This window comes from Sander vitreus, chromosome 2 (assembly GCF_031162955.1).
Source record: "Sander vitreus isolate 19-12246 chromosome 2, sanVit1, whole genome shotgun sequence".
Classification (NCBI taxonomy): domain Eukaryota; kingdom Metazoa; phylum Chordata; class Actinopteri; order Perciformes; family Percidae; genus Sander; species Sander vitreus.
The window spans coordinates 27,495,092-27,561,582 of NC_135856.1; the positions used below are offsets into that span (position 1 = coordinate 27,495,092).

Here is a 66,491-nt window from a genome sequence, read left to right on the forward strand (position 1 = left end):
ACGAAGCTCGATCTTCTGAGTCTCCACATTATTTTTAAGGGCCTCTTTCTCTCCCTTCATCTGCTCCAATTCAACTTTCAGGTCTTCAGTAATGAAGTACTGCAAGTTGAGATCTTTTTGGGCTTTTCGCAGTCTGTTGCTGATTTTTCCCAGCTGGGATTTCAGATACTCTGTTTCCCTGGATGAGGAGTGGACACGTTCAGCCAGAGCCTCATCCAGCTGGGCTCTATGGGAAGCCTGGGATCTTTCCAGTATCTCCTTTGCCTCCTCTGCCTGTTTTCGGAGAGCTTCCTCCATCTTGCTCAATTTATCCTTTAGCTCCTGAGCTTGAGCCCTCTCCATCTCCAGATAGCTCTCCAACTCTAACTCCACGTTGGTCTTAGCTACTGCGAGCGTCTGTCTTTCCTTACAAAGCTCAATCTTCTGAGTCTCCACATTGTTTTTAAGGGCCTCCTTCTCTCCCTTCATCTGCTCCAATTCGAGTTTCAGGTCTTCAGTAATGAAGTACTGCAGGTCGAGATCTTTCTGGGCTTTTCGCAGCCTGTTGCTGATTTTTCCCAGCTGGCTTTTCAGATACTCTGTTTCCCTGGGTGGGGAGTGGACACGTTCAGCCAGAGCCTCATCCAGCTGGGCTCTATGGGAAGCCTGGGATCTTTCCAGTATCTCCTTTGCCTCCTCTGCCTGTTTTCGGAGAGCTTCCTCCATCTTGCTCAATTTATTCTTCAGCTCCTGAGCTTGAGCCCTCTCAATCTCCAGATAGCTCTCCAACATCACGTTGGTGGTCTTACCTACCGCGAGCATCTGTCTCTCTTTACGAAGCTCGATCTTCTGAGTCTCCACATTATTTTTAAGGGCCTCTTTCTCTCCCTTTATCTGCTCCAATTCGACCTTCAGGTCTTCAGTAATGAAGTATTGCAGGTCGAGATCTTTTTGGGCTTTTCGCAGCCTGTTGCTGATTTTTCCCATCTGGGATTTCAGATACTCTGTTTCTCTGGGTGGGGAGTGGACACGTTCAGCAAGCTGAACTTTCAAGTCACACATCTCCCTCTGCATCAGCTTTTTGTCATGGCTCAAAGTGCTGCCCTCTCTCTGTTGTTGGAGCTGATCGAGGACATTGGCCAGCAAGTCCTCTCTGATTATCAGGTGAACTCTTCCCTCAGATTCACAATGGATGAGCCTCGCCTCGCTGTCCTTCAGTTCACGCCGTACTTGTTCTTCAAGTGAACTGAGATAGAAATTAATTTGCGGTTCAATCTCTCTGGAGTGGAATTCCATGTTTTCCAACTTTGTATTCTGCTGGACCAGTGTCTTTTCTTTTGTTGCAATCTGCACCTTTGGATTGTCACAGTCAAATGACTTTCTGATACAAACTGCTGTCTGAGTGAATTTGTGTCAGAACTAAAGTTGGGTCCCAGTATTCATAGTGTGTTGTTATGACAACAACAACAACATGTATTCTTATGTTTTCAATCCAAATGGTTATTGATTCTATTCCATTCTATCTTTGATTCTATTGTTGCTATCGTATACCAGTTTGTTTATGTTTGAATATACAGTATGAATGTAATGATTTCTGATTCCTAAAATATGGTCGCCTGGATGCCAGCTGAACTTAGCCCCGCCCACAACATTCGAGGTCGGGAAGTTCTCAGACTAGAATCTGAGTATGACCATGTCAGGCTAAAAATATGGCAAAGACAGAACATATGGAAAGGAAAAAGATGGATGTCTTTGCACAAGAGCAGTACACCCAAGTATGCGCCAGTTGGGACGCCATTTTCTCTAACTCCAATTACCATCTGTGCTCAGCAACTACCTATTATTTAAGATGTGCATTTACCACAGTAAAAAAAATATTTTTTTCTTTTATTTAAACTGTCCGATACTTTTTATGTTGGATTTGAAAAGCTGTTTAGCCCCTGCTCATGTTTATCTTGTACATGTTAAAAGTTGTCGTAAAGGAAGCGAAATATGAAGCTATCCCTATCCCTCGCTGCTGCAACAGTGAGAATTTCCCCATTGTGGGAATAAAGGGCTTTTCACACGGGGAGCGACACTTCACCTGCGTAGTCGCGTGGATCCGCGGAACTCGCTCCTTGTGTGAAGGACACACTCTTTTTATCTATTTCTATTTCTATTCTGTTGTATATGTTATAGATGTTAGATATGTAAATATATACATACAGTATATAAATACATTATCTAATGATGTTTTACAGTTTCTTTTGTTTGACCTTTTATTTGATCATAACTGATAAAATAAGTCACATTCTATTCTATTTGTCTTACTATATCAGTAATTATGATCAACCAAATGGTCAAAATGATAGAATTATGTTATGCAGTTTTACAGTTTTTCATCTATTTGCCACACAGGCCATTTACATATGGGGATTTCCGTGTACCGTCTTCCAATGCCATCCTGCCAAGACCTTTTGCCACCCCATGTCAAATTTTCTAGATGAGCCACTGCATGGATGTATAATGCATCCAAGGATGTCTTGCAGAATTGTATTGGTTTACACCTCCTGACCAATAGGCGGCGCAGACAAACTGCTAGCTGCTGTTTGTATTGTTTACTTCCGGGGCGTACGGTCGTCGTCGGCTTGTGGTGATGGTCATGTTTTCAGGATTGTGATATATTTTTGAGTGCAACCGAACAATAATCCTCAAAAAAGTAATTTATTCAGCTGTGGTGCTTTGTCCGTGTTCATATCACCACAATGGCCGAGGTAAGCGGATGTTTGAAGTCTTTTCGTAGCTTTTTCTTTTGCTCCCGGTAAAGCGCCACACCACGGGCCCGGCTAATTGCTGACTCGCGTTACGTTTACGATATGATTTCTTGTCTGTATAACTCTCATTCAAGGGTAGAGTAATTTTAAACTGTGCTGTTTTTGTTCTGTTTAATTATAATTGTATTAAATATAACTATTTTCTTCTACAGGATGTCCAGAAGCACTCAGTCCACACTTTAGTCTTCAGGTCTCTTAAAAGGACGCATGATATGTTTGTGTCCGACCATGCGAAATCCGTCGCACAGGATGAGGAAAGGTAATTCCACATTAAGGCAATTTTCATTACTACCTGTTGCAGAGAACTTTGAACTGTATTCCTTTTGTTTGAACAAGTATACAAACCTTAAAATTGGTTTAAAACTATCCTTGGTCTACATGTGTTAATCTAGTCCAGGCCAGCTTTGACTAGTTTAGGTGCAACAGTTTGTGCTGTAAATTAGACTGAGGGGGAAGAAAAGAACAGTGACGTTTTATGTATTACTTCTTTCATGATCATGATAAATGTCACATCTTTAGGCTTGTCGAAATTATTATTATTATTATTATTATTATACTAGCTGTTTGAATTTTTTAAGTTGTGTAACAAGAGACAATGGGCAAAGAAATATTTCCCTGCTCAGCTTTCTGTAAACCTTAACGTTAATGTCTGTGTACTTGTAATTTAAGACCAAAGAATGTGAGAATGTAAGTGTTCTTGCGAGGCGGCTTATAAGAGATAGGAGGCACTTAAACTCAGGGCTGGGCAATATCCTTAAAATTCATTGACATTTTTAATAATATATATCAATTTTGAATTGCATGTCAAATATTGGGTTGGCCGATATTTAATGGAATACATTGTGAGACTGCTGTAGGGTAAAATCAATCTTTTAATGTGAAGAAGTAATGTTACATGGATTTTGTCAGGTATTTCATTTACTGGATTAACCAAAAATAGGTCAAGTTATTTTTAATATATATCTGTATTATTTTATATGGTTTCATACCATACCATGAGAGACAATTGTACCCATATTGCTCACTTCTAACTGTTCAAAGCAATAAACTGTGTAGTGTTTGTGCTTTTATATCAGACATAAATGATTCTCATTTGCCAAGTAGAGGGAGCCCATGAGTGATTTTGAAGGAGAAAATAATGCGTTATTGTCTTGTGTATTTTCAGCCACAAGTTGAAGATGAGTGTGAAAATGACAGCGGATTATAATGCAGTTTTACACATGCCTGTCCTGAAGGAAGGGAAAGACCGAATGGCTCTTCCTGGCAGTATGCTAGGCCACCAGAGCTACACACAGCCAGGTGAGGATGAAACAAACACTACATTTTACCCTTAGTTAGAGAACAGTTATTTATAGAGAAAACATCAATGCAGTGATGTTATTGAAAGCCCAGTATTTAATATTTAGTTTTTATCATTTATTTTGTTTTAATTTAAGATAATTGCTTGTTGTTTTCCTGAATATTGATGCTCCAAAACTAGCTCATTTGAGGTATTTTTTTGTTTTGTTTTACATTACGTTTCAGGGGATGACCCAGACTACCTGATCACCGGGACACATGCTTATCCCTCTGGACCTGGTAAGTACTGTGCTATTAAAGGAACACGGCGACTTATTGGGACTTTAGCTTATTCACGGTATCCCCCAGAGTTAGATAAGTCCATACATACCCTTCTCATCTCTGAGATGGCTCATCTGATGCCCCCACTGCTAGCCTGGTTAGCGCAGATCCTGGAGGTTACCGGTTCCACCTAGCCTACTGCTCCCAATAAGTGACAAAATAACGCCAACATGTTCCTATTTACATGTTGTGATTTGTATTGTCACAGCGTGTACAAATAACAAGGTTACATCTTCTAACCCTATACAAACTGGGAACTATATTCTCAAAAGGCGAAGCACTGCTACTTGGGCGGAGTGGTTAGCGCAACACCTGAAAAGCACCGTTGTTACTCTCTGCTCCTCACCACGGGGCTTCTCAGGTGCTGCGAGCAAATCACTCCGCCCAAGTAGCAGTGCTTCGCCTTCTGAGAATATAGTTCCCAGTTTGTATACGGTTAGAAGATGGCTGTGTCTCATGTGACCTTGTTATTTGTACATGCTGTGACTATACAAATCACAACATGTAAATAGGAACATGTTGGCGTTATTTTGTCACTTATTGGGAGCAGTAGGCTAGATGGAGCAGGTTACCTCCAGGATCTGTGCTAAGCGAGGCTAGCGGTGGGGGCGTCAGACAGAGTTACGACACGCACAGAGATGAGAAGGGTATGTATGGACTTATCTAACTCTGGGGGATACGGTGAATAAGCTAAATCCCCAATACGTCGTCGTGTTCCTTTAATTTAACCAAGCTGCATGCATGTAATTGTTCTGAACTGAGTCAATGAACTGCATCGGCATTATTCTAGTGTTTTATACAAGTATTTTTCATTCAATAGGAGTAGCTTTGACTGCTGACACAACGATGCACAGGAATCCAAGTGAGGGAGGAATCCACTCCATGGCGCTGGCTTTGCCACCCTCACAAGCCAGGTAAACACATTTTTTTCCCCCTCCAGTGTTTCAGTTGAGTAAGTTATTGGTAGTCATTTGGCATAATGACTCAAGCTGAGGTACATTTTCAGAACTTTCAAGATTTTTACACAATTTATTCATATTGTTGAATTTTAGGCTGGATGTAACCCGCACTGCTGCCAGTGTCGGTGACATCCATCGACATGCAGGAGGAGTGGAGAGATCTCACCCTCCGTCGACTGCTGTGGTAGGTTGTAGCGTATTTCCACTTGATGAGATATCCTGTTTCCTAGGGCTGCACGATATGAGGGAAAATGTGCGATAAGGTCGTTGACTATCGCGATAAATGAACAGATATTAAAGTGTACTCAGTTCTGCTGCTTTCAGTAATCTGCTAAAATACAACAAATTGCTTGTTGAATTTAAAACGAACGAAAGGAAATCATTTCTAACATTCTATTTTGGAAAGAATAGAACTAACTGAATTGGACATGAAAGGCACCACAAAAAAAAAAAAAGGCCAGTTACATTTTAAAGTGCAGTTTCCAGTCTTTCGCGACATGTATATTGCCCAAGATGACGATAAAAAATTTTTTTTTAAACGATATACTGTGCAGCTCTACTGTTTACTCTTGCTGTAAAATCACTGTAAGATGTGCAGTGCGGATAATGAATTAATGTATTTATTTTAGTCACTCTTGGAGGGAGGCGGCACCAGAAATTCTACACTCGCCAGGAAAGCGCCAACCATGCCTAAACCCCAGTGGCATCCACCATGGAAACTGTTCCGGGTAACCATATTTTATTTTATTTTACCTTTTTTATGCTATATTTTCCTTTTTTATCTGTAGATCTGGGATGTGTCCTCTGCGTTGTTTTTAACAGTAGTGTGTTTTATCCGATAGGTCATCAGTGGTCACCTCGGCTGGGTGAGGTCCATCGCCGTGGAGCCGGGGAATCAGTGGTTTGTCACCGGGTCTGCTGATAGAACCATAAAGGTGAGTAAAGCTTAAAATAATCATTTTCACTTCTTAGTTTTTTTTTCTGTGATTCATTATCTTGCGGATAAAACGTCAGAGATAATAACAAATGTTATCCAGAAGTTTCATCCTTTGATCGTCTTGTTGTATAAGAACAATACCAAACAAGAAATGATTAGTATGAAAGCTCCTTTTTGACGTGGAAACCGCAGTTTGACAAAGTAATCTACTTTCTATCTCCCAGAGCTTTCAATCCCATCTTGTGGTCTTCATCGGCAAATTGAAGTTGGCTCAGTTGTCATGAACTTCTCTCAGTGTGGTCCCATTTAACATACTGACCAACAACGTGGTTGAAAGAGAAAATGACGTATGACGTCTGAGCACCTTTTTTAAGATTTTGTGTTCTGTTCTCCCCTCACCTACCCTGGTAAATTATATTATAATGTTATTATTTAGTATCTCATATTTCTTAGTAACTAGTATCTTAATATTTAATATAAATCACCTGTCTTATTGATCCGGAATGGTTGATAGCAGCATTATTTTACACTCTGCTGTTAACAGCCATATATCATACATTTTCTTTTGGACCCATAAGCAATATCAAAATAACTTTATTTCAGTATCCACAACTGCAGCCTTTTTCTGATAATGTCCGTCCTCCTGCCACTTCAAGATGGCCTTCTGGAGACACTAGTTCTAGAAATGTTGTATAATTCTCATAGTATGACTCTTGTGTGGTTTGTCTTGACAGATCTGGGACCTGGCCAGTGGGAAACTGAAACTCTCCCTGACTGGACACATCAGTACAGTGCGTGGGGTGGCGGTCAGCAACCGAAGCCCCTACCTGTTCTCCTGTGGAGAGGACAAGCAAGTCAAGTGTTGGGATCTGGAGTACAACAAGGTCAGACATCATAATGAGAGGCGGGTTAATGGGGTGGACTCACTTAAGTCTTAAAGGGCCATAAAAAGACATTTCAGTTGATTTGATGTACAGTATTTCTACATTCTCCTGACAATGTGGATCTGTGCATTAGGTCATCAGGCACTACCACGGACACCTCAGCGCCGTGTATGATATAGACCTACATCCGACTATTGACGTGCTGGTGACGTGCAGCAGAGATGCCACAGCAAGGGTAAGCTCGTACTTTGCACGTTTGCTGTTAAATGTATGAATGAACTTAACTTTACAGGTTCAGTTTATGTTTTAAGAAAGGCTTCTCATTTTTACTAGTCACATCTTTTTTTTCATTTACATTTCCTCTGTTACAAGTGGCCCAAAGCATGTAAACAAAAGTCACATGGATGTAGAAATAACCTGACTGCTGGACACGGTTTTAGACACTTTGAGATTCGGGCAACAGCATTTCATTCCAGTTTCTGAATTCTTTTCTAAGCATCCTGTCTGGTCTGCTCCTGGTCACCTTTTTGTTTTGGTTTGTGTTAAGCTCTTTATCTTATCTGTGGTTAGGGCTGGGTATCGCTAAAGGAAATGTTGGTACCGATAACGATACCGTGACATCGACACCGGTTCCTAAACGATACTTTTTTCGATACCAATTTTATAAAACAAAATGAAATTACAACGTTACGGCACAAATCTTTTTATTTCTGTTTCAGCACCTACTACGTGACTACTACTACTACTACTACTACTACTGTGTAACGTAGAGTTTTTCCTGAATGCCTCTACGACGTGTAACGCTAAACAGCAAATCACAAACATTAGATCTGGGTAGAAGCATGCTAATTGGCTCACTGACGCTGATGAGATTTACTCCTTAGGGATTGAAATTTGGTATTGAATGACGAGGCAATTTTCGATACTTCAGGGGCAATTCGGTCGGTGACTAAAAAGTACGGGTGGAACGGTACACAGAAGTCATGGTTCGGTTCAGACGTCACGGTTCGGTATAATGGAGGGAAAAGCAAAACAAAAATGCAGAAGGCAATTTTTTTGACTGTACCACCTAGTGTCATACAGTCTCTTCCCTGAGCTAGCTGCAACACCTTGAAGTATGTAACGTAAGATGTAAACAATAAGTACCCCACATCATCTCCAGACTCCATCTGTAACTTGTAAACAAAATAGGACAATCGGCTATAAAACAGAAAATACAGCATCTCTGTTCTCTGCAAAGACAAACTAAATAACCTGATTAATGCAGCGTTATCACGACGTCTCCCGGCCATTTTTCACCGCAGAAAGCTCCTCCCTTCCTGGCTAAAGCTAACATAGTTAGCCTGAAGAAACAAGGCATCTGTCCCAACTAACGTTACGGTTCGGAGCCGCGACACTGGAAACGTAACACTAATCTACAACAGCAGTCTTACCCACGACGCTCTCGTCTGTGCAACTGTAACTGTAATTTTCCCAAACTTGCGATCTTAAAGAGGCCGGCGGGTCCTCTAACTCTTGTGGGTCGCCACCACTCGCTATACTCGTCCTTAGTGCTGCTATCTCTGACTCACTAGACATAGGCGGAGCTCGGCTACGTAGGCAGCGCGCCAATCAGAGCTTCAGAGGCTACATATTAGGTGTCCCTAAAGAACCTGTATCTAACAGTAGTTCTGCATTACATTAATTAAATTGCATGCAAGTTTTATTTATTTTTATACCATGTATTCTCCGTGTAAATTCATGCACCGAACCTTGATGCCCGTATCGTTTCGGTTCATTGCAAATACATGTACCGTTCCACCCCTACTAAAAAGCATTGAATTCGGTACCCAGCCCTCTCCGTGGTATGAATAACTTCTGGCTATCCGATGTCTGCATCTGTCACCTTATATTTATGCAGCACTTATTGAACTATGGGAGAATAGTTAGATAATGAACAACATACTCATTCTGGATTTTTACTTGGTCTTAGTGAGGTGTTGTGTGGTGGGCAGTGCAAACAAACGAAGGAGGAAAGGTGTCCGAATGGACCGGTGTTTAGAGAGACAATCCTTCCGTCAGGGGTCTGTAGTTGATTATGTTTTTGAATATGATGTGTAAGTAATTAGGCCTTAGGATTAAGTAAGTAAACTAATTTGATTTCTTCTCTGTCCACGAAGGTGTGGGACATCAGGACGAAAGCTAACGTGCACACACTAACCGGCCACACCAACACTGTGGCCACAGTGAGATGCCAGGCGGCAGAACCACAAGTCATCACTGGTAAATACCTTTTTTATTTTTATTTTTGAGCAATCCCAAGAATTCCTAACAAACTGTTCTGTATAATCATTAAAGTTATGGCTGATTGGTTGGGCTTCAACTTTTCACCTCAACTGATTAACTTCTTGCAGGCAGCCACGATTCAACCATCAGGCTGTGGGATCTGATTGCTGGAAAAACCAGAGCAACTCTGACCAACCACAAGAAGTCTGTCCGAACTTTGGCGCTGCACCCCAGACAGTAAGTTACCCAACCCTTAGTCTACATCCTCGACGACTCCTTTCCGGGATTGCTCCGTTGTCGCCGGAAGATCCGCCGGATGTCCCTCATTTCGGCCAGATGTTCGTCGCCTTCCGCTTTCTTTGTTTTGGCATTCTAAACTCCGGTTGATTTCTGAGGACTATGGTTAACTGCTCCTCAGATCTCTGCAGGGTAAATCCAGACAGCTAGCTAGACTATCTGTCCAATCTGAGTTTTCTGTTTCACGACTAAAACAACCTTTGAACGTACACGTGATCCACCAAAACAAGTTCCTTCCCGAGGCTATTTGGCAGAGGCACCATTATTGCGTCCGGTGCTTAGCACCGCCCAAGGCGATTGTGATTGGTTTAAAGAAAATGTCAATAAACCAGAGCACGTTGGCTGGTTTCCAGTTTTTAGGACGTGTTGCTTTTCTCAGTTATGTATCATTAAATCAAATATATTTGGCAGTTTGAATTGTTAAAACAAAATAAGCAGTTTGAAGACTGGAAACTTGTGATGGGCATTTGTTATTTTTTATTTTTATTTTACAGCACTTAATTGGAACATGGATTAATAATAAAAAAATGACCGTCAGTCAAAGCCCTTTTTGAGTATTGCATGAAGACGTCTGACCCGAGGGATTATAATCCACCCATTATACCATTATACAGCCAATTAAGAGGTTGTAATGTTCTTAACATGTTGTCATCTTATCTTATCCTGTGTTTTACAGATACACGTTTGCCTCCGGTTCTGCTGATAACATCAAGCAGTGGATGTTCCCAGATGGCAACTTCATCCAGAACCTGTCGGGCCACAATGCCATCATCAACACTCTTGCCGTTAACTCTGATGGCGTGTTGGTGTCTGGAGGTATTCATAACTAGCTACACTGTCTCTTGTTTTGTCTACAGAAAATGTTGAACTTTTAATTCTTAATAATAGATGGTCAAGTTTTATCAGGGTTAATGTTGACTTAAAGGTACACTGTGTAGTGTTTTAAGTATTTTATTAGCTAAAATCAATGTCTTCATTCATAAATATGTCCTCATTGGTGTAAAATGACCTCTGCCAGTGATTTCTTATCTGTATTTACATTGGACAGGTAAGCCCAAAGAGGCTTCCATGTCGTTCCGCCATCTTGCAAAACTATAATCGCTGAGAGGGACATAAAGCACTAGCCTACCTTTCTACAACGCTTTTTCGTTCAGAGCCAGCGTCAAATTTGAAAGCCTGCACTGCACTTTAGTTCATAACGGAGGATCATACTTATGCCGAGCCACGGGAGAAGGAATCCTCGTCGGCCAAAAAGCGAAAATTGGAAGACATGTTGTCATAGCTTCTTGATACATAACGGCTACCGTAGTTGCAACATGCATTTGAAGGCAAAATACAATTTCACCGCTAGATGGGAGAAATTCCTACACTATGTACCTTTTAATGATACAGGTGATTACAGTATTGAGTTATAAGCGCATTAAACTTGTGATCAGTCATCCACATTTTTTGTTCTCTCTGTAGCCGACAATGGAACCATCCACTTGTGGGATTGGAGGACAGGCTACAACTTCCAGCGGATTCATGCAGCTGTGCAGCCTGGATCTCTGGACAGCGAGTCGGGAATCTTTGCCTGCATGTTCGACAACTCAGAAAGCAGACTGATCACCGCCGAGGCTGACAAGACCATTAAAGTATACAAAGAGGACGACACGGCTGTGAGTTATATGATTATGTGTATAGTCAGTTCCTATTTTAGTGCATCTCTTATATATATATATATATATATATATATATATATAAGAGATGCACCGATTACAACTTTCTAGGCCGATTCTGATTTTCTTTGAGTTAGGCCAGCCGATTCCGAATTTTTTTCTAACCTCTTTACAGCACACACAAATATTTATTTTCTATTTTTTCTTTAATAGAACATTTTGCATAGAACATTTTTTGAACAGATAATGGATCACTATAAAATAGAACTATATAAATGACTCTTGGTGTGGGAAATTCACACACATCTAAAGGTCAATGTTAGAACCATTTCCTTCTTTTCACATCCAATATCCAACAAAAAAAATGTGATTTTGGTGTCGTTCCTCCACGCCCTACTTTTTCCTTGCAGGTGTTGCATATTGCAAACTTGATATGTTCTGCACACACGCTGAAGAATTTCCAAACAGCTGACATGTTGCTCATGTTGTTAATTCACGAGGTTCCCTACACGTGCGAGAATAGCGCGGACACGCGCTTCACACCGCGAGCGGGTACGCGCGACACACGGCGGGATAGTTGAGAGAAAGGAAAAAGAGACTTTGCTGTTGCGTCCGTGTGTGCGTGCATCATTGAGAACTGTAACTCGTATAACTTATGTTGTCAGTTCATTTTTGCATTGACCGGCATGAAATCGGCATATGTCAGACTGACCCGCCGGTCACGGCCGAGCACGTGAAAACCGGCCAATTCCGGTCACCGGCCGGTCTATTGGTATATTTTTTTTTTTTCAGGCAGCAGATAGATAATTTGACAACTCTGTTTTCTTTCTTGCAGACAGAAGAAACCCATCCAGTCAACTGGAAACCAGAAATCCTCAAGAGAAAAAGATTCTAATGCTTCTTTTTTTTTATTTGTTCATCTTGTCACAGTAACAATTTTTTATTTTTATTTCTATCAAACCTCCTATTGTAGATACACCCATCAAGTTTTGCTTGCTACTGCTTTTTTTTCCTTTTTTTTTTTTTTTTATAACGTGTCTTTGACAGAAGCAGCCACATTCTAAAATGCAGTTAAATTGTCTCGTTTTATTCTAAAAGCCATTTGCAGTCTTCATTGTACGATGTTAGTCCAATGAAGTGGCCATTTTGGACAGCCAGGAACCTCCCCGAGTGTTTGTTCTTGATGACGACGGCTCTCTGATAGCTCTGGTCCGTCTGATCCACCAACAGCAGCCACTCTTCAGACACAGATGGACTGGCCGCAGAGCGGACCTGCTCACTGCTGGGGTCAAACCCTGCAGAAGGACAGACACGGTGTCTTGAAAAATCGTTTGGAGAAAAAAAAAAAATATATATATTGTCCCGAAATTGCCAGTTGTACAGACGTGGAAACAACGGTGCCCTTTTTTCTGGTTTGCAATGTGTACTTTATTTTGCTCAGTTTAATAAAAAAAGTAAATTGTTCACATACATGCCGTTTCTTTTGTTTGTGTACCTACCCAGGTATCTGTCGGTGACCGCGTTCCTGTAGTACTTACAGCCGTCACCCTTAATCTCCAACCAGTAACATTGATCTCCAAGTGTCTCATTGAGCTCCACTGTGTTTCTGGTGTCACCAGTTGGCTGCTCATCTTGCTCACCTGTAAATCATCATCACGTCACAACACAAAAGATTGCCTCACATACACACGTTTTAATAGACGTCCATGTAGTTAAATTTCAATCTGCAAGGCTCAGATTGCTATTCAGAATAAAGGGTTTTGTACAAATATTCATAGTCCCCAAAAGGAACTTTTTGGAGCTTTTCATATCTACCTAAGTCATGGATGTAGAGGTCTGAGAGCGCATGGCGAAACCCTCGTCCCGGTTTCTTCTTCAGACGGGGTTTTGATGGTTCTGGCAGATCCACCTCCTCTCTTGCAGGTTCTTCAACTGCCAGGAGGTGACCGGCGTTAAACACGATCTCCTCCTCCAGAGACCTGAGACACATCTCAAAGTGCTCCTCATCGTTCTCTGCATTTCTAAAAAGACCATTGATAGTAAGTTGTAAAATATCTATGGGCTCAAATATGGCTCATTAATAAATCGCTTGTAAAAAAAAAAAAGTTGTGTCGCTGTAGAATCATTACATATGGATTTGAACCCGGACCGCTGCAAAGGACTCATGCCTACATGGGGCGCACACTCTACCGGGTGAGCTAGAGAGGCCGTCCCCAGATGTTCATTGCATGCATATAATGCAAATTCTAAAATATTCTCTTTGTACCAATATCAGTTTTGATCCATTTAACCTTTCTAGGGGATGAAGTGGTTTTAAAGTGTGTCCCCTGTCCTCTTTGAAAGGCCTCTTCACCTGAAGTCCACCCACAGCAGGCCTGCAGTGATCAGCCCCAGCCACTCACTGGCCTCCCAGTCATTGGCCAGCATTACCGGCACGACCATGACCTCCCTGCTGTCTGCATAGTTGAGCTCTTTCTTACAACTGCGGGACGCCTGGTAAGCTGGAGTCATGAACGGACAAATCACACAAGCCTCCTCCACACCTGCAGCCATCCTGAAAACACACACACACACACACACACACACACACACACACACACACACACATACATACACACAGCTTAAAGAGTTATGACTCATACATTTCATTTATCCCATCAATGATTATGAATCCTCTGTACTTACGAGTCGTTTATGTTCCCTGTCACCCCTCCTTCAATATCCATCCACACTGGCAGACCATCCTCTTTAAGGCGGTTGTATATCTTTTTCACCAGAGCCTGGTCATCCCACTGGTAGGAGAGCATAACATGAGATGGCATTTTTACCTCTCTTTCACTCAAAAGAAAGAGAAAACAATCCTGTATTTGAAGCTTCTGTGGTGGAGTTGCTGAACAAACTGACCCAGACAAAGGGAGACTCGGTAGCTATGCTGCTTGTTTACTCTGCTATACAGCTAAGGTTACATCTGTTGCTTGGTTACAATGCTTGCAAGCACCGATGGGAGGCTGCATGACGGCACAATGACAATCAAGGTGCTGCTAGAGCTATGTGACCAAAGAAAGAATGTAAAACGGAAGGCTTCGTATGATTTATTAGGTTTTTAATTGATATTAATTACAAGGTGTAATTTTTGTGGACTAGTCAAGGAAAGTTATTCTCTCAGCGTATTTTCTCTAGGATATTTTGGAATGATTTAGAAAACCTTGTCACTGTTATAGGATGGAACCTTTTCCATGTTTGGTGTTTATTTGTAATCCAGTGGATTATTTTACTTTGGGAATCTATTTACAGAGCATTTGTAGCAAGGAGCTTTTCATTTATAATGATTTAAATGTTACAGAAATACTGTGAAATTAAAAGTAAAAAGCAACCACAACTTAATGACATTGTGTTTCCATTTTTATTCATGTATTTGTTTGTATTTTTAGATTATATTTGTATGTCCTTATTGTTTACATAAAGCTAATCCTGTCTATAACCTTATTTATCACGTTTTCTATGCTGATCTTGGTTAGTTTTAATGTTCTGTCTTAATTGTATTTCCTCAAAGAAGGGTCGCTAATGAGTGTGTGAAATGATGAAGATACCAACGCTTGTATATCAACAAATAATAATATGTGCATAGAGCTAGGCGATATGGAGAAATTCAAATATCTCGATATTTTTGACCAAATACCTCGATATCAATATTGTAGGGTTGACAATTGGTGCTTTCACAAAATATGCACACAATGAGATTTTTGATAAATAATCATCAGTTATGTTGATATAATAACTCTGTGGGTTAGGGTTAGTAATGGAACAGCTACAACAGTCTGGTAAGTTCAGAAAAGTACATCACCCTACTGTAATGCAGTCTTTAAAACCAGGAAAAGACAACACTTGTGTCATATCAGGATATTACGATATCCAACATTTAAGACGATATCTAGCCTCATATATCGATATCGATATATTGCCCAGCCCTATATGTGCACTATTTATCAAAGGACTGCTTTTTGAACACCTGAGTGCAGAGTCAAAGTTGAAAGCTGTGAACCCTCCCCACTATAACTTCATCGAACAATGGCAACAACGCCATTAACTTAAACGTCAGGGTGCATGTAACACTTCCATGTCATGCAGACTGTGTACACTTTTCTCAGAATTATTTAAGGATACAAGTCGTTTCTACATATTCACAAAGTTGTTGTCACAGGTTTACAAAGGGTGATAGACAACCACAGAATGTCAAACTATTTCTGAGCATTATTTCAGACTATTCTGACTTTATTCTCAGAAGTTTGAGTTTAAAGTCTCAGAACTCAAATATATTTGTTCACGTGTGGCCCTAATCCTCTTCGTTATTTCACACTTAATATGTTACTGACACTAATTTGAGCCCCTAATTGGCCAGATAATCTGGGTTTTTTTGTCCATTGGGGGCAGTTACAGAAAACCTCCACAGGGCCTGCTGTTGTCGTGTTTACCAGTAGAGGGAGCCAGCCCAGTACCTTGTGGACTTTTGCCAAAAAAAAATAAATGAACCTCTTTAAACGTCTTATTTATTGACTTAATTCTAACCAATTTACCAAAATCAGGCAGGCTGAATCACAGATTGTATGAGCACATCTTTCTCACAACAGTTCACTCTGCATGAGTTTTTTCTGGAGTTCCTCTACTTTTCTGCACACTTTATGATCTCCAACTGGTCAAACATAACATGGGCTACTATGGCACCTTTGAGCACGCAGCACTGTGAGTAATCTCTCGGCCTAATTAAATCTTAAGCAATCAGGGCCACAGATGGAGCCGATCAGCGTGGGCCGTGCCGCCTGCCAGGAGGTGTGTTCAGTTCAAACAGTGCAGTGCTCTGTGGCCACTCAGTGCCAGGATGTGTGAAGAAGCCCAGCGGATTTACGTTACTAGATGTGTGGATATCGAGACTCCAAAATCACGCAATAAGCTGCTGAAATATTGGGATGGAGAATGAATGCTGGCTGTTTTTTTTCCGCGCGCAAAAAAGAAATAATGCACGGTGTGTGTGTGTGTACCTGTTTCTGTCTGGAGAGGAGCTCTGAAATGTGATTGAGGAGGGTGCATTTGATACTGAAATATGTAGCCTAAAACTTCCACTTGCAACACCAAGAGTTTAAAAGCAATGTGGAAAGGAGCAATGGGTCGCAACAATGGCGCAACGTCGCTTCTTAGGACGCTCGTGCTTTCGCTGCTTTGCGCGCAGTCTTTCGGACAGGTGTTCAACCTGACGCTGTCTGTTAAAGAGGGTTTGCCTGCCAAAACCATCGTTGGAGATCTGGGTGCGGTGTTAAGCAGGCCGAGCACTGGATTCTTCATCTCTGAGAGCAGAGACTCTTATGTGTTCAGAGACCTGGAAATAGACGCAGACACAGGGATCATCTCCACAGCTGTGATCTTGGACAGAGAGAGCAGGGAGAAGTATGAATTCGTGGCGGCCACTCTCACAGGAGAGATGATAAAAGTGAAACTAGAGGTGACAGACGTGAACGACCATTCACCCGTTTTTCCCTCAGAGGAGGTTGACTTGGAAATATCAGAACTGAGCCCCCCTGGGAGTCAGTTTCAGCTTGAAGTTGCTGAAGATGAGGATGAGGGGGAGTTTGGTACCCAGGGATACAGGATCACAGAGAGCAAGATGGGGGAGTTATTCCGACTGGAGTATCGCAGCGGATCCGAGAACCACCCAAGTCTGGATCTCATCCTCACAAGCAAACTGGACCGAGAAACGCAGGACTTGTACTCCCTCGCCATCGAGGCCTTTGATGGTGGCATCCCAGCCAGGACGGGGACCCTTCAGGTGAACGTCCGTGTCGTGGATGAGAACGACAACCCTCCCGTGTTCGACCAGACTGAATATCACGCCTCGCTGTCCGAGGATGCTCCGTTGATGTCCTCTGTGTGTCAGGTCCACGCCACTGACCTGGACCTGGGCGACAACGGGAGAGTCACTTACGAGATTAACAGGCGGCAGAGTGACCCGAATGAGGTGTTCTCCATCGACGAGAGCAGCGGGGTGGTGTATCTCAACAAGCCGCTTGATTATGAGACGCAGGCTTTTCACGAGTTGATTATCAGCGCGAGAGATGACGGGGCTCAGCCCGAGCACAGCAGCACTTTTGTGGGCGTGAAGGTGCTTAATATCAACGATAACAGTCCCACCATCAGCGTGATGTTTCTCAGTGAGACAGGGGATGCGGTGGTGTCAGAGGCGGCAGCGATCGGGGACTACGTTGCCCGGATTTCAGTGTCGGACCACGACTTTAAGGAGGAGAGGGTCGCTGTGACGCTTGAGGAGGATGATGGGAAGTTCACCCTGAAGCAGACGGATGATTTCCTGTACGCTTTGTGTGTGAACGCAGAGCTGGACAGGGAAGAAAGTGATCTGTACGAGTTGAAGGTTCAAGCATTAGATTCGGGGAGCCCGCCTCTGAGCAGCGAGATGGTGCTTCTCCTCAGGGTGGCTGACACCAATGATTGCTACCCAGTTTTTGAGAAGGATGTGTACATCATCAGCATTTCTGAAGACGCTCCTCAGGGGAGTTCTCTCATCCAGGTGCGGGCTCGAGACGCAGACGATGGCGTCAACTCAGATGTTACATACTCCATCCTGGAGTCCAACCAGGAGAGCCTGTTTAGCATCGACCCGGAGTCGGGCCTGGTCACAACCGCTGCTGCTCTGGATAGAGAGACACAGATGGAGGTTTGGTTCCTGGTGGTGGCGGCGGATGGAGGGGAACCGGCTTTGTCATCCACGGCGACAGTCACTGTGCTGGTGGAGGACGTCAATGACAACGAGCCTGTGTTCCAGAAGCAGCTGTACAACGTGTCCATACCGGAGCACAGTGACGTTGGGAGCTGCTTTTTACAAGTATGTTGGAGAATATTCAGCTTTAAAGGTGCACTATGAGTTCCTGCACGGTTTCGGCACAATTTCATTTTTGTCTCAAATCGCCGACAAGATGGTTGGGGGTTAGTGTGTCTTTTTCACTGAAATTAAGGCTGCTGCTCTAAAAGCACCCCCTCCCCCAACCATCTTGTCGGTCATTGGCTGGAACGTGGTTTGTTGTATTTTGGTGCACAGCCTGTGCCCCTAGTGTTTGTTTAGGACGTTTAGGACCCCTGTATTGTCTCCTGAGACCGGGCTTTTTCACAGTGTGTTCAGGGGGCAGGCAGCTAGCGGATCAAGGAGAGATGCCTACGATTTGAGACAAAAATGAAATCGCGCTGAAACTATGCAGGAACTCATAGTGCACCTTTAAGCGTACAAAAACATAACATTTTCTCACTTACCCATAGAGGTATCTCGCCATGCGACTAGTTTTGTTTAATTGTCCAGTTTTTGAGATACCCGTTCCTGAAATTTTTGCCTTTAACCCAGTAAACGTTGCAGGTTTTTGGGGAGATATATGTTTATTCCTTTATTGGATAGAACTGTATGTAAAGAGCTGACAGGAAATACAGAGAGAGAGAGAAAGTGAATGAAATGCAACAAAGGTAGCCAGCCACTGGAGTCTTCAAACAGGGGACCGTGCAGTCACATGGTCAGTGTCTTTAACTCTTAGGCCACCACCATGCTGCACACCCAATAAAAAATGATGTGAATTTCAATTCAATTATGATAAGCCCTTTTTATCAATTTTTTTTTTACATTTTGTACACTGTTCGATTATTCGAGAATATAATCAAAGGATTATTCGGTAATGAAAGTAATAGTTGCAGCCCTAATTGACACCAAAGCCATCTGCATGGAAGGATAGCACTAGAGTTAAGGTGAACTGACCCTTTAAATGATATTAGTCTGTCTGTGTAGATTCATCTTATTCTTCCGGACAGTGACATTTTAAGGCACTCTCAACATACAGTAGTTCACAACATGGGGGTTGCGACCCCTTCTGGGAGTCTCAGAATAAACCTCAGGGGTCATGAGATGATTCACAGAATAGGAAACAAGAAAAACATACTTCTGCTCCACAAAATATTTGTTGTTTTTTGCACATACAGAACAATAAATCATTAAAATGGAGTTGCCTTAATTGTTAAGGCTGAATGAGTGAAGACAGTTTCATCCTGTTCTGTACGGAACCTACAAGCCATATGAAATGAAGGACTCGGTTCAGATAGGGCAAGGGCTGTTCAGACAAACGAGAAGCGTTATGCTAGTTTACATCAGCACAGATACTCAAAATAGAAAAATGCTGAATAGTTTTACCTCTAAAAATACACATATTTAAAAAAAAAACAAGTTTACATATTATGCAGTTCTTGACAAGGAAACAAGTAGACTATTTTAAGGGTCATATGGCAAAAATCTTCGGAACCTTGGAACCACTGCTCAACAACACAATCCTGTGTGGACAGTTAATTTGACAATTATCTCAGTTATATATATATATATACTAGCTTGGTTTTACAAAAAAGAACTTGAATTTGCGTGCAAACCAGAGCAGTTTAAAGACGTCTCCAGTGTTATCATTCAACATCTTATGCTCTCTGTCTCACTGTCTCCTTCTTACGTCTCATAAGACAAAAGTTGCCTTCAGTCTGTATGCACAAAGACATCAGTGTTCCTCCTAAATACATACACACACACACACACACACACACACACACACACACACACACACACACACACCCTCTCTCCAGTTTAGCACTGTGACTTAGATATGACAGATGTGATGCCTGGTACCACACTCTGCAGCCTGGCACAAGCTGAAGCCCATTACAAAAGAGGCCTTATCTACCAATGCATTTTCTGTAAACATAAGTGATATTTGGCATTTGATTCAAACTAAAAATCATTGTATTTCAGTGACGTCCTTTTTCTGTATAAAGTGATGTAGGTGTGTGTGTGTGTGTGTGTGTGTGTGTCGGGCGGGTGCGCTCGCGGTTGTTTTGCCTTCAGAATTGTGAAGAATTTGGACTAAGCAAAAATAAGTCACAGTCTTGTTGCTACACAACCTTACTGGGCAAAGAATAATAGTGGACCTTCAGCAGGTGTATGAAAGAGCTAAGACTCTTCAAAAAACAAAATGGCAGAGATAAAAGAAAAAAAGAGTTAAAAGTGAGGAAAAAGAAAGCAACTTTGGCTGCTTTCATAATTAATTAAGATGTTGGTTTTTCAGATTTAGCATTTAGTCTATGATATGTGAGCCTATGAAAATTGAGTTGCTTATTTATTGCTTATTGCTGATGATCACGGTTTTATTTTTTTCATAAGTTTTACTTTGTATTTTCAATAAATTGACAAAAAAAAGTCAAAAAGATAGTGACAAATGCCTGTCACAATTTCCCAGAGCAGAAGGTGATGTCAATTTGCTTTTGACAATTAACCAGTTCATAATTAAAAATTCAGATAATAAATGTACAATAATATAAAAGAGGGGAAGAGCAGTACATCTTTACATTTGAGGAGCTGTTTGGCATTTTCCAACACCTCCCTTCATTACTTCAACAATCACATCAACAGAAGAGAATTCCAGGATTTTAAAATAGTTTTCTTGGCAGTCGTAAAGAGATGTAAAGTAGGTTCAAAAGCTTGCTGGGTGTGTTACTGTACACATTGAATCAGACCTTGACCATGTCTGTAAAAAGTTCCTCTGATCAGAGTTCATAAACTCAGAGATGATATCATCTTTATGGCTGGAAAATGAGTGTTCTGTCTGTAACATGTGTCTCTTGTCATGGGCGCAGTGAGACATGAAAGGATCTCTGTTTGTTCTGAGGCGTGTCTTTACTCCTGGCCGCCTCTTGTCTTCCACTGCAGTGATACTCTTCACCCTTTGATTGTGGGAATTTTTTTTTATTTTTTATTTTTTTATCCTTTTATTATGTTGACCTTCTCTGGCAGATTCATGATTACAACCGAGGTTGAATCTAAACATTGACAGATTACTCTGACTACAGTGTGCCACTACCGTTTATAACGGATACATATGTAGCTACAACGGCTGCTGAAATACACGCCTATTTCATTTTTACAAAGTACATGAAAATCTGCATAGTGGGAAAATATGTCATGTATATGAAAATATGTTGGCTGAACGAAAATATATTAAGTGAGAAAAGATGAAAAAGAAGAGAAAAACAGGAAGATTCTTTTTAACAATAAGAAATCAAGGGATATAGATTTGAGAGTGGTTGAGTATATTAACTTTATGGGCAGGTAAAGGAAATATGTGTGTGTGTGTGTGTGTATGTATGTGTATATATATATATATATATATATATATATATATATATATATATATATATATAGTAATGGAGTGGACTCCTGTTGCTCTGGCAGAAATAAACATTTAGAAAGTATTGTCCGTAGACAAAATTCTACATGAAATATTATCCTTGTTGAACTGTACAAGAACACTACCTGGCACTTAATGGAGGTTTAAATTTGTATATACACAGGTGATGTTTACAGTAAATAACAGCCATCTGGTTTAAGGCAAACAAAGGATTACGGTCAAATAAGGCTTTCCAAGTTTAGCCGTTGGCATCGTTTTCCAAAGTCAAGCAACAACCACCTCCAGCAGGTAAAAAGCATACTGCACAGATCATTTAATTTCACATTATTTAAAAAAATAAATAAATAAATAAAAATTATATATTGTAGGACACCAGCAATATTTTGTTGACTGGTTAATCGGCCTTCTCGACAATATGAGGAATTTTCTGCAGGTTTTTTGTAATTTGGGTTTATTCATTTCTTTTTCTGGCAGCATCAAAGTGTCTGAGGGCGGTTTGTCTCTTTCTACTGTTTGTATTAATGCAATTACAATAAGAGGATGGTTGAGTGTGTCTGAAATCTATGAGATTGACCAACTTCCAGATTCCTTCTTCTTGATACTTTATTACACTGAAAACTCCTGTGTTTGTTTTTCTGTGTTGCTGTTCAGATGGTAATGACGATGTTTTAGTTGTTTGCATGTAACTATATTTTTCTTATTTTTAGGTTGTCGCCACTGATGCAGACAGTGCCGACTTCGGCACACTGCTGTACTCTCTGTCTGACGGCTTTGACATGCAGGACAAACACCCTCTCTTCCGAATCCACCCACAGACTGGAGAGCTGTGTGTCTCTCAGGATATCGATCGAGACTCGGGGCAGACGGTCCACGACATTCTGATCAAAGCTGAAGATCCAGTGAGTGGGCTTCATTTAGGAACAATTAGCTTTGACATGCTGTGTCAAAACCTGGCCTTCTTTCTCGAAGCATCATAATTTTCTCCCTGCACTGTGATCGTAACAAGACAGCACGGTTGCATTTTACTCCCAAACAGCAGCTTTTAAATTGAGTCTGTTCATTCCATTTTTCATTCAAAACTCTCTTCTTTCCTCACTTTTCAAATGTCAGGGAGGCCTGAGCGCTCAAACCTATGTGCACATCGAGGTGGAAGACCGGAATGATAACGCTCCGGTATTCAACCCTGACGAGTACACCATGAGCATCAGCAGCCACACACAGCCCGGTACAGAAATCCTCAACGTTATCGCTACCGACCGAGATTCTGGCAGGTTTGGACAGGTCACCTACGATGTCCTTCCCGGGGACTTGTCCAGTTTGTTCACACTGGATAAACAAACAGGTAGGCCAGCATAAGAAAACACAGATGTTTAGTGTCTTTATTGTTTGGTTTCCAAGTAGAAGAATGTTGTGTTGCAGTTAAAAGTGTAAAAAGAAAATGAGCAAACACCATACTATTGAGATAGAATAAAGAAATGTACCACTGTTAAAGGTGCAGTAGGTAAGACTAAAAAAAACTAACTTTCTGTCATTTTTGCTGAAACTGACCATATGTTCCAGTAGAACTACATGAAGCAGGTAATAAAAACAATCTGGCTCCTCTGGCACCACCTACAGCCTGTAGTGTGATTTGCAAAAATCCACAGCTCCCTGTTCAGATGCACCAATCAGGGCCGGGGGGGGGGGTTGTCTAACTGCGTGTCAGTCACTGCTCATGCACACACATTCATTCTCCCTTGTGGGGGGAGGGGCTTAGGAAACCGTTTTGGGCTTTAGCAGAAAGGGGGGAGGGACTGAGAAGTTGTCGATGTTCAAATTTTTTGGCTAAGTCCTGGATCTTCACAATCCTACCTACAGCACCTTTAATAATTCATAAATTTGTCGTGCCTTCAGAATATTGTAATGGATTTGAAGTCATTTGTAGGCCAAGTTATTTTCTAGTTTATCTATGATCTGTCCAATGTACGGTGGCCTGAGGGGCAAAACACAACACTGGATGAAACAAACAAATGGACTGACTGGGCAAATTGTTCTGTTATTTTGTGTTCCTGCTTTGTTAATATGTTTTCTAAAATGTTGTTATTGTTGTTTTTTTTAGAAAAATCATTGTGTTTTGTGAAATGTTGCGTTTTGCCCCTCTGGGCCACCGTACCATAATCAAATCAAAATCCACTGAAAAATGAATAACAGAAAGTAACACGACACTGTGGTTTAAAGGTGGATAGTTACACTTTAATTGAGTTTTTCAACTGTTTGAATATGGCTTCTAGCGTTAGTGCCTTGTCACATAGAGCCACACACTAGTCTTAAAGTCACTTGTGTGACTGGCAGTCCCAGTGTTGAGGGATAAACAACTTACTCTGTGTAAGTCCCCGTGATATGATTGCCAGTGTCACTGCTCAGCAGGGGTGATGCAGAAGGCCCAAAGCTTTATATCCCCATGTGGCAGAGTGTAAGGTAAGGTTTGCACTCAGCCATACTGTAATACTAAATCAGACATTTTAAATAAGTAGAATGAGAACCACATGACAACCATTTTTGTGTATTTGATGTCGTTCTTCATGCACATGAATGTTTTTCCGAACTGAATACAGTACGAGCAGTAGTGTTGATTCTCTCTATCGTAGCGATGGGATTGCAAGGTGAATTTAGGTGACAAAAATGAGTCTGAATCTGTCATCATGCAGCTGTCTGTCTATAAATGCAGTGAACAAAATGGTGACTAATGTAGATGTGGTTATCACCAATGCAGCATGTTGCAAAAGTGTTTGTGTACAAAGTATTTTAAAGGATTTGTAAAATAGCATCCTTGGTCATTGTTTTAAATTCATGCGGATGTTTTTAAAATTCAAATACCTTTATGGGCGTCTTAACTAGATAGTTTGTGCTCTTTGTGTGCAGTGTTTGACAGTTGTTTTTTTACCTTTTTGTTGTCTAACTTGTATTTTTGTAAAATTGTGTTTGTGCTGCCCTCTTGGTCTAGCCTGGCTCCACCCTCCTACGTACTTCCGCTTAATTTTCATTTTCCTTCAGTACATTGTCTGGGTTTGCAGTATATTCGCGGTTTTTCTCCGATCAAATCTTTACCGGTCCAATCAGCGAACAGAGGGAGTGGCTGAGAACGATGACGTTGAGGTTGTGCGCTAGTTTGAGTTGTAGTTCCGTAATGGCGGCGGAGAAAGATGCGAGTGAAGCCGTTCGGTGTGTTGTGGCAACGCTGTCGAATATCCAGAAGTTTTGTTGGTGGCCATGATGTTGTGGCCCTCATCCCCACAGGGTTCGGGAAAAGTTTGATTTTCCAGCTTGCTCTGTTAGTGGTGAAGGAGTTGGCTAACCCCCAATTTCCACTGGATGCGGAACGGCTGCGGAACGGCTCCAGAAAAGCGGCGGAGTCATTAGGTTTCCATTAAAGTCAATGTGTGTATTTCCACTGACTGCAGAACGACTGCAGAACGACTGCGTTTTTGCCGGACGCCGGAGAGCTCCGCAGCAATTCAGCACACGGCAGATAGTGCGGGACAGGAAGTCGAGCACAGAAACAAAATAAACATCCGGTTAATTTTCAAAATAAAATACACTGTGCTCACGGCGGATCATATTTCCCTGCACTAGCTACACCTTGAAAACGCAGCACAAAGTTGTTTCCCCTCTACTCCTCTGGATGGAAACAAACTGTTGTTGGTTTTGTGGTTCTATTCTACGTGAATTCGCGAGATATTGTGGGTCCTCGTGACTACAGCTGTCAGTCATGGCCGCAGCCGTGCCGTAACAAATCCAGACCTGGTGGGTATTGACGGACGGCGGAGCACGCAGCCGTTCCACAGCGGAGCCGGTCCGCAGACGTTCTGCATTCAGTGGAAATCCGGAGTAAGGCGAACGCTAGCGACGCTAAGCCGATGTCACGACCAAACGTTAGCGATTTGGTTATGGCAGATCCAGAGTGGCTCTGGGCAGATCCAATACTTTTAAACTTCAACAGAGTAGCCGCCTTCAAGGAAGTTAACACTTGGACAATGGAGAGAGGTCAGACTCTCTGTACAAATGAAATGTACGAGAGTCTAGTAGGACCAGGCTATTCTTGGTCAGCCCTGCCTTTACAAGGAGGTTTTAATCTCAGTCATGCCTGCTAACAACCCTTTTCTTCACTGATCAATCCGATGATTATTTTCTCAATTAACTGGTTAGCCGATTCTGATGCATTCGCGTATTTTCTTTGACCAACCAACAGTCCAAAGCCCAAAAAGAAAATCATTTTAAATCTGTAGGAAAAATAAGCACATTCTCACATTTGAGAAGCTGAGCCAGGCATTTTTGCTTGAGAAATGATGGACATGATCAAATGATTAAAATAGTTGCTTATTAATTTAGTTGAAGATCAACTAACCTTAGCTCTAATCCTACTGGAACTTTTACCTGGTTAAATGACAGAAAAGACAAGAAAAATGGCAATTCAATTAAACGGTGTTATTGAAATAAAGCAATTGTATAACCTGAGTGTTGAAGCTCAATGTATAAAACATGTAACCTGTTTGTGTAAATGTAGGAATGCTCCTCCTGACCTCCACTCTGACTCACCTGGGTGCAGCCAGTGTGAAGCTCTCAATAACCGCACAGGATGGTGAGGGCTTGACCTCAGTCAGGCCCGCAGAGATCACCATCAATGTCTTACGCAGCGCCCAGGCTCCAGCTGTGTTCCAGAGGTCACGCTACAGCTTTGCAGTGCCCGAGGACGCACCACCGTGGACTGCTGTGGGGACAGTGGAGGCCATGAACCCAGCAGGTGAGTGTAGATCTGGCCACGTCGTTGTTTTCTGGAGGAGAGGTGGTGGGGTGGGGGGAGGGCTGATGAAGAAGGCTGATATTGCCAAAGATGGGTGTAAGAGTAATCAGATTACTTAACACATTACACATTTTTAAAAATCAATGAAAAGTTTAGAATTCTGCATCTTCTGCAGGTAGTGGCGATTACTAAATTGTGTCATATCTGCAGCAACATTTACTTTATTAAATAGATCAAGTATCAGCCAGAAGTGATCAATTCCGGGGCGCCTGGGTAGCTCACCTGGTAGAGCGCGCACCCATATACAGAGGTTTACTCCTCGACGCAGCGGCCGCAGGTTCGGCTCCGATCTGCGGCCCTTTGCTGCATGTCATTCCCCCTCTCTCTCCCCTTTCATGTCTTCAGCTGTCCTATAAATAAAGTTCTAAAATGCCCAAAAAAAAAAGGAGTGATCAATTCCTATTAAATACTGCTTGTTACTTGCTGCGTCTGAAATCCAGGGCATTTTAAAGTGTGACACTATGGGCCCCACCTCAAACAGAATCGAGACCACTGTGTCACCACCCCGTTTTTTGAACTACAGTTCCCATAATTTTGGGCCTACCCATGGATGTACAGACTAATATCACTGGATTACGGGGCACCCTGGTAGCTGGTTGAGACTGCGCCCCATATACAGAGGCTCAGTCCTCACGGCAGCGGCCCAGGTTTGATTCCGACCCGTGGCCCTTTGCCGCGTGTCATCCCCCTCTCTCTGCCTCCTTTCCTGTCTTCAGCTGTCCTATCGAATAAGGCCTAAAAAGCCCATAAAATAAACATATAACTGAATTACTTTGATACTGAAGAGAACTCAAAAACATGATGATTCTCAGGCAAGTTCTGGAGTTATATAGAGCGTCTTGTTTCTGTGATTTATGATTATGGGTTTATGGATGTTTACTTGTGACGGACATCAGAGATGATGTCCTGTGAATGTGAAAGTTTTACACTGAATTTAAAAGAATGGATATCATACCTGTGTGTTCAAGTTTGACGCAAATTACGGCAATCAGGCGCCAAGGGTTTTCAAGTGCCTTACTTGTCTCCATGAGCTGTGTCGCCGCCTCTGCTGCAGCGCCACCTGCTGACCATGTTGATTAGGAGGCCAAATCTGCAGGCCGAACCACAATAACTACCCTCGTGTTTGTAGAACACCAGGAGGCATCTGTCCCTTTCACCCAACAACATTTTACAAACACTCTTAAACAATATAATTACATTTTGCAAGCTTAAAAAGAATATTAGTGGATGAACATCTCCGCTTATAGTTAGGAAGCACGTGTATCAGATATACTTGATTAAAGGGAAAGTTCCTTGTTTTTTTATAAGGGGGAAAAACGGTTTCATTTGTAGTAAATGTAATCACTGTCCCCTCTCAATGTGTCTGTGTGCACCGACTTCCTGTCACAGTCCAAAGAACTGCGGGTCAGGTTATTTGGAAAAACGGTTAGTGATTAATTTATATAAGGAGGATCAACAAATACTCATTATTATTTCTAATACCACTAACTTTTAATTTACCCAGTTCAGTTTTTCAAAAAAAATATCAAAATAACGTCAACCAACTGATTAAGAAGGCAAATTTCTCCAACCCTGGACGTTGCAGAAATGCAGTATTTTAAGTACGATTTGTCCTGACAGATGATTGAGCGATCATTGCCATTGTTCAAGTCTCTGCCTGATATGAAGAGGCAAGCAGTAAAGAGGACGCTCGCAGTTTAATCTTTAATCCTCTTTCGCCACATGCACAGATGACCGATGATAAAGGGTCAAAGACAACTGTACGCTATACTGTATCATTGTTCTTAAAGGCCAAAGATAGTCTAAAGCCATAAATATACACCTGGACTAGTGTAGTATTTATTGTTATTATAAATATGTATATATCCTAATAGCATTTGTTTTGTTAGTTAGTTAGTTAGTTAGTTAGTTAGTTAGTTAGTTAGTTAGTTTTGATTATTCTCCCAGTGGGAAAATTAGGTTGCAGCAGAAATAACAAGGCATTTTTGACAACAAAAGACAAAAACAACAATGAACATAACTTTAGACATTGGACATCACTACACATAGCATTGACCAGGGCACTCATAGATGGGGGGAGGGGGTACAGACCAGCTGGATTGCTTTGTAGGAGTTTATTTAATGTAGTTGCAGGTAAAAGGGAGTTTTACACATTATAAATACAAATAGGATTATTAGAGCTAATGCAATGTGTATTCTGCATAATATTTGATCTGCAGTAACATAAAGGAGTCTCCTCTCTCTGTGGAGAGTTTCCCGACTCCCCAGTTTTCCAGGATTATCCCTTCATAGTCCACTTGTAATGTGCCACTAACTCCTCTTAGTCCCCTCAGCAGCTAAACCCACTCCACTCTACCAGACAGTCATTCGAGGTTGTCTAATCAATTAAAAGATTAGGGCTTCAACTTAAAGCGGAAACAACAGAACTGGGCCTGTTTGACAGGGGTCGGGCACCGTTAAGATCTCTCTGCTGGTTTCAGGGGTTTGTTAGTTACTGTTAAAGAGCAACAAACACTTGGAGGGGATTAAAGAGCTCTTCTGAGCTGGATTGTAATTACTTAATGTTGCTGACTCTGTGTGCGCTGTGTATTCATGTTGATGTTCTCATGCAAGTAAAATGGTATATTTGCATTAGATAGAGTATGTTTTCCCACCATGTGCATGAATCATATAGATCCATTATGTGGATCTGACACTATGTTACCGAGGACCACATTAGCCAGATCAATATGCTTAACAGACAGCACATAGATAACGGTTACAATTATACTGATTACTTTTTATTTTGAGTGAAACTCTACTCAGATGTTGTTCGTTTTTAAATGCACCAGTTTAAAGTGCCCATATTATGTTCATTTTCAGCTTAATAATTGTATTTTGAGGTTGTATCAGAATAGGTCTACATGGTTTAATTTTCAAAAAACACCATATTTTTGTTGTACTACACATTGCTGTAGCTCCTCTTTTCACCCTGTGTGTTGAGCTCTCTGTTTTAGCTACAGAGTGAGGCATCACACTTCTATCCCATTTTTGTTGGGAGTTGTACATGCTCAGTAGCTAGGTAAGGACTAGTGTAGAGTGTGGTGATCCTTGACTAGATTGAACTAAAACAGAATACACTCGTTTTAACTTGCAGTTATGTTTTCTTCTCTGCCTTTTTTTTATTCTTTTATTTAATATATATTAATTTAATAAATCAAGTTTTTTTTATTTTATACTTTTTTTAAATTCTTTTTCCCATTTCTTTTCTTCAACTATGATACGTGCTAGTGTGCATTTAGTTAGTTTTGTCTTCTTCTTAACGGTAAATGAAAACTACACCTTACTTTAACTGTTTCTGGAATGACATTTTGATGTTGAATTGATTTTCATTTCATCCATTTTCATTTTGAATTCATTCATTTAGTTCATTTTTTTTTCTCGTGAGCAATAACAAAATAGCAAACTAAAATTCCACTCACGTCCATTGTTTTTGGTAAAGCGGCAGAAATATCTCAAAAGTCTGGACAAATAAAACCAAAACTATCAGCATAGCCAAATGCAACCAATAAAGGTAAGTGAGGGAAGTTAAAATGTTAATTAATAATGATTATAAATCATTATTTAGGAGAACTGACCCTTCTAATGTTTTGTTGATTATGTATCAATAAAAACTCTTTGTCTTCACAGATTCAGAATCGGTGTCCTACCGAATCTCCTCTGGAGATCCTCAGGGTTTGTTCTCCATTCATCCAAAGTCCGGCTTGATCAGCAACGTCAAACCTCTGGACCACGAGTCACAGCCGTACGCCCTGCTGGTTCTCCAGTCCTACACTGACTCCTCTCCAGTTTACAGCACCACCCAGGTCAACATCACTATTGCTGACATTAATGACAACGCTCCCGTTTTCCCCAAACTCAGCGACAGCATCACGGTGTCCCAAAACACACTGCCAGGGACCGTGTTGTTCATCGCGCACGCACACGACTATGACAGCGGTGCCAACAGCAGGGTGCAGTATCACCTGAAAAATCCCAGGAATGGTACGTTTGTTGTTGATCACAACCTCGGGACGGTGACGTTAAATCAGAGTTTACAGGCGGGTCATCAGCAGAGGTACAGCCTGGAAATCATAGCTAAAGATGAAGGCGAACCTTCCCTGAGCTCTACGCTGACACTCGCGGTCAATGTGGACCGCACAGCTGTGGAAGACAGCCTCGCCTTCGAGACATTAGTCTACCAGGTTGAGATAGGCGAGGGCTACAGGAAAGATTCGAGGGTCATCCAGGTGAGAGCGCACCGGAGCCGGGGGGCTCACATGTCGAACTCAGGCCTCGCCTACTCCCTGGAGGCAGACGCCGGATTTCCTCCAGCTCCGTTTCGGGTTCACCCAAAGACCGGATGGCTGTATCTCTCCCACAATCTGGACTATGAGACGGAATCCATGTTTCGTTTTCGAGTGTTGGCCACAGCTAGGGAGGCCTCTCTGGCCAACATGACAGCAACAGCCACGGTGATAGTGCTGGTGCTGGACATCAACGACAATCCCCCGGTGTTCAGCAGCGAGGTCTACTACTTCACCGTTTCAGAGGGGTCGTCGCCCCAAGGCCTGGTGGGAACAGTCAAAGCTGTGGATAAGGATTCTGGGAAAAACGCCCAGCTGTCCTACATCCTGCTCACAGATGGGAAGTTCTTCCGCATCAACACTAAAACAGGTAAACCCATTGACATTAATAACACCACCTCAAGGTCATAGGGAGGGCTGCACAATATATCGTTTTTATTATCGTCATCGCGATATGAACTGGCGCAATAAACACAACATCGCGAAAAGGCTGCGACATATCGCAAAAAGAGAGTATCAGTAGAAAACCGCACTTTAAAACGTGTCATTCTTGATTTTTTTGGTGCATTTTATGTTCAATTTGTTTAACTAAAAAAAATTGGAAATGATTTTCTTTCGGTTTTTTTTTTTTTAATTCAACAAGCAATTTGTTGTATTTTAGCAGAATACTGAAAGCAGCAGAAAGGTAGCACTGAGTACACTTTATTAAATGTCAATTTATCACAAGTAATATCGTTATCGCGATCAGAATCGGAGAGGAGTGTATTGCCACAGTAGTAACCCTGCATGGAATTTGCCTTGGTGATTGCTGCATACATACACAAACAAAACACTAAACATGAATAAGAATAAACAATAAATACAGAAACAGGAACAAATATATTCAGCGACGTTCTCGCATATCTCATATTTTCCTCATATCGTGCAGCTCTAGTCATATGTAGGCTGTACTGATACACATCCTCACCTTTCTGTCCCTTCTCTGTACCCGTCCAGGTGAGATTATAAACTGGGTGGCGTTGGACCGCGAGCAGCACAGCCAGCACAGTCTGAAGGTGATGGTGACAGACCAGGGCCACCCTCGGCTCAATGCCACCGCCACCGCTCACATCCTGGTCACTGACATCAATGACAACACTCCACAGTTTACACACCTGCCTGCCAGCAAAGAGCTTAATGTTCAGGTAAATGTTGGGAACCTTACCTGTATGTTGTACTGCAAGAGACGGGAAGATTTCCTTTGATAGATTAGCTATATATAGCTAACAGCTATAGATTACAGCACTTTAAAAAATGGGAGGAAACGCTAAAATGACAACAAAAAGGCTATGTTGTTTTTCAACTTTTGTAAGAGTGGATTTCTAAACATCTTTCATAATTCTTGATTGATTTATTCCCCTGTTCTCACCCGAACTTCGAATTCAAGATGAGTAGGAAGCAACACACACACTGCTTGCTTTGTCTCCTTTAAATCCCTCGAAGATCCATTTCTGAAGAAAAAAGAAAATTCACACTCACACTTGTCATTTGTCGACAAATAGACCAATGCAGATGTTCTAATTCATAATTTCCTCAGCACTTTTTTGATCTGTGTGATCTTTTTTGATCTGTGATTATAAATTGAGATTAAAAGTACAATTTTGAGCTCGGAAAGTGGAGTCGACAAAACAATCTCACTCCGAGGTCTGTTCTGATGGCTGTGATAGATGTGGGAAAACTCCACAACAGCTAATGGACCTTCTGGTTAGACTGTTGTGCCAACAGATGTTTTCTTTCAATCATATTTTGGCCTTTCTCATTATCACCACAGGCTACTATTTTGTCTTTCAGCATTCCTAAAACTTTAAGACAACAAAGAGCAATGCTATGTCAATTTAGGGGTAAATATTCATGGTGCCATAATCCGACCCCTGAGGAATTCTACTTCCTGTGAGCCTTAGGGGCAACACTCACTGGTGGGGTGTGAAGCATGCCAAAACAAAACAATAGAAGCTGGTGTTGTTTTCTTTTCTTTTTTTTGCAACATATTTTATTGAGATCAGAATCAAGTTTTGAAACTAGACATCTTGTACAGTTTAGATTTTAAACAGAAAAATACACAGAAGACAAAATTACAGAGCACAACAAATTATACATAAAAGGCAAGGAAAAAGAAAGGAAACAAATAAGGCACAAACCAGAATTTCCTTCTGTGCTAAAGTTAGTCGATCTGACTGGCCAGGGGTCCCAAAAATAGCAATTGGTGTTGTTTTCTACGTAAACCTGCACTTTGTGTATCCTGCACTGGTCAATGTATCAGCGTATTCCCCAGAAAAGTGTCAATTGTATCACATTTGTCCACCCGGATTTGCACATTTCGGTCACTACTTCTGTCAAATAGCATTGTGCTGAATGACTTGATGCTACGTTATACAGTCAGTGTTGTTTTGCACCTTAATGACTCATGTAGCATTAACAGTAACATTTTCATCAGATGAGATGATGAGTTTCTGTGGGTCTGTAGCGACATAAAGATAGATCAGCTATGACTTGCATAAAAGCAGGAAAGACATGCGAACCACAGGTAAACATCTTCAAAGTGTTGCCATCGCATCTTTAAAGTGTGGTTAGTCTCGCTTTGCCAGACCTTCCTCCACAGCGCTGCGGAGGAGGGTCTGGCTAGTCCACACAGAATTCCGGGATGGAAGACAAATGTGCTCAGGCTTAGTGGCATTTCTTTAAACACAAATCACAATCGTCATGGGCGGCGCTAAGCACCGTCCGAAGACACAGTGCCTCTGCAAAATAGCCTCGGGAAGGAACTTGTTTTGGTCGAAAATGTGTACGTTGAAAAGTTGTTTTAGTCGTGGCGGAATTTCCGGCGGCACCTAAACAGTCTCGGAAGTGAAACGTCGTTGATATAGACTAAAGTGTGGTTGATAATGTGTTATATATATAAAACACATATTATATATATTTATATATATATATATATATATATATCCACTCTGATCCACACTATACATATTCCTGTCTTTGCTGCAGATATGGGCTGGTCTGCCAGCAGGTTCCATGGTGACAAACATGTTTGCCAAAGATTTAGATGCAGGAGAAAATGGAACAGTCACCTTCTCATTGGTCACAGGTGAGTTAAGTACAGAATGCACTTTTACTGTTACAGTATTATTGATGAGTTCCTGATTATCACCGTCTTGTGTTTCTCTGGGCTGATTCAGGGGATGAGGGTTTTGGACACTTTGAGATTGACAGTGAGAGTGGAGACGTCAGAACAATGGAGCTGTTCACCCAGAACACCGAACCGTACTACACTCTCAAAGTAACTGCCAAAGACAGCGGAGCCACACCTCTAGAGGACACTGCAGTCATCCATGTGCAGGTACACTCATCCCTTTCAATTCATACTATGACTGCTGCTGGACTCAGTTTCAGAGATGAGTCTTAAATTGTTGAGTGAATGATATTTTATTTATATGATTGAACCATTGGGTTGTACAACATTGGAACAACACAGATTCCTTTTTACAAAGTCTGACATTCTCTGTGTTTTCCAAATCAACAAACTATAGTTTGTTCAGTTTATACATCTTTATTTCAAAACACTTTGCCCTCTGTCTGTTATTATTTCAGCATAATCAGACAAATACCACTGCTTGTATTTTGTCATGTGACTCTGTGACTTTAAATTGATAACGGTACCGTAGTACTTTGCACGGGGACTTTGCCCATGAGATCTGATCTTTACTCTTCGAGGGAAAGAAGAAAGGTAGCTTCATACTGTACAAAAATGACAGCTCCACCTGCATTTATGAGATAACAAGATACAAAAAAACTCCCATTGTATCCAAAATAATCGACTTTATGAATAAAAACAACAAGTAATCATCCTAAAATAGGCTATATATTATCTATATATACAATACACATTTTTACAAATGTACAGAGACAGAAAATGAGAACAATGTTTGGATGTAACATAAGACAACACATTTCTAAGTAGCCTAAGTTTGGCACCAGGGGGAGACATTTTATTATTATTATTATTATGAAAGTCTTCATTTAGACTGTGGGGTGAAACATTGTTTAGTGTGTTGATCCAAAAAGTTTCACATTGGAGATGTTTTTTTTTCCAAATCACCACCTCTGGGAGATTGTTTTTTTCCCTCTTCATGGCTTCATTTTTTAGGTCCTTTTTTAATTCTTCCTAGTGTTGTGACTTGCTATAGTTTTGTTGTGCGGTTTTAAATCTTTTACAGTATTACAATGTATGTGTTCCACCTGCAGGTTCATGGATTGGAGGCTCTGTATGGCCACTCTGACCACCAAACTATGAGACGTTTCATGGTGAGAGAGGACACGGAGCCGGCGACTGTTATCGGCTCTGCTGCCGTTTCATATGCAGGGAGATTCCACTATTCCATCTCTGAGGGCGACGGGAGCGTTCACTTCGGCATCGACAGCTCCTCTGGTGACATATACATCAACCAGCCGCTGGACTACGAGTCGGCCATGCAGTACTCCTTCATGGTCCGAGCTGAAGACGTAGGCCTGGCTCCTGGAGTCAACGTGTCCGTGCTGGTCAGCGTGATAGTGGAGGATGTAAACGACCACACGCCCTGGTTCCCTGATAAACTGGTGGTGTACGGCCTGTGGGAGGACGCTCCGGTCGGATCGCTGGCGTTTGCGTTTCATGCCCGAGATGCTGACGGGACCTTTCCTAACAGTGCCCTTCGCTACTCCCTGACCTTTGACCCGCAACTCGGCAGGTCTTCATCCCGTTTCCCCTTTCAGATCAACCCTCACACGGGGAGCCTGACCGTGACAGCCCCTTTAGACCGCGAGACCAACCCCAGCTTTGCCTTCACTGTAACAGCCACGGACCAGGCGCAGAGGAAGGGCGAGCGGAAACAGACGTCAGTGACGGCTCAGGTGTTCCTGCTGGATGTGAACGATAACCGGCCGGTGTTTATATCAGCGGACGCAGTTCAGGTGACGGAGGATGCAGAGGTGGGGAGTCTGCTGCATCATTTTAAGGCCATAGATGGAGATCTGGGGGAAAACGGGGTTGTCTCCTATGTCATCATGGCTGGAAACGAGAAAGGATTCTTCACACTGGAGGAGAAAACAGGTAGGATTCTTACAGGGCAGGATTAATGAATGAATAGTCTCGCATTGCCAGACCTTCTTCCACAGCGCTGCGGAGGAGGGTCTGGCTAGTCCACACAGCATTCCCGGGAATGGGAGAAAAACGTGCTCTGGTTTATTGGCATTTCTTTAAACCAATCACAATCGTCTCGGGCGGTGCTAAGCGCCGGGCGGAGCAACGGTGCCGCTGCAAAATAGCCTCGGGAAGGAACTTGTTTTGGTGGAACATGTGTACTTTCAAACGTTGTTTTAGTCGTGCAACAGAAAACTCAGATTGGACAGATAGTCTAGCTAGCTGTCTGGATTTACCCTGCAGAGATCTGAGGAGCAGTTAACCATAGTCCTCATCGAAGTTTAAAATTACAACACAAAGAGGGGCGGCCTCTAGCTCACCCAGTGTGTTCGCCCCATGTTGGCTGAGTCCTGCAGCGGCGCGGGTTCGAATCCGACCTGCTGCCCTTTGCTGCGTCTCATCCCCTATCTCTCTCCCCCTTTCATGTCTATCCACTGTCACTACTTAATAAAAGCCCCAAAAAATAATCTTAAAAAGCTGAAAATGAGGGACATCTGGTGGATTTCTGGCAGATATGGACTAATGAATTAATGATGCCGGGCTGATATATCATCAGATATTGGTATAGAGGTTTACTCCTTGAGGCAGCGGCCGCAGGTTCGACTCCGACCTGCGGCCCTTTGCTGCATGTCATTCCCCCTCTCTCTCCCCTTTCATGTCTAAGCTGTCCTATACAAATAAAGGCCTAAAATGCCAAAATTTTCTTAAAAAAAAAAAAAAAGATATTAGCTTACTGCTGTTATATCTGTATTGCTGTGTGTCGGCGGATAAAACAGAAGAAATTGCAGTGCAGAAAGTTTTGAAGTAGTGTTTCTTCTATCACATACTTTACCCACCAGGAAGCACTGACAAGTTTTTTTATTTTCTACTGTAAAATGTCCCAGTCAGTACATATTGTGCATATACTTCTTTTATATAAAAAAAAAATAAGTTTAAGGGATCCATAAAATAATGTTAATGTGATGTGCTTGTTAATATTAACTGATATATTGTCACACTCAAATATTCATGTTGGTTTTGGCTTCTAAAATCCAATTTTGGTCTGGTTTACATTTTTGGTTTAATAATGTTCTTCATATTTGTGACTAAATAAAAAACAATTAAGGGTAAAATTGACTTTTAAAAAAAAAAAAAAAACATCCTGACAAAGCTGCATGATGTTTTGATTTATTGCATTAACTCCAGAAAATTCCAAGCCACTTCTGCTTAAAAAAAGATGAAGAAACCATCACGCTCAAAGTTCATCTTCTTCCGTCTTCTACAGGCCTCTTGTTTCTCTCGGCCCCTCTGGACTATGAGACGCAACGTTTCCATCGTGTGAGCGTCCGTGCCGTGGACCACGGCCTGCCCTCGCTCTCCTCCACCCAGACTCTGACGGTGGAGGTGGGGGATGTAAACGACCAGACCCCTGTCTTCAGTCAGAGCAGCTACAACGCCAGCGTGGCGGAGAACAGAGACCCTGGAGAACCGGTGATCAGGGTCTCTGCCACTGATGAGGATTCAGGTAATAATTATCAGCATCTTTGTGCTTTACTTATGAGTTGAGGTTTTCATATAAAAGTAAATAATGGGGGGGTCAAAGGCATTTGTTTTGTTTTAGGGATTATTTTTGGTATTGATTAATCTACAGATTATGTTCTCAATTAATTTAATCGTTTGGTCCCTAAAATGTAAAGAAAAAAAAGACAACTGGTAATTGAGTTTAGCTTTTTTTACTCTCAAAACAACAGTTACAGATTGTTTTATTTTATTTTTGTGCAGGTGGAAAAAGTAAGTTTTTTTTTATATTATCTTAAAAATGGCAGCCAGATCACAACAGTGATTTGAAAAATATACATACTGTATATGTTTGGCTAGATGCAAATTCTGAGGTGGCATGCTTGTTTTTCAGTTTGTGGAAAATAAAGAATAAAATGAATGAACTAAGAACCAGAAAGGACCCAGCAACACCTCAGCTCCTGTCACTGGCAGCTGAATTAGATTTGAATCTCCCTTCTGCTGATTATCATCTGGTTTCCCCCCTTTTTTCTGGAGCTTTTTCCTTATTTTTATTGTCAGAGCTGAGGATCTAAGGATAGAGGATGTTGCATGTTCTACAGGTTGTAAAAGAAAAAAGAAGGGCTATTGGCTTTTGGGCTATATAGATAAAGATTTATTTGAGAGAATGGAAAATGGTGAGAAAACCGTCTTTATTTCCCTAAAATCTCAATGATGTTCTATTTGGAGACTGTTAGATGAGCTGCACTTTTCATCCAGTTGCATTGGAGTTGAGCCTGAAATAGTCCTTCTGTGGTAGGGGAGATGGCAGTATGCCTCCACAGTGCCTAGATGGCAGCACTAGCATATGTCCTCAAACTCAATATGCTTAAAACTAAATAGTGACACATACAAATAAAATTAAACTCATAAACAAGCTCCTAAATAATGGTTTGTTTTCATAAATTATGAAAACATTAAATGTCTCTTTTCCTTTTCTGTGACATTTCAACCTGTTGTAATATTTCAAACTCTAAATGGCTCGAAGAGGAAATTCCCATTCAACATTTCTCTGTTTCAGCAGTAGTATAACAGTTCATCTGTATTATCTTTAAAGCATAGTACCACATGACTAAATACAGTTGAGCAGCAGCTCGCCCTGCCATGTTTTGGTTAAACTTTAGCGCTGCAGTGAATCAAGGTTATCGTCTGTTTTGTTTCACTCCATTAGCAGCTTAATTGAAACCAACCCCTTGCCCTCATGCGTTGTTCCATCTGTGTCTTTTCCATGTGCTATGTTCACTGTACATCCCAGCAAATCTCATTCATCTCACTCCAATCATATTCACAAATCTGCACAATCGGTCCCGTTTATTTGAACATGTTGTGCACGGGGCCTCCGTCTCGCCGTGTTGACAGTACGAGTCCTTTTAAATGCTGGAGGTGGAGGTCCATGTGGCAGGAGGATCTGTACAGGAGGGGTTTCAATGTGAATTAACATTCTTGGGGGTGAGAATTGTCCAAGAACAGCAAGCACACAGCTCCTCTGGGAGATCTGAAAGGTCCTGTCTCATGATGATTTCCATAATCCAAGCCATCTGTGCCAATAGGCGCCGTGTTTTCATCTGTCTCCTCAAATCGCCTCATCCTCGTCCAGTTTCCATGTGTCGGAGGCAGTCGGAGGAGAAGTGCAATGTCAACGAGTGTGACAGCTAACCTTTGTGTTACTCTGCGCGGCCTGGATTTCACTTTGTTCAGCAAATGTTCACATGTTCGGAGGGAGTTTTTTAAAGAGTAACTGTGCTGTCCTTTTAGGTCGCAGGGGAACAGATACAGTTTTAGTATTCATACTTACTTTCAAGCATCACATCAAACTTACCATGTACATGTTTGCATTAGGACATTCCAATACTGTTTTTTTTTTTTTTTGCTGTAACTCTCCAAAACCCCTAATGTTATCATCAGAAGTATAACGACTTTGCTGTTTAGGTTATGAAAGTAAGAAACATGATATTATGTTCTAAGCTTAAAGTCCAACTGAAATAAAAAAAAAAAAAAATTGAATCTGCTACAGCACAACGTCGTTTTCAACCTAGACCCTATTTTTGTGTGTCTAAGTGACTGATAGGAACAACAATCTTTGACATTGGTCCAGTATTAAGCGAGATCGCTGCAGTCGGCAGCAGCAAAACAAGCTACAATGGAAGTTAATAGGGCAATTGTCCATCTTGTATTCTAGCGCTAAACCCACCAGACTCCATTTAAAAAAACAATACTTTCAGCATGTAAAACGGCTTTTCATAGTTTTATTGTGTTTGTCGACTTTGAGTATATTTTACAATGCCAAAATGCACGCAATTTCACAGATATTTTTATGTTTAAACAGAAAGGTTGACCTCCTTAGAAATCCTTTCCATAATGTTGTCAGACACTTAGAATAGTAATCTGAGTCTGTCAGTGGCAGAACGAGCACTTTTGTGAAGGTAAATACAAGGTGGACAATTGCCCTATTAACTTCCATTGTAGCTTGTTTCTCTCTTTCTCTCTCTCTTAATACTGGACCAATGTCAAAGGTTGTTGTTCCCATCAGTCACTTAGACACAAAAACATAGGAAAATAAAATCCAGGTTGAAAAAAACGGTAGGTACCCTTTAATGTGTGGCTGCCAGACTAAGGTTTTGCGCCCCTGTCCGTTTTTTTAAAGGTGACACAAGACATTGTGTGATTTACTATACCCCATGGTTCTGTTTTCAATTTGGCATCAGATAAGGCCCGTCTGAAATGGAAGCAGCCATAAACATGAACTAACCTGATGAGGTGCTAAACTCAACTTCAGGACTGATGTGAATGCTAAGATTGACAGAAAACTTTAAAATGTGAAAAAAGCTAATGGATGAAAATGTGATTATTGACTGCTTTTCATGTCTTATTTCTTACAAAGGCAATATAATCACCATGGAAGGGTATGTGGAATAAGCCAAAGCTTAGACTTTACATTCAAAAAAGATTTATATACAGAGCTATATATCAAATATACAGCAATTCTACAGATAAGGCCGAGGTAACATACGCCTGGAAAATGAGGTTGTGTTTGTGGGGTTTTTCCTGCTTATTTTAGTTATTTCCCTCACATTCCATGAAATGAGGATTTGTTTTAAGGTCTGTAACAGTGTTCACAGTACTAAAGAGCATGTGAAACATACATTAACCTTGTGTGTTCCTCCCCCAGAGGAGAATGCCGGGGTGTGGTACAGTCTGTTGCCCGGCCCCGGCTACGAGCTCTTCAGCATCAACCCTTACACCGGTCTGATCACCACCACCTCCTACCTGGACAGAGAGCAGCAGCAGCACTTCCCTCTCAGAGGTAACGCACACTCACAGTTCAAACCTGTTACACCCGAGACACACAGAACTGTGGAGAGAAATAGTGCTCTGAGACACACTGTTGTTGTTGTTGTTGTCAAGCCGTTTCAAGGGTAGTTTAATAAAATCCTGCGTTTTCAAAGACCTTGTTGAAGATATAGTCAAAAATCTGTCGTGTTGGAGTAGTTAGGCTTGGGAGTGTTGTGTGTATGTGTGAATGTATTTTGTGTTTTTGTATCTTCTGTATAATTGTCTTAAGGACCCCCTCGAAAATGAGATCATCTCAAGGGGTTATTCTTCTAGTGAAAACACATGGACGTTGAACAGGGTTTCTCACAGAAGCTCCCGACCTCACCTGAAATAAAGCGTGCCTCCGCTCACATCAGAACGTTTCATGAATATGATTTTAAGCTTAGTAAGGTGTATGGAAATCGAGCAGTGGCACTACATCACACAGCAAAGGCCACCTATTTAATGAGTAGGACACTTGTTGAAACCGCCATCTTGGAGCCACATGGACATTAGGGGTGGGAATCACCAGAGGTCTCACGATACAATATCATCACGAGACTTATGTCACGATACGATATTATTGCGATTTAAAACATATTGCTATATTCTGTGATATATTGCAATATGATACATTTTTTCCAACTTCAAATTTTTCCCAATTTCAAAGGATGTCCCCAAAAGGAAACTTTGTCAACATCTGTTTTATCTAAAAAGATACATTTTTCTGTATCTCACTTCTATTTTATTGCTGCAAAATGGGATTGTCAAGCAGACAAACTGACTGAATATATATAATTCAAGATCGATATTTGGCGTCTGTGTATCGATACAGTATTTCCAAAGAAAATATCGCGATACTATCCCGTCTCGATTTTTTTTTTTCCCCACCCCTAATGGACATAACGGTGCAGTGTGTCAGGATTGGTCTGATTCAGCTCAGCAGGTGAGTGAGTGATTTATTGCATATTACATTTGCATTTTACATATTGTGTTTTCTTCGCTGAAATTAATCAGAGCGGCATGTTGCATTGCCCGGGGGGGGGAGAAAACAGTTGGTACGTTTTTTTCAAGCTGGAAAAAGTAGTGACGATCAATCACAATCAGGTGCTGATTAGTGAGGAAAAAAAACTCACCAGGCGGAAGTTAGTTTCATAGTGACCAGATGGACACAGGTTTAGAGTCTGCATTGCGTTGACGTGAGTTTAAAGTTTGTATTGACCAGATAGACCTTTATCATCACTTTCCTGAATGAAAAACATCTCCAGTGTCAAACTGAAGATATAAACCAACTCTTTGAAAGCCTGTGATTCTGTTCTTTGTACAATGTTTCTGCTTGGCAACACATTTAAGTCAATACTTGGCTCAGATCTTCCTCCTGAAGGGTTATAAAACGTATCTAAAGCCTGAAGCTGCTTAAACATATAAAATATCTATGAAACACAGATATTTCTCTTTCTGTTTCTCATTCTCTACCTTCTCTCTTGACATGCTTCACAGCCAAAGTCATAAAGAATGCAAGGTCTTTTGTATGAGGGCAACATAATTCAGCAGATTGATTTATGTTAAGGAAACAGTCGACTTTTAAAGGGCTGAGCTACAGTATATCTAACCTCTACTGACTGCACCCTCTGCCTTTTGAAGTGTTTGCTTTAGACTCTCGTGGGCACACGCGGCAATTACATTCAGACTATTCAGCAGTGTTTAGTGATAAACTGCTTTCAGATGTTTTATCGGAATATTTGTACAGTCAGCAGTATGATGAACAATTAAATATAATAACAAAATATAATAACAGGAAAGCCTGAATGTCTTGAAGTTGTGCCAGAATCCTGTAGGGCTTATTGGGAAATACCAAAATATGTGGGGACCATTTTCTCTGGCTGTAGATGCATTTGGAAAGAAATAAAATACTAAGTTCTTCTCAGTGTGTATTCAAAGCTGTCACAGAATACAATGACAGGATTGTTTTTTTATTCTTAGGGTCTGCCATGCTATTAAAAAACAGTTCGGTGTTAAGAGACTGAGACTGCCGAGCGATACTGTATATTTCCATACACTGTCACTTGTAATACTTGTATTTTCAATATATAGCCTACAGTACATTACTGTCGAACTATTATAATAAGAGTCTGTGGTCTCTTTGAGCAGTTTACCAATAGCTGTTTTTCATATATAGTCGTGCTTTCGATATGGCTCTATGGAATGGCAATGTCAGTAGTTCATTATTTTGACCAGTCCACCACTTTATTCCAAATATCTCAACATAATTTGGATGATTCTTCTTCATATTTGGTAGAAATATCCATGTTCCCCAGAGCATGAACCCTAATTTTGTCGATCACCATCACGTCAAAACTTTAATTTGTCCAATACTTTGGTTAAAATCTAATGTCATTAACCTGAGTTGTTTGGGGGTTTAGTGCTAATTAGCCAATATAAGCATGCTAACATGCCACGGTAAGATGGTAAACATGGTAACCATTATACCCACTAAACATCTGCATGTTACTGGTATCGTTGTGAGCATGTTGATGTTAGCATTTAGCTCAAAGTACAGCCTCACAGAGATGCTAGCATTGCAGTAGACTCTTAGTCATGTCCAAGAAGTAAACCAAACCAAAGATCAGGAGCGTCATGGTGGCCAAGTGGTTAACACCATTAAGACACATACTGTATATACTGTGATGGCAATGACCCTGGTTTGATTCCAGCTTTGCTACATGTGATATCTCTCTCCCACTAACTATTTCCTGTCTTCATCTCTGTTGTGAGCTATCAAATAAATGCAAAATGCCAGAGTTAATAGAAACAACTGTTGAAATAATGGAAACCCTGATTGGTTTTTGTGAGCAGGAAAAAGCACTGACTTAGTGACTTCACAGGACCATCAAAATTGAATAAAATAATGCCGAAGATTTCTACAGTGAGCGGGAGTGTGAAGTCCTTTTTTTGATTCCTGTCTGCAGTGCAGGCTCGTGACAGCAGCACGCGGCCTCTGTCGAGTACGGCCACAGTGCTGTGCTCTGTGCTGGATGACAATGACAACCCTCCGGAGTTCATGCAGTCATCCTTCCAGATCAGCCTGCCAGAAAACCTTCCTCCTGGGGTGGTCCACACTGCTCAGGCCTCTGATCCAGACCATGGAGAAAATGGAACAATACACTACTCCATTTTAGGTAAGGAGCCCAGATAGTGCTCGGTATATCAAACTATTTGGATAATAATTTGGCAGTTTTGGCTGGCATTTCTATTGTTAATAACATTATACTCACCAAGGCAATAGCTTAGATCTTGGAACTCATCGACATTGTAAAAAATAATTCCAAAGGGTAAAGAAACTAAGCAATCATACCGATTTTAAACAAACCCTGAGCTAAGCCAAACTTATTTGGAAGAAGAAATGTAGATAAATTATAAAATTACTACCCAAACAGTCCATTAACAATCCATGCCAGACCAACTTACTGGTACTTTGAGCAATCATACATTCCATAGTTGTGCAATAAGGGATTTTTAGCGACATTTCAGGTTTTACTTTAAAATAAAGTAGTTTGGATTATACGGGTGAACTGTCTTGTCCGCTCATATCACATTTAGTCATATGTTGTCGAGATCTCAGCAATTACTTTGGCAATAAATGTTACATAATGGCAGTGGTGGAATGTAACTAAGTACATTTACTGAAGTACTGCACTTAAGTACAAATGTAAGGTACTTTACTTGAGTCTTTTCTTGTCATGGTGTGACCTTTGGAATTCTGCATTGTGTATAATTATTTCACCACACCGTGACACCAGGATCTCCTTAGGATGAGGTCCGTTTATTCTGGTAACAAACGTGAATAGACAGACCTCGTCATGCAACAGAACGGCCCACTCCAACTTCTACAATACACACATATACACACATTCTGCCGCGAATTTAAGCTAGCTACACTAACTCTTAAAAACTTGTAAAAACAACAATGAAGTGACATAAGTCTGTTGAAAACAAGATGTAGAAAGGTTGGGACAGACATAAAAGTGTGGGGAACAAAAATATCAACAGAATAATACAAGAAATAATGGAATGAATTAAAATAATGAATGAGCCAAAAATAAATTACACTCACCTCTCCCAAACAGTATTACAAAAAGGGGAGAGGGAAAGGGGACACCAGGTATTTATAGTCCCAGGACCACCGATGAAGAAATGAAGGAGGGGCTCTGACCTCTAACATATAGCCTATATACTTTACACTAGATACATTTTAAGACAAAAGTAACCACAACAAATGTGTAATTATAAATGAGATAAAGGCAAATGCAAATATGTCCCTGCTACAATGGCACGTTCTACTTCTACTCCGCTACATTTCAGAGAGAAATATTGTACTTTTCACTCCACTACATCAGTCTTTAAGTTACTAGTTACTTTACAAATTAAGATTGTTGCACACAAAACACATGTCATATATAAAATATATTTTATTATAAATTAAACAACCCATATACCCAACAATATAACGGCCTACAAGTCCAGTTGAAATGATTAGCTGATTAAACACTTGACAGAACTGATCTTTTCCAGTTTCTAAAATGTGAGGATTTTACTTTTAATACTTTTAAGTACATTTCCTTGATGCTACTTACATACTTTTACTTAAGTAACAATTTCAATGCCGGACTTTTACTTGTAACAGAGTATTTTTTACACTGTGTATTAGTACTTATACTTAAGTAAAGGATCTGAATACTTCTTCCACCACTGCATAATGGAATAGAAATAACAAGGATAGGAATGATGGACATCTACAAAAATAAGAGCCAAGCTTTGATAAGCCATACTGATGCTTTAATGCCTATCCACTTTTCTATAGGTGAGGACTACAGAGGTCGCTTCACCATCAACAGCCACACAGGTGCTGTCAGCACCACACAGGTCCTGGACCGCGAGGAAAGGCAGAATTACACGCTCACCATACAGGCTCGGGACTACGGCCCCACCCCACTCAGCTCCTCCACCCAGCTCCAGCTGCTGCTGCTGGACCAGAATGATAACATGCCCTCCTTCACCCGTAAGAGCTACCATGCCTCCATCAGCGAGGGTCTACCTGCCGGTGCGGAGGTCCTGCGTGTCGGTGCCTTCGATCCTGACGAGGGGTCCAACGGGGACCTGACCTACTCTCTGACGGAGGACAGCAGCCAGGGGGCCTTCTCAGTGGACGCGTTCACCGGAGTGATCCGCACCACCAGGTCTCTGGACAGAGAGAGCAGGGCCCAGTACACCCTCCGAGCTGTGGCTACCGACGGCTGCGCTCAAGGACCACTGAGCTCGGTGGCGTCGCTGACCATACAGGTGGAGGACGTGAACGACAACGTGCCGGCCTGTGAGCAGAATCCCATCAACGCGTGGGTGTCTATGAGGACTCTACCAAACCAGATAGTTACCACGGTGACGGCAACAGATGGTGACCAGGGTGACAATGGGACTATACAGTTCATGCTGTCTGATGAGGAGAACCTGTTTGACATCAACAGCGAGTCAGGAGAGATTTCACTGAGAAGACGAATGCGAGCAGGTTTCTCCGGGAGGAAGCTGCAGGTTGTGGTTTCAGACCAAGGGCGGCCTGCTTTAACCTCCACCTGCCTGGTTTTCATCCATCTGAAAGGAGAACACGAAGGGCTACAGTTCACAAATAAAGTGTACAACGCTACTGTCAAGGAGAACAGTAGAGCTGGTACGTTTTATTACCGCTATTCCTTCTGTTTTCACTGATACCATCAAAAACCTCATCAAGCCTTTCACTCTCTCTCTTTGTCAAGGCACTTGGATTGCAAAAGTGGAGGCCAGTGACCAAACCAACAGCAGACAAAGGATCACATACACCATATTTAGTGGCAACGAGAATCATATTTTCTCCATCACCCGTCACACGGGTAAGAAACCAAACAAAAACATTGCTTTTGTTCCCTTTTTTTTTTTGCGGTCTATTCAAAGTTGTTGCTGGAGTTCACTGGTTATGATTAGCAGATGGTATTTTTGTTATGCATTTGCATAAAAAAAGTCCTGCATGCTTTTATCATTTAAATGATGCTAATAGTATAGATTCTCATTCACTCATCCATTTTATTTTCCACTAAAGTATCCAGAAAATAACTTTACATTTTTAGCCCTCACCATTGTTTATGTTAAACCAATAAGTGCTTCTAATCCAACCATGTTGGACTCATTTTCTGTCTCTCTCTTCAAAATGCCCTTACAGCTTATCTGGTTCATCTGGTTGTTTATATACAAGTATTTCCTAAAGAATTATGATTGTTGCCTGCCTGATCTTACCATACTCTACCCTACACTCTTTTTTTGGATTCATGTCTATATAAAGTAATGAAGCACACACATTATACTGACATATGAACAAACTTTTTTAAGGGTTACCACAAAACCTTGAACCTAAAGGTGCTTCTATCAACACCTTTTTTTAATAGATGAAAAGTTATGTGTTTCTTTCCATTACTGTGCTTTCATTTTCCCCTGATCTAATAAAAACTACCTTGAAATACAATAGGCTATATATATATATATATATATATACATATACATATATAGTCTCTAAAGTAGGGTTGGAACAGTTTTTGGGGTATAACAGTACCTTATTGTTTTCCTCTCATCCAGGTGAGATCCGTGTGCAGAAAGATAACTCTCTGGACTTTGAGGTGAGCCCTCAGATCCATCTGGTGGTGCTGGCTGACAATGGGCTGCAGACAGCTCCCTGCAGGGTCTCCATCAGCCTGCTGGATGTGAACGACAACGCACCAGTGTTTGAACACAGCAACTACAGGACGGCTGTCTGGGAGGGGCAATTGCACAACACCTACATCATGCAGGTAGAAACTATGAAAACTGAAGTCCTCTTTGATATTACAAATACCAAGCAGGTGTATCATATATTTAGTCAGGTGTGTCATATATTGGCCAGATTTAATGAATCCCTGGCCACATTTTCTGCAGGTTTTTGCGTCTGATGCTGACAGCGGGATGAACGGGCAGATTGAGTACTCCATCGTGTCCGGCAACCTTAACGAAGCATTCATCTTGGACTCTGTTCGTGGGATTCTTGCTACAAATGTCTTACTGGACCGCGAGATCACCCCCTCATACAAGTACGTCCCACATGAAAAAAAGCATTATGTAACCATTTCTAGAATGTATGCTAGTCAAGACGAAACTAGATTAGTAAATTCCTTCTTATAAAATAGAGAGTCCTGTTCCCTCTCAAAGCTAGCCCCTATATCACTAGCGTGTGAGTGAGTTTTTTAATAAAGATTTTTATTTTTGTCCATATTCAAAGCTAAAAGTTTTCTGGAAAAGTTTTTCCATTTCCATTTTTTCCATTTATAAACATTTATTTTGTTTGCATTCAACAAACGCACATCCCCTGAGTCTCTGCCATTGGCACACTGTGAAACCCTTGTGGCAGCTGTAGTTGTTGAATGCTAACAACATAATCATTGTTTTATCTTTGTTAGGAGATGGGGGCATGACTTCTTTATTTAATTTAAATTAGTTTAAATAGGAAGTCAACTGCTGATGTGTGTGGTCACAGTGAGAGGGCCAGTGTTGCACTGTGGGGCCAGTTTCACAAAGTGATTTGAGAACACTACTTATAGTGCATGCAGATCGCAAATGATGGCAGTATTGTTATGTTTCACGAATAATTGTTGCTTGCAAATTGCAGAAGAATAGGTAAGTCCTACAGGGCTCTTGGAACCTCATAAATGTGTTACAAGTTTAATTAGTGAAACGTGTTTTCTGTAAACGAGTGAGAGCAAATAATCTCACGTGGCAAATTTCATCTTGCAAATTTGGTGAAATGGGCACGACTGTGCCACTGCTTATATTTTCTTCATTAGAAAGCTGTCTGACAGATTTCCTGACAAGGCAAAAGTTGCTTTTCAAAATGTACCTCAGTACAGTAGTCACAAAATCTGCTCATGTGAAAGTAGAATTACTGAGTTTAGAATGTACTCAAAAAGTACAAATCCCTAAAATATCTGCTGAACTCTGTTATTGAGAGTGCTACATGTCCAACCTAGCATAACACAGCAATACAATATCCATAATATGCAGAGTGGCATCATTTGTTTACTGCCTTTAATTTACAGGCTGGTTCTGCAGGCAGCAGACAGGGGGAACCCTCCGCTCATCAGCACCGCCACCATCAGGGTCCAAGTGGTGGACGTCAATGACAACAGCCCTGCCATCCCCCCCATGGAGCCCGTGGTTATAGCAGAGAGTAAGACCAACCCCTGCTGCTTTCTGGCTGTATTCAATCTTAAACACTCATTTGGATATAAACACTGTCTATGTTCTTTGACAACCCGTTCTCACTCCCAACTCGTAAAAACTGACGATTGGTCAGTGGCTCTCAGCGTTGCATACTGGTGCAAAAATCCCCCTTTAGCATCCGTACGGGATGTACCAGGCAGAGCAGCAGCTCGCCGTGGCAATGTAAGATGACGTAGTATTAAGAGTGACAAAGGTAGCGAGAAGTATGAAAGACTGAAAATCTGCTTAAGGAGGCTGGTTGGGGTGCTGGATGGGTCAAACAACACAGGACTTTCACCCAGGAGACCGGGGTTTGTGTCCTGTTCTTGTCCCGCGTGTCACTGAAACGTACATTTTGTAAGCCCACCCACAATCTTTTCCTAAACCTAACTGTCCCGTTGTTGTGCCGCATGTCGGTTAAACGTACGTCGCGACCCAGAGCTTCAAAAAGTGACAACAAACGCCAAAGGCACCTGACCAAGCGTCGCTTTTTGACGCGATGGGAGTGAGAATGTGTCATCTTTGACTACTGTATTTGTGGACATATTTTGACGTCTTCTGTTTGACTGTAGATCTGCCAGCAGGTTACATGGTCACCCAGGTGACTGCAAACGACGTGGACCTGAGCTCAACCATCACCTACAGCTTTTCAGACAACAGTAGCACCAATTTCCCTTTTGCTATTGACCGATATACTGGTGTGGTTACCCTGACTCGGGCCCTGGACTACGAGGAGCAGACAGAGTACACGTTGACAGTCTGGGCGTCTGATTCTCTCCATCAGACCACTGGAGAGGTCATAGTTCAAGTGCTTGATGTCAATGACAACGCTCCAGTCTTCACCAAGGTCTCCTACCAGGTACAGATGATATATTTGTCCTTAAAAAGGTTATAGGCCAACTGGTTGGTGTCACCAAGCCATCACAAAAATGATATACGCATGTTGTTACTGTAAAATGACAAAAGGAACAACTTTCTACTAAAGCATGGCTTATTAGGATTTATAAGTTGCAGTATAAAGTTGGTTATTAATGCTTGTGATTAAGGTGATTAAGGTCAGCTTATGGGTTTCCAGGTTGTAAAAATCAATGTGCCTGATGTACATTATCCCTCAGTATAACTTGGTTTGTCTTTTTAGTGTAATCCTTTATTGATGACTTTGTAACATGAACTGCAGACTTGATAACTTATTAGAAAGTGACAAGTCTTTAAAGAGGTAGTCCAGTGGTTTGGTCAGTCACTTCCATAAATAAAAAATTAGGGGTCACAAAGAAAAATATAAATATTAGTAAATGAATAAGAACATGTTCTCACACTTCAATAACCTTAGCTTTTTTAAGTTAGTTTTGTTTTTTTTTAGTAAAAAAACAACCGTGTATATATATATATATATATATATATATATATATATATATATATATATATATATATATATATATACACGTATATATACAAAAAGAATCCTTCTAACACATCATTTTTTAGCTACTAGAAGTGTGTGGCAGTGTCTGTATCTACAGAGACTGTATTTTTTTGTTTTGCTCTGTTCAGGACAATTCTGGGCATCAACCCCTATAAAAATGTAGCAACCAGATGCCAGATCGTAAGCACGCATCCAAGAGAAAGCTACGAAAATGGAGGACACAGCGCCAGAAAAACGCAAACAGTGGTGGTTTTAGGCACTGGCAAACCGGGCAGCCGCCCGGGGTGGCATTTTTTCATGTCACATGGGGGGCGGCACGAGAATATTAAAAAAAGAAAAGAAAAATCCTCTGCGCCGCGAAGCGGTTTTCTGTTATCTATTGTTTCACCGTTTGGGGAATTGGCAAATCGGCCCCCTACTTTCACAATGAAATGGACTAGTCCGTAGCGGTGCAGGCGCGAAAGATAAACACACGGTGACAGGAGAACTGGGAAGTACACAGAGATGGAGCAAGACGAGTCTAAACCTTTCTTTTATGGCAATGGTCTAAAAGCAAAAATGAAACAAAGTTACCCAAGCGGCTCAAATAAACGAAAAAAAGACAAGAGACATGTTTTGGGCAGTAGCAGGACCTTCATCAGCTCCCGTGGCTGATGATAGTGGTGGTGGTGTCGGTGGCAGTGGCATCCACAGTGAGGAGGAGACTCAGGAGGATAGGGACAGAGATGAGGGAGTGAGAGTAGAACCTGCGGTAAGCGCAACTCCCCTTAAAACACTTTGGCCCTTGATAAAACTGAGCCAAAAACTGAGTGGTGGACAAACTGTTGATGATAACACTACAACAATAAAAGAAGTAGGCATGCTTTATTGTATGATTGCATTAGTAGCCTAGATAAACGTTCCACATCATGCAAACGTTCTTAATGAGAATTGTAGCTTTTCTATCTGCATTGGCAGACAAAAACTCATGATAGACCTCTTCAAATTAAAGCACAGGGCCTCTTGAAATGTTAAAAAAAATATATATATATATATATAGAGAGAGAGAGAGAGAGAGAGAGCTTGTTTTATGATTTATGAGGAGTATACTGTTTTATTGTATTAATAAATGGCACTTTTTTTAAGTATTTAATGTGTCAACTCTCACTGTTTCTTGCTTACTCATTACATGGCGTTAGTAGTTTTAAGTTTCAAAGGGGGGTCTCGCCCAGGGTGCCATTCAATGTAGAACTGCCACTGAACGCAAATATAGCAAGGCAAAACGCCAAGCGGACAAAGCTCCTTCCTAAAACAGAGTGAATCTGCGGATGGCTTTCATCCGCTGGCGAGCACAGTAACCCTCGTTGAGCCAGGGAGAAGGGGCCAACTTTGAATGGTGTTTACAAACTGCAACCAACTAATGGCCGTTTTACAGTAGCCGCACCCAAGCTTGCGCGCGCCAATGTGACGTCAAAATGACGTAGATCTCGCTGGCGCGCCAGGATTTTGAGTGCGCGAGCAGAGGGCGCGCACTGTTCTTACTTTTTTCAACGACGCGCGACAAAGCGGAAACAGGACGCCTGAACGAGTTCGCCGACAACCGGATGCCAGGACTCTCAGAGTGACTGCAAGTCTCTCTTGTAAACTTACTGGGTTAAGATGAGTTATTTTATGGTGACTGAAAGGCTTGATCCGACGAAGAAGGTCATCGAATCATATTGAAGCATTGACGTCAATGCTGCTGCCAGTTCTGCCATTGTTTACCTTTTTCTTCTTCTTCTAGTCCGTAGAAATAGCAAGCCTCGGTAGCCTTTCCTCATTAGCGCCACCTTTGTTCAGGAGAAGACTGCAACTAGTGTCACGACCACCAGGCGCGAGTATAAACGGATACGGCGATCCCATGACGTCACATTTGCGAGTGCCAGGTTGGGAACGGCCAGTGTACTGAACGTTTAAGCCTGCCCATTCTGCTAAAGGCAAATTCTGCTGAAGCAGGTCATATACCAGCCAAATAGATTTTTCAAACCTGGCAACCCAAACGTTGTATTGTTATAAAGCATTTATAAATGTTTATTAACTTTATTAAAAAGTGGTATCTGACTAGATATAGAGTATACTGTACATCATGATCTTGCTGCAGATGTGACTCATTATTTGTTCTCTCCTCAAGGTGGAGTTGTCAGAGCTGGTTTCAGCAGACACGTTAGTTTTGTCAGTGTCGGCTACCGACAGAGACTCTGAACTCAATGGGAAGATCACCTACAGACTGCTTTCATCTCCTTTACAAGGCTTTTACATGGAGCCTGACAATGGTAAGAAAAGCTCAACTGATGGAAAAGACATCCTGAAATAGCTCTGATATGAATATCTCATTGACCGTTTACCCTCGCTGTATGTATACTGTAATACATATAGAAAAGGGAGATGTTAAGAAGTCACCAGATGGATAAAACAATGACCCAAAATGTATTACAGTCCTTCTGTAAAACACATTACCTCAAGATTTACAAGTTTTATGACTTATGACTGTCTGGTGTTCTGATTTTCATATTCATCCCTCGTATTCCCTCCATTAAAATCAGTTTTTCTGGCATAGATAAATGGGCACATGCCAAAGAAAAGGGCATAGAGAAAGTTTCTGCCTGGTTATGAGCAGCATACAATATCAGAGGTTAGTGGGAGTTCTGTCATTCTGCCAGTAGCAGTATATTTCTCCAGTGTTTATATTTTTGTAGTCTTGGATTTGCAAGTGAGTTCCTTGGAAAGGGGGGAAGAGAAGCAGCAGAGAAGGCAATTAGAAGTCATTGAGATAAAGTGCTTCGGAGGAGCCATGCCTATCCTATTATATCCCTTTTTTTAAATTCTAAACCCAAGAAAGAATTCTGCAAAGGTTGAACTCCTCCTCATTTCTGGCCAGTCTTTTCCACTTGTGATTTATGAGCTTCTATCGTGTTTGAACTCCAAAGTTTAATATCAAATAAATGTATTTCCCCATGTTTTGCTGTGAGGAGCACCAATGGAAAGTGAAAATTGCATCAATGTTGACTAAAGCTCTCTAAATCCAAAAATTGGATATGGTGCTTTTTGTGGTGCGGTGCCTCTCGGTTTTTCCATTCCTATTTGTTTCACAAACAATGAATGGTGCTGCTTTAGAATAGAGCCCCAGAATTAATAAAGTCATCATGTAGAAAAGTATAAGGGGCAGTGAAGTGGAACAATAAATTGGATGGACAAACACTTTATTGTCATCCAAGAAGAACTTTTGCTCTTACAGTCTGCATATGGAATTCATTAAAGAATAGTCACACTGGGAATAATGTTGCATTGCGGTGTCTAAAGACGGGGACAATTTAGATTTAACTCTTAGTACATTGTTGAACAAATAGACATGTTTTATTGTCCTCAATCTGAAGAGAAACTAATCCAGGAACAATCTGTAAATTTGTTTATCCATCTGTTAAATCAATAAAAAGAGTGTTACAGTTTTTCATTAGTAAGGCCAGATGTCAGGTCTTTCCTAAAGTGTTTCTACCTTGTAAACCGTTTCATTGTGAGATAAAATGCACGTGTTTGAATGTGTGCATAATGTCTGTCTGTCTGTCTGACTGACTGCAATATAATGTTTTATAAAGTGAAACAGATTTTAGTATTGAAATATTTTGGACACTGAAATCTGATATATTATCTCCTTGTTAGCACCGTTACCTATTTGCATATCAAGTAGACATAGAGCAACATCATTATTCATTTGGAGTCATGTTTCTAACCACCTGACAACCCAAAAAAAATCCTTTAGCTTTATTTTACTTTCTCCCAACTCCAACTGAGAGAAATAGCTGGCTCTTTAGCATGCTAGATGCTCCTCTATGTTCACCAGTTGGTCACTAACTTTGTCTGTAGTTTGGTGCTGGACAGGTGGCGTACTGTACACTGGGTTGGAAAATAACTACTATTAGCTAAAAGCAGCTAAAAAGCTCTATAGAACTGAGGGGGGTTTGGTGGTACTGACTGTCTGGTTCGCCACTACAGTAAGAGCAACTTTCCCATTGTGCAGTCATTGGATCCATTTCTAATATTGATTAGTGTAGATAAAAAAAATAAAACGGATTCACTCATGAACACATGTTTTGTCTTGTAGGGTCTGTTTTCACCAATAAGCCCTTGAAGGCCATCACAAACAGCAACCTGATCCATCTTCTGGTTGAGGCCAAAGACGAAGGCGATCCTGTGCAGTCTACTGTCACCTCCATAGATGTGCTGATTCTGGACACCAACGACCATGCACCTTTGTTCCACCAGGACATCTACACGCTTACAGTCCCAGAGGACACGGCCACAGACACCACCCTCCTGACGCTGTCTGCAGAGGACCAAGACTGGAGCCCCGAAAACACCCATTTGGACTATGTCATCATCAGGGGAAATGAAGAGAAGCGATTCTGTCTGGAAGTTAAAATGGTTCAGGTTGAGAGTCAGATGAGAAATGTAGGAAAACTTGTTCTGTGTAACCCTTTGGACCGTGAGACCACAGAGAGCTATGCGCTAACAGTGAGCGTGTCTGATCGAGGAATGCCTCCACTGAACAGCTCTGCTGTCGTTATGGTGACTGTGACAGACTGCAATGACAATGCCCCTGTCTTTTCCAGCACAGGATACCATGCACAAGTGAGTGAAAACAGCCATGTAGGTACCAGACTGGTCCAGGTCAGTGCTCAGGATCCTGACTTGGGAACTAACAGCCTGTTGCGATACGACATTATCTCGGGGAACAGCAAAGGTCACCTCAAGCTCGACCCTCAGTCTGGCCTTCTGGTGGTCAACCACTCACTTGACTATGAGGAAGACTCAAAATACACCCTCACCATCCGAGCTTCTGATGGTGGTGAATCATCTGAAGAACGTAAAGTCACTTTTACAGTGGTCTTCATCACAGTGTTGGATGTTAATGATAACACTCCGTATTTCATGTTCCCTACTGTTAACTGTTCAGTGCTGGAGAACCTCCCAGCGTTTACCCACACCTGTTCTGTCCATGCTGTTGACAATGACTTAGGCCCTTACGGCCAGCTCACTTACTCTATTGTGTCCTCCTGCTTCATGGACTATGGCAGTGGCAGCCCTGAGAAGAAGGAGGCCTTTGCCATCGACCCCCTAACAGGCGACATTCACACCAGACAGACCTTTGATTACGAACGCGAGAGTGAGTACTGCTTTGTAGTGGAGGCCAGGGACCAAGGCGACAAAGCAGCTACAGTGAGAGTGCAGGTGACCATCAAGGGAGTGGATGAGTTCAGTCCCGTCTTCACCCAAAAGCAGTACCATTTCATCCTGCCAGAAAACGCCAAGGCTGGAGAGACAGTCGGTTACGTGATGGCGATGGACCATGATGGAGGGGTTGACGGGCTGGTGGAGTACTCCCTTGTGAAGTCATCGCCGTTTTTCTCAATAAACAAAACAATTGGTGCCATTTTTGTGTCTGGTCCTGTATATCGCAGACGAGGCAACCATGCCAGTGAGGACATGGTGAAGCTGGTAGTGTCTGCAGGTAGTCCCAGATTGGCCTCCAGGACCACCGCCTGCCTAGTTTATGTCAATATATCCAGCTCCGCTGAAGCACTCACGGGGGTGCCTCTCAATGCGCACATGCTCAGTTTGAGTGTGTCACTAATCATGTTTCTCCTTGTCGTCCTCATTTTTGTGGGATTGGTTCTCAGGTACAAGATCAAGGAAGCGGCAATCAAAAAGGCAGCTGCCATTGCTGCCAACTTGAACCACGGCACAGGCTCGTTCGGTAGATCCATTAGCCAAAGTACCATCTCTCTGCAGGAGATGAAACCCAGCATCTTGGTGACCAAGAGGGACATATCGAACCCATACAATCAGTCAGACTCGAGTGGCCGTGGATCAGCAGAAGGTGAAACCGCTGAGGACCAGGAGATCAAGTGGATTAATCAGTACCCCTGCCGTAAAAGAGACAAATCTGTGCAAGGCAACCAGGCCTTGGAGATCCCAGACTCCGCTTTACCTGGGGACAATATCTCCTGCCACTCTATCGATGTAGGGCCAGAGCACATTTTATCTGTCAATAAACATTTAGTCTCAGGGATGGCCAGCACAGAAAGCCTCCACCACTTCAAAGAAGAGGGAGGAGGTGAGGGACTACTTCCTGCAGTACTTACGGTGAGGGATTTGGAGGAAAGCATGAGGTCGAGTGGGTACCCTCCATTCTCGGAAGCCCATGACTCTGCGGATTCACTTTCTTCACTGTTGTGTCTAGAAGAGCAGCTGCAGGGCAGCTACAGCTGGGACTACATTTTGGACTGGGAGCCACGCTTCCAGACTCTGGCCTCTGTTTTCACAGATATCGGGATGCTCCCTGACGAGGAGCTTCAAGGCGGCCGTGAGGAATTAGCAGCAGAGGCCAGCTGTCTCATGTACCCACCACCCCTTATAACAGGAGTGGCTCAGCCTGGCATTAGGACTGTACCTCCACGAAAGCCGGGGCGTGTGCCGAGCCTGAGAAGGAAGCCCTCTTACCCTAAATATGCATATTCCCCCTTAGCCAGGAACACAGGACTTACCCCTTCAGCCATGACACCCAATTTCTCCCCATCGCTGTCTTCTCTCACCATAAGGACCCCCAGTGCCTCACCAGTTGTCTCTGAGACCGGGGTTGGGGGTATCAGACTTGACTCAGGGCCCCTCACTGCAAGCCTACTGGAGGCAGAAATCCAGGTGTAGATACGAACTTCGATCCAGTTTATCTGTGGCATTCAATTCCATCTTTCATTCACCATCTGAAGGTATTTCCCTAAGTGTTTTAGGAGAATTTAAGGGACACAATTTAGTTTTCATTTTGGTTTAATGACCAATAGGTTGATACATTGGTTTATTCATTCATCCTATTTTCATGGTTTTGGACTCATGGATGTCATGAGTTTAGTCCCAAAGGGGCGATACCAGGTAAAGTTGTCATTTGAACATAATGTAGTCATTGAATTAGTTAGATTGAGGTTGATTTCATAACTTGCTTCTGTAATAAAACAAATATCGGGAAAAGCCTGAACTAAGTCTTGCATTATATTCTTATAATGCAGCACTTCAATTAAGAGCAGATGTTTGAGTCGGCAATAATCATTGAATGTGTTATTGTAAACATGTTTATATGTGCAGAAAATGAAACACTTTGTTACTGCAGTTGGTTGCAGCTTCTAAATGGAAACCTTTCATGGTTGGTTTAACTTTTAATAAGCAAAGAAAGGCAACATTGTTCTGTGGTTAAGATTATCTTCCTGCAGTCATAAAATCCAGTATTTTGATTAGAGACCCAGTTTTGCCTCCCTCTTCTTTAATTCATTCGGCCAATAAAATTCCATGACAAACATTTCTTCAGTCTAGGACGGTTTTTAGTTTCCATGTTATATTGTTCAGTATTTTAAGGCTGGAAAAGAGTCAAGTCTTTTAAGACATTCTACACTAACACTAATTTTGTATGGATTTAGGAATTGGGATTATATTGTTCTGCTGTCACTGGTGAGCACGATGAGAGATTTTCATAAACTAGTTTTACTTTTTCTCATGAACAGAAATGGTCTTTTCCTTTCATGATTGTTTTTGTGTGCTGACTGTAGAATACGGACATTCTGTTAAACAGCACTTTACGTACAATTTCCAGAGAGTTGAATGAGTTTGAATATTAATACATTTGCAAACAAATTTGCAATAAAGAAACTTTCTTCTGTATTTTCTTTGATTCACCATTTAAAAGGAGTTATGTTGGTGTACGGATTGTCTTTCAGGAGATTTTTATACGCTTATGCATGTATGTGTATACTGTTATATTCAAAGATGAGAATAAGTAAAATGCAACAATAATGAAGTATTCTTAACGCTGGGAGAACATTTAAAAAAACAAAGAAAATAGTATAATGAAACAAGGAAAATAATCGTTAGATGTATGTTTACCGCACAGAGCTAAAAATGTCCAGCTGCATAAAATATTGGAATGGAAGTGCCTCTCTTTATGGGCATTTTCTTCCTGAATCCATTTTCCCCACTTCCTCCATTTGGCCACCCTCAGTGTTTTCCAGTGTTTACTCAACAAGTATCCAAATTGAAGCAATTCATACTGCACACCACGTGGTTAAATGCCTGATCTTAACCTCTTGAACTTTGATGTTTTCCTTAAAAAATCTTCCTAAGTAGCTTAAAAGTTCTAAAAACATTTTTATGTGGTAGAGAACAACGCTCCCGTCTAAGCCCTGGTTTCAAGGCTTCATTGAGGTTGTAACAAACTGTTAACATGCAGTATTTTTTCTCTCCATCACATCCAGTATTGGTGCAATTTTCCTTTATTATTTTAATAAAAGCTGAATAGAGCCTCCACAGTTTTGGAGACTTTTTATTTTTTCTGCTTGTAACAGTGATCTGAACATCTAAGAAGTTTGCTTCTCTAAGTAAAGAAATACAAAGTGATTCAACGTGGCTCCACTTGGTCTACTGTTAATCCAAATGTGCCGCCCTCTGGGAACATATGAGCTGAGGAGCTAAAGTCTTTATCAGATAGTCTCATGAAAGATAATAAACAGACAGGCCCTGAACCATACCAGCCAAATGTGTCCTGCATGTAGTCACTGATAGGTGCGTAATTATTTATTGACTCAGTTCAGTCTCTCCTCTGCACCTCAGTGGGTTTTGACAAGCTCTGCGCTCCTCTGTATTTGTGATTTTAGCAGGTCCTTGGCCTCGCGATCATGGTGATGGAAGACATCTCTCGCCATATCAGGTGATCTGGCCAAAAAAGCTTCTGTGTCTGAACACGCAGCTCAACAGTCCCCACAACTGTTCAATGGAACTTTATCAAATGCTGCCTGTCAGTCAGGCAACTAAATTTGCTGAGAGGTCAGGAAGTCTCAGGTACAAAATATTCCTTAGTTATTTAAAGAAAATTTTGGATTGGCAAAAACACTATGTACGGTACATACCTGATATTCACAGTTTAATAAAGCAGTCGTGGAAATTTACTGTAATCCACAGTAAATTAGCTGCTATGTCTCCATTACCTCGTGATCTCCCACTATCTGCACCATGCTGGGATACTACCTGGCCCCATGTTTGGTGCTTGGTAACTTCTTTTAGGGCCTTTTCACACCTGAAAGTCCAAACCAAGGTTTGCATTTTTGCTACATTGTATACATATGATTGGTGGTTTTACATTGCAATTATGCGAGCATGCTAAAGATCTATACACAACATACCTACGTCCTGTCATCACCTGCTGCGTCTATACACTTGCAATTGATTGGTTTGTAGACAGGCTCTCCCGTTCTCTCTCTCTCTCTCTATATATATTTATATATATATATATATATATATATATATATATATATATCTATTCCTCTCAGAAAGTAATTCCCAAACAAAATCTCTACTTATCAAAATAGCACAAACCAGTTGGCACACATTAAACCTGGGACTTTTAGAGCCCATGGGGGGAGTTGCCCACTTTGTGCAGTAAGTAATCAAGCACATTAATGTCACTTGAGCAAATGAAACTGATAGACAGAGCAGTGTCAAAAAGAAACAGTCAAGTAAAGGCTAATACAGTTCTCTAAGCTCCACAATAATGTTATTTGTATTCGATCATCACTTGTCAAATCTGGTCATGGGTGAGCTCACAGCATTCCCCTTGAGCCCTGTTTTCCTGCAGAACAAGAAGAAAAGATTATCATCTGATAGTCCAATTTAATAATCCCTTAGAAAAGGTGGTATTGTGACAAATAGAACACAGCTATGTTCTCATCCTGGCTTGATTTCATATTTATCTCTATTTGCGTTCTATTGAGATATACCGGTATGTACCGGCCTCTAAGCAAGTTCTGCATTGTGGTTTCTGGCTTGTTCTGGCTTTGTTTCTCAGAGGAACTGAGGCTGTATGATGAATTTAGGTTACATACACTTGGTGGAGAAACAGTTGTGGAGCGGGAAAGTGCAGTCAGGGTGGCAGTTGATTTAATAATAAATTGTTTTAAAACAGTTTTGATGGTTTGCTAAATTTTCCTCTTGGCTAAAATAAGATTTGATGGAGTTAAAGATTAGCTAAACTCGAAGTTTTAACATTGACGAATGTAAAATGTAATTGCAGCAGTCTGATCCTGGTGTCTTATATTTTGTGCCAGAGGTACAGGCGTTTGGTATAATTTTACCGTAATTTTAATTAACTTCAAACTTCTGTATGAGATGCAGATTTGTAGCATGAGATTTTCGTTACAAATTCCACATGTTGTAAGCTATAACAAGAGCATCTGGGAACTCTTCTGAAGTTCTCTTACGTGAAAGATGGTATAGATTATAGACTGAGGACTGGAAAATAAAAACAGCATAAGCAGCTCATTCCAGTGTGAGCACCCAGATTTGTGTCTTCAAAAGCCATTTTAATTGTGCATATTTTCTTATACTTTTTCAAGCATGTATATTCTATTCAAACGTACAAGTTCCTCAGTATGATCACGTTGCCTCTGATCAAAGCCTCAACTTTTTTTCCAAACAGAACAATCTGCTTCTTACCTTTCTAGTAGCCTATTTAACTTTGATAATACACTGCAGGCCTGAAGAAGGCTGAGTATTGGACCACATGTTTTTGGTACCAACCAACCAAGATCTATCTGTTACACAAGTAGCCTATCAAAAAATGTATTGATATGTCAAAAGCTAGCATAAAATTTGTCTCTGAGCCAGATTCATAATGGTAAATTTTAGACTAACGTTAGGCTATATTTTATAACTCAAAGTCCTTCTATGACTTGTGCTTAGACAACACTTAACATTTGGGAACAATTGCTTCTTTTGTTAAATGAAAACCAAATTATTGAATGTGCACAGCTAAGAATACACGGCCATGCTAGCAACTCTGAGCTGTACTGTACCCATTGACATATATATAATGGACCAACAGATCCTGTTGCTCTGGATGGAGACCAGTGAAGGATATTAGAAGCACTTTTCCGGTGATGGCTGAGCGTTACTGCGCAGCCTCCAACTGAGAGAGACGACGTAAATGTGACGTGAGCAACCTGTCTGAAAGTTGTAAGTCTTCTGGTAGCTGTGCCAAGAGAAATCTCAATCATTCCCAATCTTACAGAGACGGAGAGCGTAGGTATACGTAAGGAGATAACATAGGCACAGGCTAATTATTGCTAACTAAAATGCTAGTTAACATTAGTAATTACACTTAAACAGCTAATGTGAGACGAAACTGCCTGCGCGCTTCTCCTGTACTATACGGTAATTCCTCTACTATGCGACAGTAAGTCCCGTGGTTATGACACAATCGTTAGCCTATTTTTACAAAAACGTCTGCTACGGAGCCATAACGTGAGGTACAAGGTAATGGAGCCTTTTATACATTGTTGTGTTTCGTTAGAAATAAACAATGGACAAATAGAGTCTTTAAACGCTGTATTTGAAGATTATTTTATAGTTGATTACAAAATGTTTTGTATGCGATTGTCAGTGATACCACAGAGGGAGGGGGAGAGGGAGAGAGGAGGATGGAGAGAGAGTGGACAAAGAGAGGGACCTGGAAGAACCAGGTGAGAAAGTGGACATATATTGTACGGGCAAAAACACTCCATTCACATTATAATTACATATGCATTTCACGGAGGACTAGTTTCTGCCCTCTTTAAGTGTTTTTTTTGCTAGGCTATATGATACATATTATTCATAGGCCTCTGATTTATTTCCTGTATTGCATAATATTGTTTTGTGGCTCATCATTAAAGTTGGTCTTCTCAGATTTGTTGATGTCTTACTTATCATATAATGTAGTTGTTGTATTATAGTAAATGCTTTTATTATCAGGCCCAGGCTCTTAACAAAAAGAGATGTTGGATTTTCCCCATCTGGTTCAGAGGCATTATTAGATTAGATTATTCATCATTTAGCTGTATAACCCTATCAGTTTCTATCAAAGATGTAAATTAAAAAGTTGAAAATCAACAGCAGAAAAAAATATGAATAATCCTGTCTAAAAATATGTTAAGGCTTATTTTACCAGTTCAAGGCACAGTCGTGTGCAAATTAGGACACCCATGCTAAAGTTGACTAAAAAGAGGAATAAAAAAATCATCTTTAGGAAATTGATCTTAATGCCTTAATTAAAAAAAATGAGGAAAAATCCAATCTTTAAGGACACCAATTTTCTTTGTGAATGAATAATGTATTGTGCATAAATAAATGTTCTTCCTTAAAATACAGGGGGCATAAGTAAGTACACCCCTATGTTAAATTCCCATAGAGGCAGGCAGATTTATATTTTTAAAGGCCAGTTATTTCATGGATCCAGGATACTATGCATCCTGATAAAGTTCCCTTGGCCTTTGGAATTAAAATAGCCCCACATCATCACATACCCTTCATCATACCTAGAGACTGGCATGGTTTTATTTCAGTTAGCCTAATAGCTGGTTTGATTTGCATTGAGAGATGATTTTATGGAAAGTACCCCATGCCAATCTCTAGGTATGGTGAAGGGTATGTGATGATGATCCTGGATCCATGAAATAACTGGCCTTTAAAAAATAAAACTCTGCCTGCCTCTATGGGAATTTAACATAGGGGTGTACTACTTATGCCCCCTGTATATTAAGGAAGAACATTTATTTATTTACGATACATTATTCATTCACAAATAAAATTGGTGTCCTTAAAGTTTGGATTCTTCCTCATTTTTTAATTAAGGCATTAAGATCAATTTCCAAAAGATGATTTTTTTATTCCTCTTTTTATTCAACTTTAGCATGGGTGTCCTAATTTTTTCACGAGTGTATGTGCAGGGGCGTAGCATAAAATTCTGGGCCCTGTAGAAAGGCATTCTCTATGGGCCCCTCCCCGCATCCACAGCTATTCATTCTAGCATCTTTTTGGGCCCTCCTCACATGAGGGCCCTGGGTACTCAGTCCCCTTTCCCCCCCAGTCCGACGCCCCTGGGTATGTGCTGCAATAATCATGCTTTGTAGTTGCCATCTTTTTTTTCACAGCCGATGCCTTGAATCTGTTGATAGTTTGTCATAATTGCATGTCTCAATCTGTCTAGTTCTTTCTCCAAAACTCAGAAGTCATGATTTAAGGGTTTGAAAAAATATATATATTACGGCCCCGGACCCCCCTAGCTTAACTGCTATCAACTGCTCATTAGGGGCTGAGCCCCCCCAAAGGGCAGATCCTAGAATCGCCCCTGCACTTTACAACTTTTAGATCCGTCCAATCCAATTCAAACTTTGATAAAAATGAACCACTTTTTTATTTATGAAACGATCAACACAGTTACAGTTTTGTTTTGTACCAGTTTAGAAAGTGGTTGTCAGGTCAATTATATTTGCACTGAATTCAGATATGTTTTTAGTTTAGAGGAGAGTCAGAATCTGTTTAGGTCTGTCAGGAGGTTTGTGGCAAAAAAAATAAATCATCATCTTCAGTGTCATAAATTACCCCTGGGCCCTTTTGACTCCAGATAATCAACATATGTGCAGAGTCCGGATATATTTTCCATAAATCTTTCAGTTCATGTAAGCTGTGTTGTTGACAGATTGTGTAAGCATTGTCACACTGAGAAAACGCTTTATGCTTCATTTGTGATCAATCCAAATGTTGTCTGTTTTCTGTCTCTTCCACGTCCACCCCCCCCCCCCTCCCCCCACTCCCCCCAAAAAAAACAAAAGGAGGCACATTTTGACAGCAGAAGAAAGAAATGTTAACCATCATGATGTATTAATAATGGGGACCAATTTTAGCATTTATTTATAATACATCCATTTTTCCCACAATCTTAACAAAGGCATTGCAACGCGCTTCACATCAAGAATTAATCACAGAACGGGAACGAGTAAACTGCGCTGACCACAGCTTACCTCTGTTTTTATCAGAACCATGTGGAGTGTCCTTTCTATCTTCTTTGCCGATGTTTGACAAGTGTGTGGGATGATATATGCCAGGGTGTTGCTGTGCCTGGTTCTGATGGAAATTAACACAGACGTGATGTTGGATAGCTGAGCAGAGCTGGGAACAAGGATTTGAAGTGGGGATGGTAACATGTAGTGGTTTGTTGCTTGGCAGATTTCTTCCAGACTCTTATCGAGACCTCCACCAACGGTGGAGTTTCATTCCAAAACAACATACAGTACATAGATTTTTGGAAAACAAGACTTCCATACCTCTTAAATATATCAAACCCAGTTTATATGAACTACAGTAAACCACAGCAAGTAGTGGGAAGTATTTAAGTACATTTAAGTACTATAGGAACAATTTTATCATACGTTGTTTGAGTATTTCCGTTTCATGCTGTTTGTAATATTACAGCACTACATTTCAGATGAACTGTTAAACTGCTAAATCCTAAATAAATTATATACTTTAATAGTTTTAATGTGATTTGCCAAACAGTGGGTTCAACAATTATCCAGTTTCACTGCTATAAAAGTGTAAAAGATGTCCAGAATTGTATAAAACCACTCCAGATACAATTTTTTTTGTCTGTCTGTCAGTTGGTCCACCACTATACAATATCTATATCTAATTGATACTGGATTGATTGCCATGAAATCTGATACAGATATGTCTGGTGCCCAGAGGATGAATCCAACTGACTTTGGTCATCTTTTTCCTCTCAAGCCACCATGAGGTTGGCATTTGTGGTTTTGAAATGTTAAAACAACTGTTGAAAGTTGTATTTTGTCCAAAGCTATGGTTAATGACCAAATACCCGCATAAATAAAATATGCCAAAATATGGCTATACACAGCTTACATCGGGTTTTTTAGTTTGAATGGCAGCTGGATTCTCGCGATATCACAAGATTACGTGTGAATCCATCCTGTCAGGCTCAAAGCTAATGCGTTTGTGTCTGAACTACCAGCTTACCGCACCAATCAGGGTCCGGTGAAGAGCTACTGGCAGCTGCGGACATGGTTTGGTTGTGTGAGACGGCCGCGAGTGTTCGTTTAAAACAATGGCAAAGGTGATAGACAGATGGTTCATCCAATCACCTGCCAGTGCCTCCTCTTTTCCAAACAGTTTCCAATGGCGTCTTCTTACTTGGTTCTGTGTTCGTGACAAACAAACCGCAAACCATGCTTGTGTCAAATGAGAGCGTGTCAGTGGCCGGTTCGCTCAATTGGTAGAGCAGGCGCACATATATAGAGGTTTAGCCCTCAACAAGGGTCCAGGGTTCGAGTCCGACCTGTGACAGTTTCCTGCACGTCTTCCCTTTCATATCTGAGCTGTCCTAGCCATTAAAGGTGTAAACGCCCAAAAAAATAACCTTAAAAGAAATAAAAGCGTTTCGGAGCCACCTTTCAAGCCTACAGCCACACACACAGTCAGTCCTGGAGACTCTTGAACGAGACCAGTGGGGAGAGGGAAAAGCAGCTTTGTTGGTGAAGGGCAGGAGAAGGGAGGGTCAAACAGGCTTTGAATGTATGAAGGAGCCTCAAGCATCACATTTGGGTCCAATCAAATCAGTGATGTTTTTTGGCCACAATATATAAAACAGATGGACCAAAAATGGGAGGAGTACAATTCTTTTGTGTAAAAGCAGTTCGGAGTGAAGAAGTAACATTCTTTTTTTAAGGTGATTGATCTTTGCTTTGCAGCTCCCCTTCTTTTTGTTCATGTTTCATACTTTGGCATTTATTTCAAGTGTTGTTTTGTAGTTTTCGGTCTTAACATTAGTTTGTCTCGAGTACCGAGCATTTTCATGTCATGCCTGTAGCTTGTATGGCCTTCTGTTAACATATCTCAACCTTTGATCGCTTGTAATATGAAGCCTAATAGATTTTGGAGTGTGAATGTCACCTTAAAAGAGTGTTTTGGACAT

General features: G+C 41.3%; 2 protein-coding genes across 2 annotated transcripts; both read left to right on the top strand.

Annotated features, from left to right (window-relative positions):
- The first annotated feature begins 2,579 nt into the window (after positions 1-2,579).
- plrg1 (pleiotropic regulator 1) lies at positions 2,580-12,882 on the top strand. The gene is made up of 15 exons (XM_078263507.1): positions 2,580-2,732; positions 2,945-3,051; positions 3,958-4,091; positions 4,317-4,370; positions 5,233-5,326; positions 5,465-5,555; positions 6,001-6,099; positions 6,214-6,306; positions 7,043-7,192; positions 7,326-7,427; positions 9,352-9,454; positions 9,586-9,694; positions 10,431-10,570; positions 11,219-11,412; positions 12,248-12,882. Exons 1-15 carry the CDS (start codon positions 2,724-2,726, stop codon positions 12,305-12,307), a joined length of 1,539 nt encoding a protein of 512 aa, XP_078119633.1. The 5' UTR covers positions 2,580-2,723; the 3' UTR covers positions 12,308-12,882.
- Positions 12,883-16,297: 3,415 nt separating this feature from the next.
- dchs2 (dachsous cadherin-related 2) lies at positions 16,298-58,997 on the top strand. The gene is made up of 20 exons (XM_078263520.1): positions 16,298-18,301; positions 22,382-22,573; positions 22,785-23,016; positions 26,218-26,454; positions 30,184-31,209; positions 31,836-32,023; positions 33,864-33,963; positions 34,055-34,215; positions 35,121-35,964; positions 37,319-37,558; positions 40,760-40,894; positions 43,872-44,081; positions 45,764-46,624; positions 46,710-46,823; positions 47,560-47,771; positions 47,896-48,047; positions 49,050-49,180; positions 49,785-50,071; positions 52,785-52,926; positions 54,753-58,997. The coding sequence occupies exons 1-20, from the start codon at positions 16,556-16,558 to the stop codon at positions 57,353-57,355; spliced, it is 9,813 nt and encodes a 3,270-aa protein (XP_078119646.1). The 5' UTR covers positions 16,298-16,555; the 3' UTR covers positions 57,356-58,997.
- The last annotated feature ends 7,494 nt before the right edge of the window (positions 58,998-66,491 follow it).

Coding starts and splice junctions, on each gene's coding strand:
- plrg1 (XM_078263507.1), top strand. Junction 3,052..3,957: donor GTCGCACAGGATGAGGAAAG/GTAATTCCACAT, acceptor GTGTATTTTCAG/CCACAAGTTGAAGATGAGTG. Junction 7,428..9,351: donor GCAGAGATGCCACAGCAAGG/GTAAGCTCGTAC, acceptor CTGTCCACGAAG/GTGTGGGACATCAGGACGAA.
- dchs2 (XM_078263520.1), top strand. CDS start 16,556: ATGTGGAAAGGAGCAATGGGTCGCAACAATGGCGCAACGTCGCTTCTT. Junction 34,216..35,120: donor CTGCAGTCATCCATGTGCAG/GTACACTCATCC, acceptor TTCCACCTGCAG/GTTCATGGATTGGAGGCTCT. Junction 46,824..47,559: donor CTCCATCACCCGTCACACGG/GTAAGAAACCAA, acceptor CCTCTCATCCAG/GTGAGATCCGTGTGCAGAAA.